The sequence below is a fragment of the Ambystoma mexicanum genome, chromosome 14, assembly GCF_040938575.1.
Source record: "Ambystoma mexicanum isolate Mex_15411 chromosome 14, UKY_AmexF1_1, whole genome shotgun sequence".
Taxonomy (NCBI): Eukaryota; Metazoa; Chordata; class Amphibia; order Caudata; family Ambystomatidae; genus Ambystoma; species Ambystoma mexicanum.
Window position 1 is genome coordinate 640,312,268 of NC_090940.1, and position 72,089 is coordinate 640,384,356.

Sequence of the window (72,089 nt, forward strand, 5' to 3'; positions counted from 1 at the left end):
AGGTGCATTTTACACAGCAGTGTGTTATGAATCTATGGGGTATTCTCACACAGCAGCATGTTCTGAATCTAGGTGCATTTTACACAGCAGTGTGTTATGAATCTATGGGGTATTCTCACGCAGCAGCATGTCCTGAATCTAGGTGCATTTTACATAGCAGTGTCTTATGAATCTATGCGGTATTCTCACGCAGCAGCATGTTCTGAATCTAGGTGCATTTTACACAGCAGTCTTTTATGAATCTATGGGGTATGCTCACACAGCAGCATGTTCTGAATCTAGGTGCATTATACTCAGCAGTGTGTTATGAATCTATGGGGTATTCTCACACAGCAGTATGCTCTGACTCTAGGTGCATTATACACAGCAGTGTGTTATGAATCTATGGGGTATTCTCACACAGCAGCATGTTCTGAATCTAGGTGCATTATACACAGCAGTGTGTTATGAATCTATGGGGTATTCACACAGCAGTGTGTTATGAATCTATGGGGTATTCTCACACCGCAGCATGTTCTGAATCTAGGTGCATTTTACAAAGCAGTGTGTTATGAATCTATGGGTTATTCTCACACAGCAGCATGCGCTGAATCTAGGTGCATTTTACACAGCAGTGTGTTATGGATCTAGGTGCATTCCATGCAGTGTGTTATGAATCTATGGGGTATTCTCACACAGCAGCATGCGCTGAATCTAGGTGCATTTTACACAGCAGTGTGTTATGGATCTATGGGGTATTCTCACACAGCAGCATGTTCTGAATCTAGGTGCATTTTACACAGCAGTGTGTTATGGATCGATGGGGTATTCTCACACAACAGCATGTTCTGAATCTAGGTGCATTTTACACAGCAGTGTGTTATGAATCTATGGGGTATTCTCACACAGCATCATGTTCTGAATCTAGATGCATTTTACACAGCAATGTGTTATGAATCTATGGGGTATTCTCACACAGCCGCATGTTCTGAATCTAGGTCCATTTTACACAGCAGTGTGTAATGAATCTATGGGGTATTCTCACACAGCAGCATGTTCTGAATCTAGGTGCATTTTACACAGCAGTGTGTAATGAATCTATGGGGTATTCTCACACAGCAGCATGTTCTGAATCTAGGTGCATTTTACACAGCAGTGTGTAATGAATCTATGGGCTATTCTCACGCAGCAGCATGTTCTGAATTTAGGTGCATTTTACACAGCCTTGTGTTATGAATCTATGGGGTATTCTCACGCAGCAGCATGTTCTGAATCTAGGTTCATTATACACAGCAGTGTGTTATGAATCTATGGGGTATTCTCACGCAGCAGCATGTTCTGAATCTAGGTGCATTTTACACAGCAGTGTGTTATGAATCTATGGGGTATTCTCACGCAGCAGCATGTTCTGAATCTAGGTGCATTTTACACAGCAGTGTGTTATGAATCTATGGGGTATTCTCACACAGCAGCATGTTCTGAATCTAGGTGCATTATACACAGCAGTGTGTTATGAATCTATGGGGTATTCACACAGCAGTGTGTTATGAATCTATGGGATATTCTCACACAGTAGCATGTTCAGAATCTAGGTGCATTTTACACAGCAGTGTGTTATGAATCTATGGGGTATTCTCACGCAGCAGCATATTCTGAATCTAGGTGCATTATACACAGCAGTGTGTTATGAATCTATGGGGTATTCTCATGCAGCAGCGTGCTCTGAATCTAGGTGCATTATACACAGCAGTGTGTTATGAATCTATGGGTATTCACACAGCAGTGTGTTATGAATCTATGGGTATTCTCACACAGCAGCATGTTCAGAATCTAGGTGCATTTTACACAGCAGTGTGTTATGAATCTATGGGGTATTCTCACGCAGCAGCATGTTCTGAATCTAGGTGCATTATACACAGCAGTGTGTTATGAATCTATGGGGTATTCTCACGCAGCAGCATGTTCTGAATCTAGGTGCTTTATACACAGCAGTGTGTTATGAATCTATGGGGTATTCTCACGCAGCAGCGTGCTCTGAATCTAGGTGCATTTTACACAGCAGTGTGTATGAATCTATGGGGTATTCTCACGCAGCAGCATGCTCTGAATCTAGGTGCATTTTACACAGCAGTGTCTATGAATCAATGGGGTAATCTCACACAGCAGCATACTCTGAATCTAGGTGCATTATACACAGCGGTGTGTTATGAATCTATGGGGTATCTCACGCAGCAGCATGCTCTGAATCTAGGTGCATTTTACACAGCAGTGTGTTATGAATCTATGGGGTATTCTCACGCAGCAGCATGTCCTGATTCTCGGTGCAGCAGTGTGTTATGAATCTATGGGGTATTCTCACGCAGCAGCATGTCCTGATTCTCGGTGCATTTTACACAGCAGTGTGTTATGAATCTGTGGGGTATTCTCACGCAGCAGCATACTCTGAATCTCGGTGCATTATACACAGCGGTGTGTTATGAATCTATGGGGTATTCTCACGCAGCAGCATGCTCTGAATCTAGGTGCATTTTACACAGCAGTGTGTTATGAATCTATGGGGTATTCTCACGCAGCAGCGTGCTCTGAATCTAGGTGCATTATACACAGCAGTGTGTTATGAATCTATGGGGTATTCTCACGCAGCAGCGTGCCCTGAATCTAGGTGCATTTTACACAGCAGTGTGTTATGAATCTATGGGCGATTCTCACGCAGCAGAGTGCTCTGAATCTAGTTGCATTTTACACAGAAGTGTGTTATGAATCTATGGGGTATTCTCATGCAGCAGCGTGCTCTGAATCTAGGTGCATTTTACACAGCAGTGTGTTATGAATCTATGGGCTATTCTCACGCAGCAGCTTGCTCTGAATCTAGTTGCATTTTACACAGCAGTGTATTATGAATCTATGGGCTATTCTCACGCAGCAGCATGCTCTGAATCTAGGTGCATTTTACACAGCAGTGTCTATGAATCTATTGGGGTATTCTCACACAGCAGCATGTTCTGAATCTAGGTGCATTTTACACAGCAGTGTGTTATGAATCTATGGGGTATTCTCACGCAGCAGCATGTTCTGAATCTAGGTGCATTTTACACAGCAGTGTGTTATGAATCTATGGTGTATTCTCACACTGCAGCATGTTCTGAATCTAGGTGCATTTTACACAGCAGTGTGTTATGAATCTATGGGGTATTCTCACGCAGCAGCATGTTCTGAATCTAGGTGCATTATACACAGCAGTGTGTTATGAATCTATGGGGTATTCTCACACAGCAGCATGTTCTGAATCTAGGTGCATTTTACACAGCAGTGTGTTATGAATCTATGGGGTATTCTCACACAGCAGCATGTTCTGAATCTAGGTGCATTTTACACAGCAGTGTGTTATGAATCTATGGGGTATTCTCACACAGCAGCATGTTCTGAATCTAGGTGCATTTTACACAGCAGTGTGTTATGAATCTATGGGGTATTCTCACACAGCAGCATGTTCTGAATCTAGGTGCATTTTACACAGCAGTGTGTTATGAATCTATGGGTTATTCTCACACAGCAGCATGTTCTGAATCTAGGTGCATTTTACACAGCAGTGTGTTATGAATCTATGGGGTATTCTCACACAGCAGCATGTTCTGAATCTAGGTGCATTTTACACAGCAGTGTGTTATGAATCTATGGGTTATTCTCACACAGCAGCATGTTCTGAATCTAGGTGCATTTTACACAGCAGTGTGTAATGAATCTATGGGGTATTCCCACACAGCAGCATGTTCTGAATCTAGGTGCATTTTACACAGTACTGTGTAATGAATCTATGGGCTATTCTCACGCAGCAGCATGTTCTGAATCCAGGTGCATTTTACACAGCAGTGTGTTATGAATCTATGGGGTATTCTCACGCAGCAGCATGTTCTGAATCCAGGTGCATTATACACAGCAGTCTGTTATGAATCTATGGGGTATTCTCACACAGCAGCATGTTCTGAATCTGGGTGCATTTTACACAGCAGTGTGTTATGAATCTATGGTGTATTCTCACACAGCAGCATGTTCTGAATCTAGGTGCATTTTACACAGCAGTGTGTTATGAATCTATGGGGTATTCTCACACAGCAGCATGTTCTGAATCTAGGTGCATTTTACACAGCAGTGTGTTATGAATCTATGGGGTATTCTCACACAGCAGCATGTTCTGAATCTAGGTGCATTTTACACAGCAGTGTTTTATGAATCTATGGGGTATTCTCACACAGCAGCATGTTCTGAATCTAGGTGCATTCTACACAGCAGTGTGTTATGAATCTATGGGGTATGCTCACACAGCAGCATGTTCTGAATCTAGGTGCATTTTACACAGCAGTGTGTAATGAATCTATGGGGTATTCCCACACAACAGCATGTTCTGAATCTAGGTGCATTTTACACAGTACTGTGTAATGAATCTATGGGCTATTCTCACACAGCAGCATGTTCTGAATCCAGGTGCATTTTACACAGCAGTGTGTTATGAATCTATGGCGTATTCTCACGCAGCAGCATGTTCTGAATCTAGGTGCATTATACACAGCAGTCTGTTATGAATCTATGGGGTATTCTCACGCAGCAGCATGCTCTGAATCTAGGTGCTTTTTACACAGCAGTGTGTTATGGATCGATGGGGTATTCTCACACAACAGCATGTTCTGAATCTAGGTGCATTTTACACAGCAGTGTGTTATGAATGTATGGGGTATTCTCACACAGCAGCATGTTCTGAATCTAGATGCATTTTACACAGCAATGTGTTATGAATCTATGGGGTATTCTCACACAGCAGCATGTTATGAATCTAGGGGCATTTTACACAGCAGTGTGTTATGAATCTATGGGGTATTCTCACACAGCAGTATGCTCTCAATCTAGATGTATTATACACAGCAGTGTGTTATGAATCTATGGGGTATTCTCACACAGCAGCATGTTCTGCATATAGATGCATTTTACACAGCAATGTGTTTTGAATCTATGGGGTATTCTCACGCAGCAGCATTTTCTGAATCTAGGTGCATTTTACACAGCAGTGTGTTATGAATCTAATGGGTATTCTCACACAGCAGCATGTTCTGAATCTAGGTGCATTCCATGCAGTGTGTTATGAATCTAAAGTGTATTCTCACGCTGCAGCATGTTCTGAATCTAGGTGCATTTTATACAGCAGTGTGTTATGAATCTATGGGGTATTCTCATGCAGCAGCATGTTCTGAATCTAGGTGCATTATACACAGCAGTGTGTTATGAATCTATGGGGTATTCTCACACAGCAGCATGTTCTGAATTTAGGTGCATTTTACACAGCAGTGTGTTATGAATCTATGGGGTATTCTCACACAGCAGCATGTTCTGAATCTAGGTGCATTTTACACAGCAGTGTGTAATGAATCTATGGGGTATTCTCACACAGCAGAATGTTCTGAATCTAGGTGCATTTTACACAGCCGTGTGTAATGAATCTATGGGCTATTCTCACACAGCAGCATGTTCTGAATCTAGGTGCATTTTACACAGCAGTGTGTTATGAATCTATGGGGTATTCTCACACAGCAGCATGTTCTGAATCTAGGTGCATTATACACAGCAGTGTGTTATGAATCTATGGGGTATTCTCAGCAGCAGCATGCGCTGAATCTAGGTGCATTTTACACAGCAGTGTGTTATGGATCTATGGGGTATTCTCACACAGCAGCATGTTCTGAATCTAGGTGCATTTTACACAGCAGTGTGTTATGTATCGATGGGGTATTCTCACACAACAGCATGTTCTGAATCTAGGTGCATTTTACACAGGAATGTGTTATGAATCTATGGGGTATTCTCACACAGCAGCATGTTCTGAATCTAGATGCATTTTACACGGCAATGTGTTATGAATCTATGGGGTATTCTCACACAGCAGTATGCTCTCAATCTAGATGCATTATACACAGCAGTGTGTTATGAATCTATGGGGTATTCTCACACAGCAGCATGTTCTGAATCTAGATGCATTTTACACAGCAATGTGTTATGAATCTTTGGGGTATTCTCATGCAGCAGCATGTTCTGAATCTAGGTGCATTTTACACAGCAGTGTGTTATGAATCTATGGGGTATTCTCACACAGCAGCATGTTCTGAATCTAGGTGCATTCCATGCAGTGTGTTATGAATCTATGGGGTATTCTCACACAGCAGCATGTTCTGAATCTAGGTGCATGTCATGCAGTGTGTTATGAATCTATGGGTTATTCTCACACAGCAGCATGTTCTGAATCTAGGTGCATTTTACACAGCAGTGTGTTATGAATCTATGGGGTATTCTCACACAGCAGCATGTTCTGAATCTAGGTGCATTTTACACAGCAGTGTGTTATGAATCTATGGGTTATTCTCACACAGCAGCATGTTCTGAAGCTAGGTGCATTTTACACAGCAGTGTGTAATGAATCTATGGGGTATTCCCACACAGCAGCATGTTCTGAATCTAGGTGCATTTTACACAGTACTGTGTAATGAATCTATGGGCTATTCTCACGCAGCAGCATGTTCTGAATCCAGGTGCATTTTACACAGCAGTGTGTTATGAATCTATGGGGTATTCTCACGCAGCAGCATGTTCTGAATCCAGGTGCATTATACACAGCAGTCTGTTATGAATCTATGGGGTATTCTCACACAGCAGCATGTTCTGAATCTAGGTGCATTTTACACAGCAGTGTGTTATGAATCTATGGTGTATTCTCACACAGCAGCATGTTCTGAATCTAGGTGCATTTTACACAGCAGTGTGTTATGAATCTATGGGGTATTCTCACACAGCAGCATGTTCTGAATCTAGGTGCATTTTACACAGCAGTGTGTTATGAATCTATGGGGTATTCTCACACAGCAGCATGTTCTGAATCTAGGTGCATTTTACACAGCAGTGTTTTATGAATCTATGGGGTATTCTCACACAGCAGCATGTTCTGAATCTAGGTGCATTCTACACAGCAGTGTGTTATGAATCTATGGGGTATGCTCACACAGCAGCATGTTCTGAATCTAGGTGCATTTTACACAGCAGTGTGTAATGAATCTATGGGGTATTCCCACACAACAGCATGTTCTGAATCTAGGTGCATTTTACACAGTACTGTGTAATGAATCTATGGGCTATTCTCACACAGCAGCATGTTCTGAATCCAGGTGCATTTTACACAGCAGTGTGTTATGAATCTATGGCGTATTCTCACGCAGCAGCATGTTCTGAATCTAGGTGCATTATACACAGCAGTCTGTTATGAATCTATGGGGTATTCTCACGCAGCAGCATGCTCTGAATCTAGGTGCTTTTTACACAGCAGTGTGTTATGGATCGATGGGGTATTCTCACACAACAGCATGTTCTGAATCTAGGTGCATTTTACACAGCAGTGTGTTATGAATCTATGGGGTATTCTCACGCAGCAGCATGTCCTGAATCTAGGTGCATTTTACATAGCAGTGTCTTATGAATCTATGCGGTATTCTCACGCAGCAGCATGTTCTGAATCTAGGTGCATTTTACACAGCAGTCTTTTATGAATCTATGGGGTATGCTCACACAGCAGCATGTTCTGAATCTAGGTGCATTATACTCAGCAGTGTGTTATGAATCTATGGGGTATTCTCACACAGCAGTATGCTCTGACTCTAGGTGCATTATACACAGCAGTGTGTTATGAATCTATGGGGTATTCTTACACAGCAGCATGTTCTGAATCTAGGTGCATTATACACAGCAGTGTGTTATGAATCTATGGGGTATTCACACAGCAGTGTGTTATGAATCTATGGGGTATTCTCACACAGCAGCATGTTCTGAATCTAGGTGCATTTTACAAAGCAGTGTGTTATGAATCTATGGGTTATTCTCACACAGCAGCATGTTCTGAATCTATGTGCATTATACACAGCAGTGTGTTATGAATCTATGGGGTATTCTCACACAGCAGCATGTTCTGAATCTAGGTGCATTCCATGCAGTGTGTTATGAATCTATGGGGTATTCTCACACAGCAGCATGCGCTGAATCTAGGTGCATTTTACACAGCAGTGTGTTATGGATCTATGGGGTATTCTCACACAGCAGCATGTTCTGAATCTAGGTGCATTTTACACAGCAGTGTGTTATGGATCGATGGGGTATTCTCACACAACAGCATGTTCTGAATCTAGGTGCATTTTACACAGCAGTGTGTTATGAATCTATGGGGTATTCTCACACAGCAGCATGTTCTGAATCTAGATGCATTTTACACAGCAATGTGTTATGAATCTATGGGGTATTCTCACACAGCCGCATGTTCTGAATCTAGGTCCATTTTACACAGCAGTGTGTAATGAATCTATGGGGTATTCTCACACAGCAGCATGTTCTGAATCTAGGTGCATTTTACACAGCAGTGTGTAATGAATCTATGGGGTATTCTCACACAGCAGCATGTTCTGAATCTAGGTGCATTTTACACAGCAGTGTGTAATGAATCTATGGGCTATTCTCACGCAGCAGCATGTTCTGAATTTAGGTGCATTTTACACAGCCTTGTGTTATGAATCTATGGGGTATTCTCACGCAGCAGCATGTTCTGAATCTAGGTGCATTATACACAGCAGTGTGTTATGAATCTATGGGGTATTCTCACACAGCAGCATGTTCTGAATCTAGGTGCATTATACACAGCAGTGTGTTATGAATCTATGGGGTATTCACACAGCAGTGTGTTATGAATCTATGGGGTAATCTCACACAGCAGCATGTTCAGAATCTAGGTGCATTTTACACAGCAGTGTGTTATGAATCTATGGGGTATTCTCACACAGCAGCATGTTCTGAATCTAGGTGCATTTTACACAGCAGTGTGTTATGAATCTATGGGGTATTCTCACGCAGCAGCATGTCCTGAATCTAGGTGCATTTTACATAGCAGTGTCTTATGAATCTATGCGGTATTCTCACGCAGCAGCATGTTCTGAATCTAGGTGCATTTTACACAGCAGTCTTTTATGAATCTATGGGGTATGCTCACACAGCAGCATGTTCTGAATCTAGGTGCATTATACTCAGCAGTGTGTTATGAATCTATGGGGTATTCTCACACAGCAGTATGCTCTGACTCTAGGTGCATTATACACAGCAGTGTGTTATGAATCTATGGGGTATTCTCACACAGCAGCATGTTCTGAATCTAGGTGCATTATACACAGCAGTGTGTTATGAATCTATGGGGTATTCACACAGCAGTGTGTTATGAATCTATGGGGTATTCTCACACCGCAGCATGTTCTGAATCTAGGTGCATTTTACAAAGCAGTGTGTTATGAATCTATGGGTTATTCTCACACAGCAGCATGTTCTGAATCTAGGTGCATTATACACAGCAGTGTGTTATGAATCTATGGGGTATTCTCACACAGCAGCATGTTCTGAATCTAGGTGCATTCCATGCAGTGTGTTATGAATCTATGGGGTATTCTCACACAGCAGCATGCGCTGAATCTAGGTGCATTTTACACAGCAGTGTGTTATGGATCTATGGGGTATTCTCACACAGCAGCATGTTCTGAATCTAGGTGCATTTTACACAGCAGTGTGTTATGGATCGATGGGGTATTCTCACACAACAGCATGTTCTGAATCTAGGTGCATTTTACACAGCAGTGTGTTATGAATCTATGGGGTATTCTCACACAGCAGCATGTTCTGAATCTAGATGCATTTTACACAGCAATGTGTTATGAATCTATGGGGTATTCTCACACAGCCGCATGTTCTGAATCTAGGTCCATTTTACACAGCAGTGTGTAATGAATCTATGGGGTATTCTCACACAGCAGCATGTTCTGAATCTAGGTGCATTTTACACAGCAGTGTGTAATGAATCTATGGGGTATTCTCACACAGCAGCATGTTCTGAATCTAGGTGCATTTTACACAGCAGTGTGTAATGAATCTATGGGCTATTCTCACGCAGCAGCATGTTCTGAATTTAGGTGCATTTTACACAGCCTTGTGTTATGAATCTATGGGGTATTCTCACGCAGCAGCATGTTCTGAATCTAGGTGCATTATACACAGCAGTGTGTTATGAATCTATGGGGTATTCTCACGCAGCAGCATGTTCTGAATCTAGGTGCATTTTACACAGCAGTGTGTTATGAATCTATGGGGTATTCTCACGCAGCAGCATGTTCTGAATCTAGGTGCATTTTACACAGCAGTGTGTTATGAATCTATGGGGTATTCTCACACAGCAGCATGTTCTGAATCTAGGTGCATTATACACAGCAGTGTGTTATGAATCTATGGGGTATTCACACAGCAGTGTGTTATGAATCTATGGGATATTCTCACACAGTAGCATGTTCAGAATCTAGGTGCATTTTACACAGCAGTGTGTTATGAATCTATGGGGTATTCTCACGCAGCAGCATATTCTGAATCTAGGTGCATTATACACAGCAGTGTGTTATGAATCTATGGGGTATTCTCATGCAGCAGCGTGCTCTGAATCTAGGTGCATTATACACAGCAGTGTGTTATGAATCTATGGGTATTCACACAGCAGTGTGTTATGAATCTATGGGTATTCTCACACAGCAGCATGTTCAGAATCTAGGTGCATTTTACACAGCAGTGTGTTATGAATCTATGGGGTATTCTCACGCAGCAGCATGTTCTGAATCTAGGTGCATTATACACAGCAGTGTGTTATGAATCTATGGGGTATTCTCACGCAGCAGCATGTTCTGAATCTAGGTGCATTATACACAGCAGTGTGTTATGAATCTATGGGGTATTCTCACGCAGCAGCGTGCTCTGAATCTAGGTGCATTTTACACAGCAGTGTGTATGAATCTATGGGGTATTCTCACGCAGCAGCATGCTCTGAATCTAGGTGCATTTTACACAGCAGTGTCTATGAATCAATGGGGTAATCTCACACAGCAGCATACTCTGAATCTAGGTGCATTATACACAGCGGTGTGTTATGAATCTATGGGGTATCTCACGCAGCAGCATGCTCTGAATCTAGGTGCATTTTACACAGCAGTGTGTTATGAATCTATGGGGTATTCTCACGCAGCAGCATGTCCTGATTCTCGGTGCAGCAGTGTGTTATGAATCTATGGGGTATTCTCACGCAGCAGCATGTCCTGATTCTCGGTGCATTTTACACAGCAGTGTGTTATGAATCTGTGGGGTATTCTCACGCAGCAGCATACTCTGAATCTCGGTGCATTATACACAGCGGTGTGTTATGAATCTATGGGGTATTCTCACGCAGCAGCATGCTCTGAATCTAGGTGCATTTTACACAGCAGTGTGTTATGAATCTATGGGGTATTCTCACGCAGCAGCGTGCTCTGAATCTAGGTGCATTATAGACAGCAGTGTGTTATGAATCTATGGGGTATTCTCACGCAGCAGCGTGCCCTGAATCTAGGTGCATTTTACACAGCAGTGTGTTATGAATCTATGGGCGATTCTCACGCAGCAGAGTGCTCTGAATCTAGTTGCATTTTACACAGAAGTGTGTTATGAATCTATGGGGTATTCTCATGCAGCAGCGTGCTCTGAATCTAGGTGCATTTTACACAGCAGTGTGTTATGAATCTATGGGCTATTCTCACGCAGCAGCTTGCTCTGAATCTAGTTGCATTTTACACAGCAGTGTATTATGAATCTATGGGCTATTCTCACGCAGCAGCATGCTCTGAATCTAGGTGCATTTTACACAGCAGTGTCTATGAATCTATTGGGGTATTCTCACACAGCAGCATGTTCTGAATCTAGGTGCATTTTACACAGCAGTGTGTTATGAATCTATGGGGTATTCTCACGCAGCAGCATGTTCTGAATCTAGGTGCATTTTACACAGCAGTGTGTTATGAATCTATGGTGTATTCTCACACTGCAGCATGTTCTGAATCTAGGTGCATTTTACACAGCAGTGTGTTATGAATCTATGGGGTATTCTCACGCAGCAGCATGTTCTGAATCTAGGTGCATTATACACAGCAGTGTGTTATGAATCTATGGGGTATTCTCACACAGCAGCATGTTCTGAATCTAGGTGCATTTTACACAGCAGTGTGTTATGAATCTATGGGGTATTCTCACACAGCAGCATGTTCTGAATCTAGGTGCATTTTACACAGCAGTGTGTTATGAATCTATGGGGTATTCTCACACAGCAGCATGTTCTGAATCTAGGTGCATTTTACACAGCAGTGTGTTATGAATCTATGGGGTATTCTCACACAGCAGCATGTTCTGAATCTAGGTGCATTTTACACAGCAGTGTGTTATGAATCTATGGGTTATTCTCACACAGCAGCATGTTCTGAATCTAGGTGCATTTTACACAGCAGTGTGTTATGAATCTATGGGGTATTCTCACACAGCAGCATGTTCTGAATCTAGGTGCATTTTACACAGCAGTGTGTTATGAATCTATGGGTTATTCTCACACAGCAGCATGTTCTGAATCTAGGTGCATTTTACACAGCAGTGTGTAATGAATCTATGGGGTATTCCCACACAGCAGCATGTTCTGAATCTAGGTGCATTTTACACAGTACTGTGTAATGAATCTATGGGCTATTCTCACGCAGCAGCATGTTCTGAATCCAGGTGCATTTTACACAGCAGTGTGTTATGAATCTATGGGGTATTCTCACGCAGCAGCATGTTCTGAATCCAGGTGCATTATACACAGCAGTCTGTTATGAATCTATGGGGTATTCTCACACAGCAGCATGTTCTGAATCTGGGTGCATTTTACACAGCAGTGTGTTATGAATCTATGGTGTATTCTCACACAGCAGCATGTTCTGAATCTAGGTGCATTTTACACAGCAGTGTGTTATGAATCTATGGGGTATTCTCACACAGCAGCATGTTCTGAATCTAGGTGCATTTTACACAGCAGTGTGTTATGAATCTATGGGGTATTCTCACACAGCAGCATGTTCTGAATCTAGGTGCATTTTACACAGCAGTGTTTTATGAATCTATGGGGTATTCTCACACAGCAGCATGTTCTGAATCTAGGTGCATTCTACACAGCAGTGTGTTATGAATCTATGGGGTATGCTCACACAGCAGCATGTTCTGAATCTAGGTGCATTTTACACAGCAGTGTGTAATGAATCTATGGGGTATTCCCACACAACAGCATGTTCTGAATCTAGGTGCATTTTACACAGTACTGTGTAATGAATCTATGGGCTATTCTCACACAGCAGCATGTTCTGAATCCAGGTGCATTTTACACAGCAGTGTGTTATGAATCTATGGCGTATTCTCACGCAGCAGCATGTTCTGAATCTAGGTGCATTATACACAGCAGTCTGTTATGAATCTATGGGGTATTCTCACGCAGCAGCATGCTCTGAATCTAGGTGCTTTTTACACAGCAGTGTGTTATGGATCGATGGGGTATTCTCACACAACAGCATGTTCTGAATCTAGGTGCATTTTACACAGCAGTGTGTTATGAATGTATGGGGTATTCTCACACAGCAGCATGTTCTGAATCTAGATGCATTTTACACAGCAATGTGTTATGAATCTATGGGGTATTCTCACACAGCAGCATGTTATGAATCTAGGGGCATTTTACACAGCAGTGTGTTATGAATCTATGGGGTATTCTCACACAGCAGTATGCTCTCAATCTAGATGTATTATACACAGCAGTGTGTTATGAATCTATGGGGTATTCTCACACAGCAGCATGTTCTGCATATAGATGCATTTTACACAGCAATGTGTTTTGAATCTATGGGGTATTCTCACGCAGCAGCATTTTCTGAATCTAGGTGCATTTTACACAGCAGTGTGTTATGAATCTAATGGGTATTCTCACACAGCAGCATGTTCTGAATCTAGGTGCATTCCATGCAGTGTGTTATGAATCTAAAGTGTATTCTCACGCTGCAGCATGTTCTGAATCTAGGTGCATTTTATACAGCAGTGTGTTATGAATCTATGGGGTATTCTCATGCAGCAGCATGTTCTGAATCTAGGTGCATTATACACAGCAGTGTGTTATGAATCTATGGGGTATTCTCACACAGCAGCATGTTCTGAATTTAGGTGCATTTTACACAGCAGTGTGTTATGAATCTATGGGGTATTCTCACACAGCAGCATGTTCTGAATCTAGGTGCATTTTACACAGCAGTGTGTAATGAATCTATGGGGTATTCTCACACAGCAGAATGTTCTGAATCTAGGTGCATTTTACACAGCCGTGTGTAATGAATCTATGGGCTATTCTCACACAGCAGCATGTTCTGAATCTAGGTGCATTTTACACAGCAGTGTGTTATGAATCTATGGGGTATTCTCACACAGCAGCATGTTCTGAATCTAGGTGCATTATACACAGCAGTGTGTTATGAATCTATGGGGTATTCTCAGCAGCAGCATGCGCTGAATCTAGGTGCATTTTACACAGCAGTGTGTTATGGATCTATGGGGTATTCTCACACAGCAGCATGTTCTGAATCTAGGTGCATTTTACACAGCAGTGTGTTATGTATCGATGGGGTATTCTCACACAACAGCATGTTCTGAATCTAGGTGCATTTTACACAGGAATGTGTTATGAATCTATGGGGTATTCTCACACAGCAGCATGTTCTGAATCTAGATGCATTTTACACGGCAATGTGTTATGAATCTATGGGGTATTCTCACACAGCAGTATGCTCTCAATCTAGATGCATTATACACAGCAGTGTGTTATGAATCTATGGGGTATTCTCACACAGCAGCATGTTCTGAATCTAGATGCATTTTACACAGCAATGTGTTATGAATCTTTGGGGTATTCTCATGCAGCAGCATGTTCTGAATCTAGGTGCATTTTACACAGCAGTGTGTTATGAATCTATGGGGTATTCTCACACAGCAGCATGTTCTGAATCTAGGTGCATTCCATGCAGTGTGTTATGAATCTATGGGGTATTCTCACACAGCAGCATGTTCTGAATCTAGGTGCATGTCATGCAGTGTGTTATGAATCTATGGGTTATTCTCACACAGCAGCATGTTCTGAATCTAGGTGCATTTTACACAGCAGTGTGTTATGAATCTATGGGGTATTCTCACGCAGCAGCATGTTCTGAATCCAGGTGCATTATACACAGCAGTCTGTTATGAATCTATGGGGTATTCTCACACAGCAGCATGTTCTGAATCTAGGTGCATTTTACACAGCAGTGTGTTATGAATCTATGGTGTATTCTCACACAGCAGCATGTTCTGAATCTAGGTGCATTTTACACAGCAGTGTGTTATGAATCTATGGGGTATTCTCACACAGCAGCATGTTCTGAATCTAGGTGCATTTTACACAGCAGTGTGTTATGAATCTATGGGGTATTCTCACACAGCAGCATGTTCTGAATCTAGGTGCATTTTACACAGCAGTGTTTTATGAATCTATGGGGTATTCTCACACAGCAGCATGTTCTGAATCTAGGTGCATTCTACACAGCAGTGTGTTATGAATCTATGGGGTATGCTCACACAGCAGCATGTTCTGAATCTAGGTGCATTTTACACAGCAGTGTGTAATGAATCTATGGGGTATTCCCACACAACAGCATGTTCTGAATCTAGGTGCATTTTACACAGTACTGTGTAATGAATCTATGGGCTATTCTCACACAGCAGCATGTTCTGAATCCAGGTGCATTTTACACAGCAGTGTGTTATGAATCTATGGCGTATTCTCACGCAGCAGCATGTTCTGAATCTAGGTGCATTATACACAGCAGTCTGTTATGAATCTATGGGGTATTCTCACGCAGCAGCATGCTCTGAATCTAGGTGCTTTTTACACAGCAGTGTGTTATGGATCGATGGGGTATTCTCACACAACAGCATGTTCTGAATCTAGGTGCATTTTACACAGCAGTGTGTTATGAATGTATGGGGTATTCTCACACAGCAGCATGTTCTGAATCTAGATGCATTTTACACAGCAATGTGTTATGAATCTATGGGGTATTCTCACACAGCAGCATGTTATGAATCTAGGGGCATTTTACACAGCAGTGTGTTATGAATCTATGGGGTATTCTCACACAGCAGTATGCTCTCAATCTAGATGTATTATACACAGCAGTGTGTTATGAATCTATGGGGTATTCTCACACAGCAGCATGTTCTGCATATAGATGCATTTTACACAGCAATGTGTTTTGAATCTATGGGGTATTCTCACGCAGCAGCATTTTCTGAATCTAGGTGCATTTTACACAGCAGTGTGTTATGAATCTAATGGGTATTCTCACACAGCAGCATGTTCTGAATCTAGGTGCATTCCATGCAGTGTGTTATGAATCTAAAGTGTATTCTCACGCTGCAGCATGTTCTGAATCTAGGTGCATTTTATACAGCAGTGTGTTATGAATCTATGGGGTATTCTCATGCAGCAGCATGTTCTGAATCTAGGTGCATTATACACAGCAGTGTGTTATGAATCTATGGGGTATTCTCACACAGCAGCATGTTCTGAATTTAGGTGCATTTTACACAGCAGTGTGTTATGAATCTATGGGGTATTCTCACACAGCAGCATGTTCTGAATCTAGGTGCATTTTACACAGCAGTGTGTAATGAATCTATGGGGTATTCTCACACAGCAGAATGTTCTGAATCTAGGTGCATTTTACACAGCCGTGTGTAATGAATCTATGGGCTATTCTCACACAGCAGCATGTTCTGAATCTAGGTGCATTTTACACAGCAGTGTGTTATGAATCTATGGGGTATTCTCACACAGCAGCATGTTCTGAATCTAGGTGCATTATACACAGCAGTGTGTTATGAATCTATGGGGTATTCTCAGCAGCAGCATGCGCTGAATCTAGGTGCATTTTACACAGCAGTGTGTTATGGATCTATGGGGTATTCTCACACAGCAGCATGTTCTGAATCTAGGTGCATTTTACACAGCAGTGTGTTATGTATCGATGGGGTATTCTCACACAACAGCATGTTCTGAATCTAGGTGCATTTTACACAGGAATGTGTTATGAATCTATGGGGTATTCTCACACAGCAGCATGTTCTGAATCTAGATGTATTTTACACGGCAATGTGTTATGAATCTATGGGGTATTCTCACACAGCAGTATGCTCTCAATCTAGATGCATTATACACAGCAGTGTGTTATGAATCTATGGGGTATTCTCACACAGCAGCATGTTCTGAATCTAGATGCATTTTACACAGCAATGTGTTATGAATCTTTGGGGTATTCTCATGCAGCAGCATGTTCTGAATCTAGGTGCATTTTACACAGCAGTGTGTTATGAATCTATGGGGTATTCTCACACAGCAGCATGTTCTGAATCTAGGTGCATTCCATGCAGTGTGTTATGAATCTATGGGGTATTCTCACACAGCAGCATGTTCTGAATCTAGGTGCATGTCATGCAGTGTGTTATGAATCTATGGGGTTTTCTCACACAGCATCATGTTCTGAATCTAGGTGCATTATACACAGCAGTGTGTTATGAATCTATGGGGTATTCTCACACAGCAGCATGTTCTGAATCTAGGTGCATTTTACACAGCAGTGTGTTATGAATCTATGGGGTATTCTCACACAGCAGCATGTTCTGAATCTAGGTGCATTTTACACAGCAGTGTGTAATGAATCTATGGGGTATTCTCACACAGCAGCATGTTCTGAATCTAGGTGCATTTTACACAGCAGTGTGTTATGAATCTATGGGGTATTCTCACGCAGCAGCATGTTCTGAATCCAGGTGCATTATACACAGCAGTATGTTATGAATCTATTGGGTATTCTCACACAGCAGCATGTTCTGAATCTAGGTGCATTTTACACAGCAGTGTGTTATGAATCTATGGGGTATTCTCACACAGCAGCATGTTCTGAATCTAGGTGCATTTTACACAGCAGTGTGTTATGAATCTATGGGGTATTCTCACACAGCAGCATGTTCTGAATCTAGGTGCATTTTACACAGCAGTGTGTTATGAATCTATGGGGTATTCTCACACAGCAGCATGTTCTGAATATAGGTGCATTTTACACAGCAGTGTTTTATGAATCTATGGGGTATTCTCACACAGCAGCATGTTCTGAATCTAGGTGCATTTTACACAGCAGTGTGTTATGAATCTATGGGGTATGCTCACACAGCAGCATGTTCTGAATCTAGGTGCATTTTACACAGCAGTGTGTAATGAATCTATGGGGTATTCCCACACAACAGCATGTTCTGAATCTAGGTGCATTTTACACAGTACTGTGTAATGAATCTATGGGCTATTCTCACACAGCAGCATGTTCTGAATCCAGGTGCATTTTACACAGCAGTGTGTTATGAATCTATGGCGTATTCTCACGCAGCAGCATGTTCTGAATCTAGGTGCATTATACACAGCAGTCTGTTATGAATCTATGGGGTATTCTCACGCAGCAGCATGCTCTGAATCTAGGTGCTTTTTACACAGCAGTGTGTTATGGATCGATGGGGTATTCTCACACAACAGCATGTTCTGAATCTAGGTGCATTTTACACAGCAGTGTGTTATGAATCTTCGGGGTATTCTCACACAGCAGCATGTTCTGAATCTAGATGCATTTTACACAGCAATGTGTTATGAATCTATGGGGTATTCTCACACAGCAGCATGTTATGAATCTAGGGGCATTTTACACAGCAGTGTGTTATGAATCTATGGGGTATTCTCACACAGCAGTATGCTCTCAATCTAGATGTATTATACACAGCAGTGTGTTATGAATCTATGGGGTATTCTCACACAGCAGCATGTTCTGCATATAGATGCATTTTACACAGCAATGTGTTTTGAATCTATGGGGTATTCTCACGCAGCAGCATTTTCTGAATCTAGGTGCATTTTACACAGCAGTGTGTAATGAATCTAATGGGTATTCTCACACAGCAGCATGTTCTGAATCTAGGTGCATTCCATGCAGTGTGTTATGAATCTAAAGTGTATTCTCACGCTGCAGCATGTTCTGAATCTAGATGCATTTTACACAGCAGTGTGTTATGAATCTATGGGGTATTCTCATGCAGCAGCATGTTCTGAATCTAGGTGCATTATACACAGCAGTGTGTTATGAATCTATGGGGTATTCTCACACAGCAGCATGTTCTGAATCTAGGTGCATTTTACACAGCAGTGTGTTATGAATCTATGGGGTATTCTCACACAGCAGCATGTTCTGAATCTAGGTGCATTTTACACAGCAGTGTGTAATGAATCTATGGGGTATTCTCACACAGCAGAATGTTCTGAATCTAGGTGCATTTTACACAGCCGTGTGTAATGAATCTATGGGCTATTCTCACACAGCAGCATGTTCTGAATCTAGGTGCATTTTACACAGCAGTGTGTTATGAATCTATGGGGTATTCTCACACAGCAGCATGTTCTGAATCTAGGTGCATTATACACAGCAGTGTGTTATGAATCTATGGGGTATTCTCAGCAGCAGCATGCGCTGAATCTAGGTGCATTTTACACAGCAGTGTGTTATGGATCTATGGGGTATTCTCACACAGCAGCATGTTCTGAATCTAGGTGCATTTTACACAGCAGTGTGTTATTTATCGATGGGGTATTCTCACACAACAGCATGTTCTGAATCTAGGTGCATTTTACACAGCAGTGTGTTATGAATCTATGGGGTATTCTCACACAGCAGCATGTTCTGAATCTAGATGCATTTTACACAGCAATGTGTTATGAATCTATGGGGTATTCTCACACAGCAGTATGCTCTCAATCTAGATGCATTATACACAGCAGTGTGTTATGAATCTATGGGGTATTCTCACACAGCAGCATGTTCTGAATCTAGATGCATTTTACACAGCAATGTGTTATGAATCTTTGGGGTATTCTCACGCAGCAGCATGTTCTGAATCTAGGTGCATTTTACACAGCAGTGTGTTATGAATCTATGGGGTATTCTCACACAGCAGCATGTTCTGAATCTAGGTGCATTCCATGCAGTGTCTTATGAATCTATGGGGTATTCTCACACAGCAGCATGTTCTGAATCTAGGTGCATGTCATGCAGTGTGTTATGAATCTATGGGGTTTTCTCACACAGCATCATGTTCTGAATCTAGGTGCATTATACACAGCAGTGTGTTATGAATCTATGGGGTATTCTCACACAGCAGCATGTTCTGAATCTAGGTGCATTTTACACAGCAGTGTGTTATGAATCTATGGGGTATTCTCACACAGCAGCATGTTCTGAATCTAGGTGCATTTTACACAGCAGTGTGTAATGAATCTATGGGGTATTCTCACACAGCAGCATGTTCTGAATCTAGGTGCATTTTACACAGCAGTGTGTAATGAATCTATGGGGTATTCTCACACAGCAGCATGTTCTGAATCTAGGTGCATTTTACACAGCAGTGTGTAATGAATCTATGGGCTATTCTCACACAGCAGCATGTTCTGAATCTAGGTGCATTTTACACAGCCTTGTGTTATGAATCTATGGGGTATTCTCACGCAGCAGCATGTTCTGAATCTAGGTGCATTATACACAGCAGTGTGTTATGAATCTATGGGGTATTCTCACACAGCAGCATGTTCTGAATATAGGTGCATTTTACACAGCAGTGTGTAATGAATCTATGGGGTATTCTCACACAGCAGCATGTTCTGAATCTAGGTGCATTTTACACAGCAGTGTGTAATGAATCTATGGGGTATTCTCACACAGCAGCATGTTCTGAATCTAGGTGCATTTTACACAGCAGTGTGTAATGAATCTATGGGCTATTCTCACGCAGCAGCATGTTCTGAATTTAGGTGCATTTTACACAGCCTTGTGTTATGAATCTATGGGGTATTCTCACGCAGCAGCATGTTCTGAATCTAGGTGCATTATACACAGCAGTGTGTTATGAATCTATGGGGTATTCTCACGCAGCAGCATGTTCTGAATCTAGGTGCATTTTACACAGCAGTGTGTTATGAATCTATGGGGTATTCTCACGCAGCAGCATGTTCTGAATCTAGGTGCATTTTACACAGCAGTGTGTTATGAATCTATGGGGTATTCTCACACAGCAGCATGTTCTGAATCTAGGTGCATTATACACAGCAGTGTGTTATGAATCTATGGGGTATTCACACAGCAGTGTGTTATGAATCTATGGGATATTCTCACACAGTAGCATGTTCAGAATCTAGGTGCATTTTACACAGCAGTGTGTTATGAATCTATGGGGTATTCTCACGCAGCAGCATATTCTGAATCTAGGTGCATTATACACAGCAGTGTGTTATGAATCTATGGGGTATTCTCATGCAGCAGCGTGCTCTGAATCTAGGTGCATTATACACAGCAGTGTGTTATGAATCTATGGGTATTCACACAGCAGTGTGTTATGAATCTATGGGTATTCTCACACAGCAGCATGTTCAGAATCTAGGTGCATTTTACACAGCAGTGTGTTATGAATCTATGGGGTATTCTCACGCAGCAGCATGTTCTGAATCTAGGTGCATTATACACAGCAGTGTGTTATGAATCTATGGGGTATTCTCACGCAGCAGTATGTTCTGAATCTAGGTGCATTATACACAGCAGTGTGTTATGAATCTATGGGGTATTCTCACGCAGCAGCGTGCTCTGAATCTAGGTGCATTTTACACAGCAGTGTGTATGAATCTATGGGGTATTCTCACGCAGCAGCATGCTCTGAATCTAGGTGCATTTTACACAGCAGTGTCTATGAATCAATGGGGTAATCTCACACAGCAGCATACTCTGAATCTAGGTGCATTATACACAGCGGTGTGTTATGAATCTATGGGGTATCTCACGCAGCAGCATGCTCTGAATCTAGGTGCATTTTACACAGCAGTGTGTTATGAATCTATGGGGTATTCTCACGCAGCAGCATGTTCTGAATCTAGGTGCATTATACACAGCAGTGTGTTATGAATCTATGGGGTATTCTCACGCAGCAGTATGTTCTGAATCTAGGTGCATTATACACAGCAGTGTGTTATGAATCTATGGGTATTCACACAGCAGTGTGTTATGAATCTATGGGTATTCTCACACAGCAGCATGTTCAGAATCTAGGTGCATTTTACACAGCAGTGTGTTATGAATCTATGGGGTATTCTCACGCAGCAGCATGTTCTGAATCTAGGTGCATTATACACAGCAGTGTGTTATGAATCTATGGGGTATTCTCACGCAGCAGTATGTTCTGAATCTAGGTGCATTATACACAGCAGTGTGTTATGAATCTATGGGGTATTCTCACGCAGCAGCGTGCTCTGAATCTAGGTGCATTTTACACAGCAGTGTGTATGAATCTATGGGGTATTCTCACGCAGCAGCATGCTCTGAATCTAGGTGCATTTTACACAGCAGTGTCTATGAATCAATGGGGTAATCTCACACAGCAGCATACTCTGAATCTAGGTGCATTATACACAGCGGTGTGTTATGAATCTATGGGGTATCTCACGCAGCAGCATGCTCTGAATCTAGGTGCATTTTACACAGCAGTGTGTTATGAATCTATGGGGTATTCTCACGCAGCAGCATGTCCTGATTCTTGGTGCAGCAGTGTGTTATGAATCTATGGGGTATTCTCACGCAGCAGCATGTCCTGATTCTCGGTGCATTTTACACAGCAGTGTGTTATGAATCTGTGGGGTATTCTCACGCAGCAGCATACTCTGAATCTCGGTGCATTATACACAGCGGTGTGTTATGAATCTATGGGGTATTCTCACGCAGCAGCATGCTCTGAATCTAGGTGCATTTTACACAGCAGTGTGTTATGAATCTATGGGGTATTCTCACGCAGCACCGTGCTCTGAATCTAGGTGCATTATACACAGCAGTGTGTTATGAATCTATGGGGTATTCTCACGCAGCAGCGTGCCCTGAATCTAGGTGCATTTTACACAGCAGTGTGTTATGAATCTATGGGCGATTCTCACGCAGCAGAGTGCTCTGAATCTAGTTGCATTTTACACAGAAGTGTGTTATGAATCTATGGGGTATTCTCATGCAGCAGCGTGCTCTGAATCTAGGTGCATTTTACACAGCAGTGTGTTATGAATCTATGGGCTATTCTCACGCAGCAGCTTGCTCTGAATCTAGTTGCATTTTACACAGCAGTGTATTATGAATCTATGGGCTATTCTCACGCAGCAGCATGCTCTGAATCTAGGTGCATTTTACACAGCAGTGTCTATGAATCTATTGGGGTATTCTCACACAGCAGCATGTTCTGAATCTAGGTGCATTTTACACAGCAGTGTGTTATGAATCTATGGGGTATTCTCACGCAGCAGCATGTTCTGAATCTAGGTGCATTTTACACAGCAGTGTGTTATGAATCTATGGTGTATTCTCACACTGCAGCATGTTCTGAATCTAGGTGCATTTTACACAGCAGTGTGTTATGAATCTATGGGGTATTCTCACGCAGCAGCATGTTCTGAATCTAGGTGCATTATACACAGCAGTGTGTTATGAATCTATGGGGTATTCTCACACAGCAGCATGTTCTGAATCTAGGTGCATTTTACACAGCAGTGTGTTATGAATCTATGGGGTATTCTCACACAGCAGCATGTTCTGAATCTAGGTGCATTTTACACAGCAGTGTGTTATGAATCTATGGGGTATTCTCACACAGCAGCATGTTCTGAATCTAGGTGCATTTTACACAGCAGTGTGTTATGAATCTATGGGGTATTCTCACACAGCAGCATGTTCTGAATCTAGGTGCATTTTACACAGCAGTGTGTTATGAATCTATGGGTTATTCTCACACAGCAGCATGTTCTGAATCTAGGTGCATTTTACACAGCAGTGTGTTATGAATCTATGGGGTATTCTCACACAGCAGCATGTTCTGAATCTAGGTGCATTTTACACAGCAGTGTGTTATGAATCTATGGGTTATTCTCACACAGCAGCATGTTCTGAATCTAGGTGCATTTTACACAGCAGTGTGTAATGAATCTATGGGGTATTCCCACACAGCAGCATGTTCTGAATCTAGGTGCATTTTACACAGTACTGTGTAATGAATCTATGGGCTATTCTCACGCAGCAGCATGTTCTGAATCCAGGTGCATTTTACACAGCAGTGTGTTATGAATCTATGGGGTATTCTCACGCAGCAGCATGTTCTGAATCCAGGTGCATTATACACAGCAGTCTGTTATGAATCTATGGGGTATTCTCACACAGCAGCATGTTCTGAATCTAGGTGCATTTTACACAGCAGTGTGTTATGAATCTATGGGGTATTCTCACACAGCAGCATGTTCTGAATCTAGGTGCATTTTACACAGCAGTGTGTTATGAATCTATGGGGTATTCTCACACAGCAGCATGTTCTGAATCTAGGTGCATTTTACACAGCAGTGTTTTATGAATCTATGGGGTATTCTCACACAGCAGCATGTTCTGAATCTAGGTGCATTCTACACAGCAGTGTGTTATGAATCTATGGGGTATGCTCACACAGCAGCATGTTCTGAATCTAGGTGCATTTTACACAGCAGTGTGTAATGAATCTATGGGGTATTCCCACACAACAGCATGTTCTGAATCTAGGTGCATTTTACACAGTACTGTGTAATGAATCTATGGGCTATTCTCACACAGCAGCATGTTCTGAATCCAGGTGCATTTTACACAGCAGTGTGTTATGAATCTATGGCGTATTCTCACGCAGCAGCATGTTCTGAATCTAGGTGCATTATACACAGCAGTCTGTTATGAATCTATGGGGTATTCTCACGCAGCAGCATGCTCTGAATCTAGGTGCTTTTTACACAGCAGTGTGTTATGGATCGATGGGGTATTCTCACACAACAGCATGTTCTGAATCTAGGTGCATTTTACACAGCAGTGTGTTATGAATCTATGGGGTATTCTCACACAGCAGCATGTTCTGAATCTAGATGCATTTTACACAGCAATGTGTTATGAATCTATGGGGTATTCTCACACAGCAGCATGTTATGAATCTAGGGGCATTTTACACAGCAGTGTGTTATGAATCTATGGGGTATTCTCACACAGCAGTATGCTCTCAATCTAGATGTATTATACACAGCAGTGTGTTATGAATCTATGGGGTATTCTCACACAGCAGCATGTTCTGCATATAGATGCATTTTACACAGCAATGTGTTTTGAATCTATGGGGTATTCTCACGCAGCAGCATTTTCTGAATCTAGGTGCATTTTACACAGCAGTGTGTTATGAATCTAATGGGTATTCTCACACAGCAGCATGTTCTGAATCTAGGTGCATTCCATGCAGTGTGTTATGAATCTAAAGTGTATTCTCACGCTGCAGCATGTTCTGAATCTAGGTGCATTTTATACAGCAGTGTGTTATGAATCTATGGGGTATTCTCATGCAGCAGCATGTTCTGAATCTAGGTGCATTATACACAGCAGTGTGTTATGAATCTATGGGGTATTCTCACACAGCAGCATGTTCTGAATCTAGGTGCATTTTACACAGCAGTGTGTTATGAATCTATGGGGTATTCTCACGCAGCAGCATGTTCTGAATCTAGGTGCATTATACACAGCAGTGTGTTATGAATCTATGGGCTATTCTCACGCAGCAGCGTGCTCTGAATCTAGGTGCATTTTACACAGCAGTGTGTATGAATCTATGGGGTATTCTCACGCAGCAGCATGCTCTGAATCTAGGTGCATTTTACACAGCAGTGTCTATGAATCAATGGGGTAATCTCACACAGCAGCATACTCTGAATCTAGGTGCATTATACACAGCGGTGTGTTATGAATCTATGGGGTATTCTCACGCAGCAGCATGCTCTGAATCTAGGTGCATTTTACACAGCAGTGTGTTATGAATCTGTGGGGTATTCTCACGCAGCAGCATGTCCTGATTCACGGTGCATTTTACACAGCGGTGTGTTATGAATCTGTGGGGTATTCTCACGCAGCAGCATGCTCTGAATCTCGGTGCATTTTACACAGCAGTGTGTTATGAATCTATGGGGTATTCTCACACAGCAGCGTGCTCTGAATCTAGGTGCATTTAACACAGCAGTGTGTTATGAATCTATGGGGTATTCTCACGCAGCAGCGTGCTCTGAATCTAGGTGCATTATACACAGCAGTGTGTTATGAATCTATGGGGTATTCTCACGCAGCAGCGTGCCCTGAATCTAGGTGCATTTTACACAGCAGTGTGTTATGAATCTATGGGCATTTCTCACGCAGCAGCGTGCTCTGAATCTAGTTGCATTTTACACAGAAGTGTGTTATGAATCTATGGGGTATTCTCACGCAGCAGCGTGCTCTGAATCTAGGTGCATTTTACACAGCAGTGTGTTATGAATCTATGGGCTATTCTCACGCAGCAGCATGCTCTGAATCTAGGTGCATTTTACACAGCAGTGTCTATGAATCTATTGGGGTATTCTCACACAGCAGCATGTTCTGAATCTAGGTGCATTTTACACAGCAGTGTGTTATGAATCTATGGGGTATTCTCACGCAGCAGCATGTTCTGAATCTAGGTGCATTTTACACAGCAGTGTGTAATGAATCTATGGTGTATTCTCACGCTGCAGCATGTTCTGAATCTAGGTGCATTTTACACCGCAGTGTGTTATGAATCTATGGGGTATTCTCACGCTGCAGCATGTTCTGAATCTGGGTGCATTTTACACAGCAGTGTGTTATGAATCTATGGGGTATTCTCACGCAGCAGCATGTTCTGAATCTAGGTGCATTATACACAGCAGTGTGTTATGAATCTATGGGGTATTCTCACACAGCAGCATGTTCTGAATCTAGGTGCATTTTACACAGCAGTGTGTTATGAATCTATGGGGTATTCTCACACAGCAGCATGTTCTGAATCTAGGTGCATTTTACACAGCAGTGTGTTATGAATCTATGGGTTATTCTCACACAGCAGCATGTTCTGAATCTATGTGCATTTTACACAGCAGTGTGTTATGAATCTATGGCTATTCTCACGCAGCAGCATGCTCTGAATCTAGGTGCATTTTACACAGCAGTGTGTATGAATCTATGGGGTATTCTCACGCAGCAGCATGCTCTGAATCTAGGTGCATTTTACACAGCAGTGTGTTATGAATCTATGGGTTATTCTCACACAGCAGCATGTTCTGAATCTAGGTGCATTTTACACAGCAGTGTGTTATGAATCTATGGGGTATTCTCACACAGCAGCATGTTCTGAATCTAGGTGCATTTTGCACAGCAGTGTGTAATGAATCTATGGGGTATTCCCACACAACAGCATGTTCTGAATCTAGGTGCATTTTACACAGTACTGTGTAATGAATCTATGGGCTATTCTCACACAGCAGCATGTTCTGAATCCAGGTGCATTTTACACAGCAGTGTGTTATGAATCTATGGGGTATTCTCACGCAGCAGCATGTTCTGAATCTAGGTGCATTATACACAGCAGTGTGTTATGAATCTATGGGGTATTCTCACGCAGCAGCATGCTCTTAATCTAGGTGCATTTTACACAGCAGTGTGTTATGGATCGATGGGGTATTCTCACACAACAGCATGTTCTGAATCTAGGTGCATTTTACACAGCAGTGTGTTATGAATCTATGGGGTATTGTCACACAGCAGCATGTTCTGAATCTAGATGCATTTTACACAGCAGTGTGTTATGAATCTATGGGGTATTCTCACGCAGCAGCATGTTCTGAATCTAGGTGCATTATACACAGCAGTGTGTTATGAATCTATGGGGTATTCTCACGCAGCAGCATGCTCTGAATCTAGGTGCATTTTACACAGCAGTGTGTTATGGATCGATGGGGTATTCTCACACAACAGCATGTTCTGAATCTAGGTGCATTTTACACAGCAGTGTGTTATGAATCTATGGGGTATTCTCACACAGCAGCATGTTCTGAATCTAGGTGCATTATACACAGCAGTGTGTTATGAATCTATGGGGTATTCACACAGCAGTGTGTTATGAATCTATGGGGTATTCTCACACAGCAGCATGTTCAGAATCTAGGTGCATTTTACACAGCAGTGTGTTATGAATCTATGGGGTATTCTCACGCAGCAGCATGTTCTGAATCTAGGTGCATTATACACAGCAGTGTGTTATGAATCTATGGGCTATTCTCACGCAGCAGCGTGCTCTGAATCTAGGTGCATTTTACACAGCAGTGTGTATGAATCTATGGGGTATTCTCACGCAGCAGCATGCTCTGAATCTAGGTGCATTTTACACAGCAGTGTCTATGAATCAATGGGGTAATCTCACACAGCAGCATACTCTGAATCTAGGTGCATTATACACAGCGGTGTGTTATGAATCTATGGGGCATTCTCACGCAGCAGCATGCTCTGAATCTAGGTGCATTTTACACAGCAGTGTGTTATGAATCTGTGGGGTATTCTCACGCAGCAGCATGTCCTGATTCTCGGTGCATTTTACACAGCGGTGTGTTATGAATCTGTGGGGTATTCTCACGCAGCAGCATGCTCTGAATCTCGGTGCATTATACACAGCAGTGTGTTATGAATCTATGGGGTATTCTCACGCAGCAGCGTGCTCTGAATCTAGGTGCATTTTACACAGCAGTGTGTTATGAATCTATGGGGTATTCTCACGCAGCAGCGTGCTCTGAATCTAGGTGCATTATACACAGCAGTGTGTTATGAATCTATGGGGTATTCTCACACAGCAGCATGTTCTGAATCTAGGTGCATTATACACAGCAGTGTGTTATGAATCTATGGGGTATTCTCAGCAGCAGCATGCGCTGAATCTAGGTGCATTTTACACAGCAGTGTGTTATGGATCTATGGGGTATTCTCACACAGCAGCATGTTCTGAATCTAGGTGCATTTTACACAGCAGTGTGTTATGTATCGATGGGGTATTCTCACACAACAGCATGTTCTGAATCTAGGTGCATTTTACACAGGAATGTGTTATGAATCTATGGGGTATTCTCACACAGCAGCATGTTCTGAATCTAGATGCATTTTACACGGCAATGTGTTATGAATCTATGGGGTATTCTCACACAGCAGTATGCTCTCAATCTAGATGCATTATACACAGCAGTGTGTTATGAATCTATGGGGTATTCTCACACAGCAGCATGTTCTGAATCTAGATGCATTTTACACAGCAATGTGTTATGAATCTTTGGGGTATTCTCATGCAGCAGCATGTTCTGAATCTAGGTGCATTTTACACAGCAGTGTGTTATGAATCTATGGGGTATTCTCACACAGCAGCATGTTCTGAATCTAGGTGCATTCCATGCAGTGTGTTATGAATCTATGGGGTATTCTCACACAGCAGCATGTTCTGAATCTAGGTGCATGTCATGCAGTGTGTTATGAATCTATGGGGTTTTCTCACACAGCATCATGTTCTGAATCTAGGTGCATTATACACAGCAGTGTGTTATGAATCTATGGGGTATTCTCACACAGCAGCATGTTCTGAATCTAGGTGCATTTTACACAGCAGTGTGTTATGAATCTATGGGGTATTCTCACACAGCAGCATGTTCTGAATCTAGGTGCATTTTACACAGCAGTGTGTAATGAATCTATGGGGTATTCTCACACAGCAGCATGTTCTGAATCTAGGTGCATTTTACACAGCAGTGTGTTATGAATCTATGGGGTATTCTCACGCAGCAGCATGTTCTGAATCCAGGTGCATTATACACAGCAGTATGTTATGAATCTATTGGGTATTCTCACACAGCAGCATGTTCTGAATCTAGGTGCATTTTACACAGCAGTGTGTTATGAATCTATGGGGTATTCTCACACAGCAGCATGTTCTGAATCTAGGTGCATTTTACACAGCAGTGTGTTATGAATCTATGGGGTATTCTCACACAGCAGCATGTTCTGAATCTAGGTGCATTTTACACAGCAGTGTGTTATGAATCTATGGGGTATTCTCACACAGCAGCATGTTCTGAATATAGGTGCATTTTACACAGCAGTGTTTTATGAATCTATGGGGTATTCTCACACAGCAGCATGTTCTGAATCTAGGTGCATTTTACACAGCAGTGTGTTATGAATCTATGGGGTATGCTCACACAGCAGCATGTTCTGAATCTAGGTGCATTTTACACAGCAGTGTGTAATGAATCTATGGGGTATTCCCACACAACAGCATGTTCTGAATCTAGGTGCATTTTACACAGTACTGTGTAATGAATCTATGGGCTATTCTCACACAGCAGCATGTTCTGAATCCAGGTGCATTTTACACAGCAGTGTGTTATGAATCTATGGCGTATTCTCACGCAGCAGCATGTTCTGAATCTAGGTGCATTATACACAGCAGTCTGTTATGAATCTATGGGGTATTCTCACGCAGCAGCATGCTCTGAATCTAGGTGCTTTTTACACAGCAGTGTGTTATGGATCGATGGGGTATTCTCACACAACAGCATGTTCTGAATCTAGGTGCATTTTACACAGCAGTGTGTTATGAATCTTCGGGGTATTCTCACACAGCAGCATGTTCTGAATCTAGATGCATTTTACACAGCAATGTGTTATGAATCTATGGGGTATTCTCACACAGCAGCATGTTATGAATCTAGGGGCATTTTACACAGCAGTGTGTTATGAATCTATGGGGTATTCTCACACAGCAGTATGCTCTCAATCTAGATGTATTATACACAGCAGTGTGTTATGAATCTATGGGGTATTCTCACACAGCAGCATGTTCTGCATATAGATGCATTTTACACAGCAATGTGTTTTGAATCTATGGGGTATTCTCACGCAGCAGCATTTTCTGAATCTAGGTGCATTTTACACAGCAGTGTGTAATGAATCTAATGGGTATTCTCACACAGCAGCATGTTCTGAATCTAGGTGCATTCCATGCAGTGTGTTATGAATCTAAAGTGTATTCTCACGCTGCAGCATGTTCTGAATCTAGATGCATTTTACACAGCAGTGTGTTATGAATCTATGGGGTATTCTCATGCAGCAGCATGTTCTGAATCTAGGTGCATTATACACAGCAGTGTGTTATGAATCTATGGGGTATTCTCACACAGCAGCATGTTCTGAATCTAGGTGCATTTTACACAGCAGTGTGTTATGAATCTATGGGGTATTCTCACACAGCAGCATGTTCTGAATCTAGGTGCATTTTACACAGCAGTGTGTAATGAATCTATGGGGTATTCTCACACAGCAGAATGTTCTGAATCTAGGTGCATTTTACACAGCCGTGTGTAATGAATCTATGGGCTATTCTCACACAGCAGCATGTTCTGAATCTAGGTGCATTTTACACAGCAGTGTGTTATGAATCTATGGGGTATTCTCACACAGCAGCATGTTCTGAATCTAGGTGCATTATACACAGCAGTGTGTTATGAATCTATGGGGTATTCTCAGCAGCAGCATGCGCTGAATCTAGGTGCATTTTACACAGCAGTGTGTTATGGATCTATGGGGTATTCTCACACAGCAGCATGTTCTGAATCTAGGTGCATTTTACACAGCAGTGTGTTATTTATCGATGGGGTATTCTCACACAACAGCATGTTCTGAATCTAGGTGCATTTTACACAGCAGTGTGTTATGAATCTATGGGGTATTCTCACACAGCAGCATGTTCTGAATCTAGATGCATTTTACACAGCAATGTGTTATGAATCTATGGGGTATTCTCACACAGCAGTATGCTCTCAATCTAGATGCATTATACACAGCAGTGTGTTATGAATCTATGGGGTATTCTCACACAGCAGCATGTTCTGAATCTAGATGCATTTTACACAGCAATGTGTTATGAATCTTTGGGGTATTCTCACGCAGCAGCATGTTCTGAATCTAGGTGCATTTTACACAGCAGTGTGTTATGAATCTATGGGGTATTCTCACACAGCAGCATGTTCTGAATCTAGGTGCATTCCATGCAGTGTCTTATGAATCTATGGGGTATTCTCACACAGCAGCATGTTCTGAATCTAGGTGCATGTCATGCAGTGTGTTATGAATCTATGGGGTTTTCTCACACAGCATCATGTTCTGAATCTAGGTGCATTATACACAGCAGTGTGTTATGAATCTATGGGGTATTCTCACACAGCAGCATGTTCTGAATCTAGGTGCATTTTACACAGCAGTGTGTTATGAATCTATGGGGTATTCTCACACAGCAGCATGTTCTGAATCTAGGTGCATTTTACACAGCAGTGTGTAATGAATCTATGGGGTATTCTCACACAGCAGCATGTTCTGAATCTAGGTGCATTTTACACAGCAGTGTGTAATGAATCTATGGGGTATTCTCACACAGCAGCATGTTCTGAATCTAGGTGCATTTTACACAGCAGTGTGTAATGAATCTATGGGCTATTCTCACACAGCAGCATGTTCTGAATCTAGGTGCATTTTACACAGCCTTGTGTTATGAATCTATGGGGTATTCTCACGCAGCAGCATGTTCTGAATCTAGGTGCATTATACACAGCAGTGTGTTATGAATCTATGGGGTATTCTCACACAGCAGCATGTTCTGAATATAGGTGCATTTTACACAGCAGTGTGTAATGAATCTATGGGGTATTCTCACACAGCAGCATGTTCTGAATCTAGGTGCATTTTACACAGCAGTGTGTAATGAATCTATGGGGTATTCTCACACAGCAGCATGTTCTGAATCTAGGTGCATTTTACACAGCAGTGTGTAATGAATCTATGGGCTATTCTCACGCAGCAGCATGTTCTGAATTTAGGTGCATTTTACACAGCCTTGTGTTATGAATCTATGGGGTATTCTCACGCAGCAGCATGTTCTGAATCTAGGTGCATTATACACAGCAGTGTGTTATGAATCTATGGGGTATTCTCACGCAGCAGCATGTTCTGAATCTAGGTGCATTTTACACAGCAGTGTGTTATGAATCTATGGGGTATTCTCACGCAGCAGCATGTTCTGAATCTAGGTGCATTTTACACAGCAGTGTGTTATGAATCTATGGGGTATTCTCACACAGCAGCATGTTCTGAATCTAGGTGCATTATACACAGCAGTGTGTTATGAATCTATGGGGTATTCACACAGCAGTGTGTTATGAATCTATGGGATATTCTCACACAGTAGCATGTTCAGAATCTAGGTGCATTTTACACAGCAGTGTGTTATGAATCTATGGGGTATTCTCACGCAGCAGCATATTCTGAATCTAGGTGCATTATACACAGCAGTGTGTTATGAATCTATGGGGTATTCTCATGCAGCAGCGTGCTCTGAATCTAGGTGCATTATACACAGCAGTGTGTTATGAATCTATGGGTATTCACACAGCAGTGTGTTATGAATCTATGGGTATTCTCACACAGCAGCATGTTCAGAATCTAGGTGCATTTTACACAGCAGTGTGTTATGAATCTATGGGGTATTCTCACGCAGCAGCATGTTCTGAATCTAGGTGCATTATACACAGCAGTGTGTTATGAATCTATGGGGTATTCTCACGCAGCAGTATGTTCTGAATCTAGGTGCATTATACACAGCAGTGTGTTATGAATCTATGGGGTATTCTCACGCAGCAGCGTGCTCTGAATCTAGGTGCATTTTACACAGCAGTGTGTATGAATCTATGGGGTATTCTCACGCAGCAGCATGCTCTGAATCTAGGTGCATTTTACACAGCAGTGTCTATGAATCAATGGGGTAATCTCACACAGCAGCATACTCTGAATCTAGGTGCATTATACACAGCGGTGTGTTATGAATCTATGGGGTATCTCACGCAGCAGCATGCTCTGAATCTAGGTGCATTTTACACAGCAGTGTGTTATGAATCTATGGGGTATTCTCACGCAGCAGCATGTCCTGATTCTTGGTGCAGCAGTGTGTTATGAATCTATGGGGTATTCTCACGCAGCAGCATGTCCTGATTCTCGGTGCATTTTACACAGCAGTGTGTTATGAATCTGTGGGGTATTCTCACGCAGCAGCATACTCTGAATCTCGGTGCATTATACACAGCGGTGTGTTATGAATCTATGGGGTATTCTCACGCAGCAGCATGCTCTGAATCTAGGTGCATTTTACACAGCAGTGTGTTATGAATCTATGGGGTATTCTCACGCAGCACCGTGCTCTGAATCTAGGTGCATTATACACAGCAGTGTGTTATGAATCTATGGGGTATTCTCACGCAGCAGCGTGCCCTGAATCTAGGTGCATTTTACACAGCAGTGTGTTATGAATCTATGGGCGATTCTCACGCAGCAGAGTGCTCTGAATCTAGTTGCATTTTACACAGAAGTGTGTTATGAATCTATGGGGTATTCTCATGCAGCAGCGTGCTCTGAATCTAGGTGCATTTTACACAGCAGTGTGTTATGAATCTATGGGCTATTCTCACGCAGCAGCTTGCTCTGAATCTAGTTGCATTTTACACAGCAGTGTATTATGAATCTATGGGCTATTCTCACGCAGCAGCATGCTCTGAATCTAGGTGCATTTTACACAGCAGTGTCTATGAATCTATTGGGGTATTCTCACACAGCAGCATGTTCTGAATCTAGGTGCATTTTACACAGCAGTGTGTTATGAATCTATGGGGTATTCTCACGCAGCAGCATGTTCTGAATCTAGGTGCATTTTACACAGCAGTGTGTTATGAATCTATGGTGTATTCTCACACTGCAGCATGTTCTGAATCTAGGTGCATTTTACACAGCAGTGTGTTATGAATCTATGGGGTATTCTCACGCAGCAGCATGTTCTGAATCTAGGTGCATTATACACAGCAGTGTGTTATGAATCTATGGGGTATTCTCACACAGCAGCATGTTCTGAATCTAGGTGCATTTTACACAGCAGTGTGTTATGAATCTATGGGGTATTCTCACACAGCAGCATGTTCTGAATCTAGGTGCATTTTACACAGCAGTGTGTTATGAATCTATGGGGTATTCTCACACAGCAGCATGTTCTGAATCTAGGTGCATTTTACACAGCAGTGTGTTATGAATCTATGGGGTATTCTCACACAGCAGCATGTTCTGAATCTAGGTGCATTTTACACAGCAGTGTGTTATGAATCTATGGGTTATTCTCACACAGCAGCATGTTCTGAATCTAGGTGCATTTTACACAGCAGTGTGTTATGAATCTATGGGGTATTCTCACACAGCAGCATGTTCTGAATCTAGGTGCATTTTACACAGCAGTGTGTTATGAATCTATGGGTTATTCTCACACAGCAGCATGTTCTGAATCTAGGTGCATTTTACACAGCAGTGTGTAATGAATCTATGGGGTATTCCCACACAGCAGCATGTTCTGAATCTAGGTGCATTTTACACAGTACTGTGTAATGAATCTATGGGCTATTCTCACGCAGCAGCATGTTCTGAATCCAGGTGCATTTTACACAGCAGTGTGTTATGAATCTATGGGGTATTCTCACGCAGCAGCATGTTCTGAATCCAGGTGCATTATACACAGCAGTCTGTTATGAATCTATGGGGTATTCTCACACAGCAGCATGTTCTGAATCTAGGTGCATTTTACACAGCAGTGTGTTATGAATCTATGGGGTATTCTCACACAGCAGCATGTTCTGAATCTAGGTGCATTTTACACAGCAGTGTGTTATGAATCTATGGGGTATTCTCACACAGCAGCATGTTCTGAATCTAGGTGCATTTTACACAGCAGTGTTTTATGAATCTATGGGGTATTCTCACACAGCAGCATGTTCTGAATCTAGGTGCATTCTACACAGCAGTGTGTTATGAATCTATGGGGTATGCTCACACAGCAGCATGTTCTGAATCTAGGTGCATTTTACACAGCAGTGTGTAATGAATCTATGGGGTATTCCCACACAACAGCATGTTCTGAATCTAGGTGCATTTTACACAGTACTGTGTAATGAATCTATGGGCTATTCTCACACAGCAGCATGTTCTGAATCCAGGTGCATTTTACACAGCAGTGTGTTATGAATCTATGGCGTATTCTCACGCAGCAGCATGTTCTGAATCTAGGTGCATTATACACAGCAGTCTGTTATGAATCTATGGGGTATTCTCACGCAGCAGCATGCTCTGAATCTAGGTGCTTTTTACACAGCAGTGTGTTATGGATCGATGGGGTATTCTCACACAACAGCATGTTCTGAATCTAGGTGCATTTTACACAGCAGTGTGTTATGAATCTATGGGGTATTCTCACACAGCAGCATGTTCTGAATCTAGATGCATTTTACACAGCAATGTGTTATGAATCTATGGGGTATTCTCACACAGCAGCATGTTATGAATCTAGGGGCATTTTACACAGCAGTGTGTTATGAATCTATGGGGTATTCTCACACAGCAGTATGCTCTCAATCTAGATGTATTATACACAGCAGTGTGTTATGAATCTATGGGGTATTCTCACACAGCAGCATGTTCTGCATATAGATGCATTTTACACAGCAATGTGTTTTGAATCTATGGGGTATTCTCACGCAGCAGCATTTTCTGAATCTAGGTGCATTTTACACAGCAGTGTGTTATGAATCTAATGGGTATTCTCACACAGCAGCATGTTCTGAATCTAGGTGCATTCCATGCAGTGTGTTATGAATCTAAAGTGTATTCTCACGCTGCAGCATGTTCTGAATCTAGGTGCATTTTATACAGCAGTGTGTTATGAATCTATGGGGTATTCTCATGCAGCAGCATGTTCTGAATCTAGGTGCATTATACACAGCAGTGTGTTATGAATCTATGGGGTATTCTCACACAGCAGCATGTTCTGAATCTAGGTGCATTTTACACAGCAGTGTGTTATGAATCTATGGGGTATTCTCACGCAGCAGCATGTTCTGAATCTAGGTGCATTATACACAGCAGTGTGTTATGAATCTATGGGCTATTCTCACGCAGCAGCGTGCTCTGAATCTAGGTGCATTTTACACAGCAGTGTGTATGAATCTATGGGGTATTCTCACGCAGCAGCATGCTCTGAATCTAGGTGCATTTTACACAGCAGTGTCTATGAATCAATGGGGTAATCTCACACAGCAGCATACTCTGAATCTAGGTGCATTATACACAGCGGTGTGTTATGAATCTATGGGGTATTCTCACGCAGCAGCATGCTCTGAATCTAGGTGCATTTTACACAGCAGTGTGTTATGAATCTGTGGGGTATTCTCACGCAGCAGCATGTCCTGATTCACGGTGCATTTTACACAGCGGTGTGTTATGAATCTGTGGGGTATTCTCACGCAGCAGCATGCTCTGAATCTCGGTGCATTTTACACAGCAGTGTGTTATGAATCTATGGGGTATTCTCACACAGCAGCGTGCTCTGAATCTAGGTGCATTTAACACAGCAGTGTGTTATGAATCTATGGGGTATTCTCACGCAGCAGCGTGCTCTGAATCTAGGTGCATTATACACAGCAGTGTGTTATGAATCTATGGGGTATTCTCACGCAGCAGCGTGCCCTGAATCTAGGTGCATTTTACACAGCAGTGTGTTATGAATCTATGGGCATTTCTCACGCAGCAGCGTGCTCTGAATCTAGTTGCATTTTACACAGAAGTGTGTTATGAATCTATGGGGTATTCTCACGCAGCAGCGTGCTCTGAATCTAGGTGCATTTTACACAGCAGTGTGTTATGAATCTATGGGCTATTCTCACGCAGCAGCATGCTCTGAATCTAGGTGCATTTTACACAGCAGTGTCTATGAATCTATTGGGGTATTCTCACACAGCAGCATGTTCTGAATCTAGGTGCATTTTACACAGCAGTGTGTTATGAATCTATGGGGTATTCTCACGCAGCAGCATGTTCTGAATCTAGGTGCATTTTACACAGCAGTGTGTAATGAATCTATGGTGTATTCTCACGCTGCAGCATGTTCTGAATCTAGGTGCATTTTACACCGCAGTGTGTTATGAATCTATGGGGTATTCTCACGCTGCAGCATGTTCTGAATCTGGGTGCATTTTACACAGCAGTGTGTTATGAATCTATGGGGTATTCTCACGCAGCAGCATGTTCTGAATCTAGGTGCATTATACACAGCAGTGTGTTATGAATCTATGGGGTATTCTCACACAGCAGCATGTTCTGAATCTAGGTGCATTTTACACAGCAGTGTGTTATGAATCTATGGGGTATTCTCACACAGCAGCATGTTCTGAATCTAGGTGCATTTTACACAGCAGTGTGTTATGAATCTATGGGTTATTCTCACACAGCAGCATGTTCTGAATCTATGTGCATTTTACACAGCAGTGTGTTATGAATCTATGGCTATTCTCACGCAGCAGCATGCTCTGAATCTAGGTGCATTTTACACAGCAGTGTGTATGAATCTATGGGGTATTCTCACGCAGCAGCATGCTCTGAATCTAGGTGCATTTTACACAGCAGTGTGTTATGAATCTATGGGTTATTCTCACACAGCAGCATGTTCTGAATCTAGGTGCATTTTACACAGCAGTGTGTTATGAATCTATGGGGTATTCTCACACAGCAGCATGTTCTGAATCTAGGTGCATTTTGCACAGCAGTGTGTAATGAATCTATGGGGTATTCCCACACAACAGCATGTTCTGAATCTAGGTGCATTTTACACAGTACTGTGTAATGAATCTATGGGCTATTCTCACACAGCAGCATGTTCTGAATCCAGGTGCATTTTACACAGCAGTGTGTTATGAATCTATGGGGTATTCTCACGCAGCAGCATGTTCTGAATCTAGGTGCATTATACACAGCAGTGTGTTATGAATCTATGGGGTATTCTCACGCAGCAGCATGCTCTTAATCTAGGTGCATTTTACACAGCAGTGTGTTATGGATCGATGGGGTATTCTCACACAACAGCATGTTCTGAATCTAGGTGCATTTTACACAGCAGTGTGTTATGAATCTATGGGGTATTGTCACACAGCAGCATGTTCTGAATCTAGATGCATTTTACACAGCAGTGTGTTATGAATCTATGGGGTATTCTCACGCAGCAGCATGTTCTGAATCTAGGTGCATTATACACAGCAGTGTGTTATGAATCTATGGGGTATTCTCACGCAGCAGCATGCTCTGAATCTAGGTGCATTTTACACAGCAGTGTGTTATGGATCGATGGGGTATTCTCACACAACAGCATGTTCTGAATCTAGGTGCATTTTACACAGCAGTGTGTTATGAATCTATGGGGTATTCTCACACAGCAGCATGTTCTGAATCTAGGTGCATTATACACAGCAGTGTGTTATGAATCTATGGGGTATTCACACAGCAGTGTGTTATGAATCTATGGGGTATTCTCACACAGCAGCATGTTCAGAATCTAGGTGCATTTTACACAGCAGTGTGTTATGAATCTATGGGGTATTCTCACGCAGCAGCATGTTCTGAATCTAGGTGCATTATACACAGCAGTGTGTTATGAATCTATGGGCTATTCTCACGCAGCAGCGTGCTCTGAATCTAGGTGCATTTTACACAGCAGTGTGTATGAATCTATGGGGTATTCTCACGCAGCAGCATGCTCTGAATCTAGGTGCATTTTACACAGCAGTGTCTATGAATCAATGGGGTAATCTCACACAGCAGCATACTCTGAATCTAGGTGCATTATACACAGCGGTGTGTTATGAATCTATGGGGCATTCTCACGCAGCAGCATGCTCTGAATCTAGGTGCATTTTACACAGCAGTGTGTTATGAATCTGTGGGGTATTCTCACGCAGCAGCATGTCCTGATTCTCGGTGCATTTTACACAGCGGTGTGTTATGAATCTGTGGGGTATTCTCACGCAGCAGCATGCTCTGAATCTCGGTGCATTATACACAGCAGTGTGTTATGAATCTATGGGGTATTCTCACGCAGCAGCGTGCTCTGAATCTAGGTGCATTTTACACAGCAGTGTGTTATGAATCTATGGGGTATTCTCACGCAGCAGCGTGCTCTGAATCTAGGTGCATTATACACAGCAGTGTGTTATGAATCTATGGGGTATTCTCACGCAGCAGCGTGCCCTGAATCTAGGTGCATTTTACACAGCAGTGTGTTATGAATCTATGGGCGTTTCTCACGCAGCAGCGTGCTCTGAATCTAGTTGCATTTTACACAGAAGTGTGTTATGAATCTATGGGGTATTCTCAAACAGCAGCGTGCTCTGAATCTAGGTGCATTTTACACAGCAGTGTGTTATGAATCTATGGGCTATTCTCACGCAGCAGCGTGCTCTGAATCTAGTTGCATTTTACACAGCAGTGTGTTATGAATCTATGGGGTATTCTCATGCAGCAGCATGCTCTGAATCTAGGTGCATTTTACACAGCAGTGTCTATGAATCTATTGGGGTATTCTCACACAGCAGCATGTTCTGAATCTAGGTGCATTTTACACAGCAGTGTGTTATGAATCTATGGGGTATTCTCACGCAGCGGCATGTTCTGAATCTAGTTGCATTTTACACAGCAGTGTGTAATGAATCTATGGTGTATTCTCACGCTGCAGCATGTTCTGAATCTAGGTGCATTTTACACAGCAGTGTGTTATGAATCTATGGGGTATTCTCACGCTGCAGCATGTTCTGAATCTAGGTGCATTTTACACAGCAGTGTGTTATTAATCTATGGGGTATTCTCACGCAGCAGCATGTTCTGAATCTAGGTGCATTATACACAGCAGTGTGTTATGAATCTATGGGGTATTCTCACACAGCAGCATGTTCTGAATCTAGGTGCATTTTACACAGCAGTGTGTTATGAATCTATGGGGTATTCTCACACAGCAGCATGTTCTGAATCTAGGTGCATTTTACACAGCAGTGTGTTATGAATCTATGGGTTATTCTCACACAGCAGCATGTTCTGAATCTATGTGCATTTTACACAGCAGTGTGTTATGAATCTATGGGGTATTCTCACACAGCAGCATGTTCTGAATCTAGGTGCATTTTACACAGCAGTGTGTTATGAATCTATGGGGTATTTTCACACAGCAGCATGTTCTGAATCTATGTGCATTTTGCACAGCAGTGTGTAATGAATCTATGGGGTATTCCCACACAACAGCATGTTCTTAATCTAGGTGCATTTTACACAGTACTGTGTAATGAATCTATGGGCTATTCTCACACAGCAGCATGTTCTGAATCCAGGTGCATTTTACACAGCAGTGTGTTATGAATCTATGGGGTATTCTCACGCAGCAGCATGTTCTGAATCTAGGTGCATTATACACAGCAGTGTGTTATGAATCTATGGGGTATTCTCACGCAGCAGCATGCTCTGAATCTAGGTGCATTTTACACAGCAGTGTGTTATGAATCTATGGGGTATTCTCACACAGCAGCATGTTCTGAATCTAGATGCATTTTACACAGCAATGTGTTATGAATCTATGGGGTATTCTCACACAGCAGCATGTTATGAATCTAGGGGCATTTTACACAGCAGTGTGTTATGAATCTATGGGGTATTCTCACACAGCAGCATGTTCTGAATATAGATGCATTTTACACAGCAATGTGTTATGAATCTATGGGCTATTCTCAGACAGCAGCATGTTCTGAATCTAGGTGCATTTTACACAGCAGTGTGTTATGAATCTATGGGGTATTCTCACACAGCAGCATGTTCTGAATCTAGGTGCATTATACACAGCAGTGTGTTATGAATCTATGGGGTATTCTCAGCAGCAGCATGCGCTGAATCTAGGTGCATTTTACACAGCAGTGTGTTGTGGATCTATGGGGTATTCTCACACAGCAGCATGTTCTGAATCTAGGTGCATTTTACACAGCAGTGTGTTATGGATCGATGGGGTATTCTCACACAACAGCATGTTCTGAATCTAGGTGCATTTTACACAGCAGTGTGTTATGAATCTATGGGGTATTCTCACACAGCAGCATGTTCTGAATCTAGATGCATTTTACACAGCAATGTGTTATGAATCTATGGGGTATTCTCACACAGCAGCATGTTATGAATCTAGGGGCATTTTACACAGCAGTGTGTTATGAATCTATGGGGTATTCTCACACAGCAGTATGCTCTCAATCTAGATGCATTATACACAGCAGTGTGTTATGAATCTATGGGGAATTCTCACACAGCAGCATGTTCTGAATCTAGATGCATTTTACACAGCAATGTGTTATAAATCTATGGGTTATTCTCACGCAGCAGCATGTTCTGAATCTAGGTGCATTTTACACAGCAGTGTGTTATGAATCTATGGGGTATTCTCACACAGCAGCATGTTCTGAATCTAGGTGCATTCCATGCAGTGTGTTATGAATCTATGGGGTATTCTCACACAGCAGCATGTTCTGAATCTAGGTGCATGTCATGCAGTGTGTTATGAATCTATGGGGTATTCTCACACAGCAGCATGTTCTGAATCTAGGTGCATGTCATGCAGTGTGTTATGAATCTATGGGGTTTTCTCACACAGCATCATGTTCTGAATCTAGGTGCATTATACACAGCAGTGTGTTATGAATCTATGGGGTATTCTCATGCCGCAGCATGTTCTGAATCTAGGTGCATTTTACACAGCAGTGTGTTATGAATCTATGGGGTATTCTCACGCAGCAGCATGTTCTGAATCTAGGTGCATTTTACACAGCAGTGTGTTATGAATCTATGGGGTATTCTCACGCAGCAGCATGTTCTGAATCTAGGTGCATTTTACACAGCAGTGTGTTATGAAGCTATGGGGTATTCTCACGCAGCAGCATGTTCTGAAACTAGGTGCATTTTACACAGCAGTGTGTTATGAATCTATGGGGTATTCTCACGCAGCAGCATGTTCTGAATCTAGGTGCATTTTAACAGCAGTGTGTTATGAATCTATGGGGTATTCTCACACAGCAGCATGTTCTGAATCTAGGTGCATTATACACAGCAGTGTGTTATGAATCTATGGGGTATTCACACAGCAGTGTGTTATGAATCTATGGGGTAATCTCACACAGCAGCATGTTCAGAATCTAGGTGCATTTTACACAGCAGTGTGTTATGAATCTATGGGGTATTCTCACACAGCAGCATGTTCTGAATCTAGGTGCATTTTACACAGCAGTGTGTTATGAATCTATGGGGTATTCTCACGCAGCAGCATGTCCTGAATCTAGGTGCATTTTACATAGCAGTGTCTTATGAATCTATGCGGTATTCTCACGCAGCAGCATGTTCTGAATCTAGGTCCATTTTACACAGCAGTGTGTAATGAATCTATGGGGTATTCTCACACAGCAGCATGTTCTGAATCTAGGTGCATTTTACACAGCAGTGTGTAATGAATCTATGGGGTATTCTCACACAGCAGCATGTTCTGAATCTAGGTGCATTTTACACAGCAGTGTGTAATGAATCTATGGGCTATTCTCACGCAGCAGCATGTTCTGAATTTAGGTGCATTTTACACAGCCTTGTGTTATGAATCTATGGGGTATTCTCACGCAGCACCATGTTCTGAATCTAGGTGCATTATACACAGCAGTGTGTTATGAATCTATGGGGTATTCTCACACAGCAGCATGTTCTGAATCTAGGTGCATTATACACAGCAGTGTGTTATGAATCTATGGGGTATTCACACAGCAGTGTGTTATGAATCTATGGGGTAATCTCACACAGCAGCATGTTCAGAATCTAGGTGCATTTTACACAGCAGTGTGTTATGAATCTATGGGGTATTCTCACACAGCAGCATGTTCTGAATCTAGGTGCATTTTACACAGCAGTGTGTTATGAATCTATGGGGTATTCTCACGCAGCAGCATGTCCTGAATCTAGGTGCATTTTACATAGCAGTGTCTTATGAATCTATGCGGTATTCTCACGCAGCAGCATGTTCTGAATCTAGGTGCATTTTACACAGCAGTCTTTTATGAATCTATGGGGTATGCTCACACAGCAGCATGTTCTGAATCTAGGTGCATTATACTCAGCAGTGTGTTATGAATCTATGGGGTATTCTCACACAGCAGTATGCTCTGACTCTAGGTGCATTATACACAGCAGTGTGTTATGAATCTATGGTGTATTCTCACACAGCAGCATGTTCTGAATCTAGGTGCATTATACACAGCAGTGTGTTATGAATCTATGGTGTATTCACACAGCAGTGTGTTATGAATCTATGGGGTATTCTCACACAGCAGCATGTTCTGAATCTAGGTGCATTTTACAAAGCAGTGTGTTATGAATCTATGGGTTATTCTCACACAGCAGCATGTTCTGAATCTAGGTGCATTATACACAGCAGTGTGTTATGAATCTATGGGGTATTCTCACACAGCAGCATGTTCTGAATCTAGGTGCATTCCATGCAGTGTGTTATGAATCTATGGGGTATTCTCACACAGCAGCATGCGCTGAATCTAGGTGCATTTTACACAGCAGTGTGTTATGGATCTATGGGGTATTCTCACACAGCAGCATGTTCTGAATCTAGGTGCATTTTACACAGCAGTGTGTTATGGATCGATGGGGTATTCTCACACAACAGCATGTTCTGAATCTAGGTGCATTTTACACAGCAGTGTGTTATGAATCTATGGGGTATTCTCACACAGCAGCATGTTCTGAATCTAGATGCATTTTACACAGCAATGTGTTATGAATCTATGGGGTATTCTCACACAGCCGCATGTTCTGAATCTAGGTCCATTTTACACAGCAGTGTGTAATGAATCTATGGGGTATTCTCACACAGCAGCATGTTCTGAATCTAGGTGCATTTTACACAGCAGTGTGTAATGAATCTATGGGGTATTCTCACACAGCAGCATGTTCTGAATCTAGGTGCATTTTACACAGCAGTGTGTAATGAATCTATGGGCTATTCTCACGCAGCAGCATGTTCTGAATTTAGGTGCATTTTACACAGCCTTGTGTTATGAATCTATGGGGTATTCTCACGCAGCAGCATGTTCTGAATCTAGGTGCATTATACACAGCAGTGTGTTATGAATCTATGGGGTATTCTCACGCAGCAGCATGTTCTGAATCTAGGTGCATTTTACACAGCAGTGTGTTATGAATCTATGGGGTATTCTCACGCAGCAGCATGTTCTGAATCTAGGTGCATTTTACACAGCAGTGTGTTATGAATCTATGGGGTATTCTCACACAGCAGCATGTTCTGAATCTAGGTGCATTATACACAGCAGTGTGTTATGAATCTATGGGGTATTCACACAGCAGTGTGTTATGAATCTATGGGATATTCTCACACAGTAGCATGTTCAGAATCTAGGTGCATTTTACACAGCAGTGTGTTATGAATCTATGGGGTATTCTCACGCAGCAGCATATTCTGAATCTAGGTGCATTATACACAGCAGTGTGTTATGAATCTATGGGGTATTCTCATGCAGCAGCGTGCTCTGAATCTAGGTGCATTATACACAGCAGTGTGTTATGAATCTATGGGTATTCACACAGCAGTGTGTTATGAATCTATGGGTATTCTCACACAGCAGCATGTTCAGAATCTAGGTGCATTTTACACAGCAGTGTGTTATGAATCTATGGGGTATTCTCACGCAGCAGCATGTTCTGAATCTAGGTGCATTATACACAGCAGTGTGTTATGAATCTATGGGGTATTCTCACGCAGCAGCGTGCTCTGAATCTAGGTGCATTTTACACAGCAGTGTGTATGAATCTATGGGGTATTCTCACGCAGCAGCATGCTCTGAATCTAGGTGCATTTTACACAGCAGTGTCTATGAATCAATGGGGTAATCTCACACAGCAGCATACTCTGAATCTAGGTGCATTATACACAGCGGTGTGTTATGAATCTATGGGGTATCTCACGCAGCAGCATGCTCTGAATCTAGGTGCATTTTACACAGCAGTGTGTTATGAATCTATGGGGTATTCTCACGCAGCAGCATGTCCTGATTCTCGGTGCAGCAGTGTGTTATGAATCTATGGGGTATTCTCACGCAGCAGCATGTCCTGATTCTCGGTGCATTTTACACAGCAGTGTGTTATGAATCTGTGGGGTATTCTCACGCAGCAGCATACTCTGAATCTCGGTGCATTATACACAGCGGTGTGTTATGAATCTATGGGGTATTCTCACGCAGCAGCATGCTCTGAATCTAGGTGCATTTTACACAGCAGTGTGTTATGAATCTATGGGGTATTCTCACGCAGCAGCGTGCCCTGAATCTAGGTGCATTTTACACAGCAGTGTGTTATGAATCTATGGGCGATTCTCACGCAGCAGAGTGCTCTGAATCTAGTTGCATTTTACACAGAAGTGTGTTATGAATCTATGGGGTATTCTCATGCAGCAGCGTGCTCTGAATCTAGGTGCATTTTACACAGCAGTGTGTTATGAATCTATGGGCTATTCTCACGCAGCAGCTTGCTCTGAATCTAGGTGCATTATACACAGCAGTGTGTTATGAATCTATGGGGTATTCTCAGCAGCAGCATGCGCTGAATCTAGGTGCATTTTACACAGCAGTGTGTTATGGATCTATGGGGTATTCTCACACAGCAGCATGTTCTGAATCTAGGTGCATTTTACACAGCAGTGTGTTATGTATCGATGGGGTATTCTCACACAACAGCATGTTCTGAATCTAGGTGCATTTTACACAGGAATGTGTTATGAATCTATGGGGTATTCTCACACAGCAGCATGTTCTGAATCTAGATGCATTTTACACGGCAATGTGTTATGAATCTATGGGGTATTCTCACACAGCAGTATGCTCTCAATCTAGATGCATTATACACAGCAGTGTGTTATGAATCTATGGGGTATTCTCACACAGCAGCATGTTCTGAATCTAGATGCATTTTACACAGCAATGTGTTATGAATCTTTGGGGTATTCTCATGCAGCAGCATGTTCTGAATCTAGGTGCATTTTACACAGCAGTGTGTTATGAATCTATGGGGTATTCTCACACAGCAGCATGTTCTGAATCTAGGTGCATTCCATGCAGTGTGTTATGAATCTATGGGGTATTCTCAAACAGCAGCATGTTCTGAATCTAGGTGCATGTCATGCAGTGTGTTATGAATCTATGGGGTTTTCTCACACAGCATCATGTTCTGAATCTAGGTGCATTATACACAGCAGTGTGTTATGAATCTATGGGGTATTCTCACACAGCAGCATGTTCTGAATCTAGGTGCATTTTACACAGCAGTGTGTTATGAATCTATGGGGTATTCTCACACAGCAGCATGTTCTGAATCTAGGTGCATTTTACACAGCAGTGTGTAATGAATCTATGGGGTATTCTCACACAGCAGCATGTTCTGAATCTAGGTGCATTTTACACAGCAGTGTGTTATGAATCTATGGGGTATTCTCACGCAGCAGCATGTTCTGAATCCAGGTGCATTATACACAGCAGTATGTTATGAATCTATTGGGTATTCTCACACAGCAGCATGTTCTGAATCTAGGTGCATTTTACACAGCAGTGTGTTATGAATCTATGGGGTATTCTCACACAGCAGCATGTTCTGAATCTAGGTGCATTTTACACAGCAGTGTGTTATGAATCTATGGGGTATTCTCACACAGCAGCATGTTCTGAATCTAGGTGCATTTTACACAGCAGTGTGTTATGAATCTATGGGGTATTCTCACACAGCAGCATGTTCTGAATATAGGTGCATTTTACACAGCAGTGTTTTATGAATCTATGGGGTATTCTCACACAGCAGCATGTTCTGAATCTAGGTGCATTTTACACAGCAGTGTGTTATGAATCTATGGGGTATGCTCACACAGCAGCATGTTCTGAATCTAGGTGCATTTTACACAGCAGTGTGTAATGAATCTATGGGGTATTCCCACACAACAGCATGTTCTGAATCTAGGTGCATTTTACACAGTACTGTGTAATGAATCTATGGGCTATTCTCACACAGCAGCATGTTCTGAATCCAGGTGCATTTTACACAGCAGTGTGTTATGAATCTATGGCGTATTCTCACGCAGCAGCATGTTCTGAATCTAGGTGCATTATACACAGCAGTCTGTTATGAATCTATGGGGTATTCTCACGCAGCAGCATGCTCTGAATCTAGGTGCTTTTTACACAGCAGTGTGTTATGGATCGATGGGGTATTCTCACACAACAGCATGTTCTGAATCTAGGTGCATTTTACACAGCAGTGTGTTATGAATCTTCGGGGTATTCTCACACAGCAGCATGTTCTGAATCTAGATGCATTTTACACAGCAATGTGTTATGAATCTATGGGGTATTCTCACACAGCAGCATGTTATGAATCTAGGGGCATTTTACACAGCAGTGTGTTATGAATCTATGGGGTATTCTCACACAGCAGTATGCTCTCAATCTAGATGTATTATACACAGCAGTGTGTTATGAATCTATGGGGTATTCTCACACAGCAGCATGTTCTGCATATAGATGCATTTTACACAGCAATGTGTTTTGAATCTATGGGGTATTCTCACGCAGCAGCATTTTCTGAATCTAGGTGCATTTTACACAGCAGTGTGTAATGAATCTAATGGGTATTCTCACACAGCAGCATGTTCTGAATCTAGGTGCATTCCATGCAGTGTGTTATGAATCTAAAGTGTATTCTCACGCTGCAGCATGTTCTGAATCTAGATGCATTTTACACAGCAGTGTGTTATGAATCTATGGGGTATTCTCATGCAGCAGCATGTTCTGAATCTAGGTGCATTATACACAGCAGTGTGTTATGAATCTATGGGGTATTCTCACACAGCAGCATGTTCTGAATCTAGGTGCATTTTACACAGCAGTGTGTTATGAATCTATGGGGTATTCTCACACAGCAGCATGTTCTGAATCTAGGTGCATTTTACACAGCAGTGTGTAATGAATCTATGGGGTATTCTCACACAGCAGAATGTTCTGAATCTAGGTGCATTTTACACAGCCGTGTGTAATGAATCTATGGGCTATTCTCACACAGCAGCATGTTCTGAATCTAGGTGCATTTTACACAGCAGTGTGTTATGAATCTATGGGGTATTCTCACACAGCAGCATGTTCTGAATCTAGGTGCATTATACACAGCAGTGTGTTATGAATCTATGGGGTATTCTCAGCAGCAGCATGCGCTGAATCTAGGTGCATTTTACACAGCAGTGTGTTATGGATCTATGGGGTATTCTCACACAGCAGCATGTTCTGAATCTAGGTGCATTTTACACAGCAGTGTGTTATTTATCGATGGGGTATTCTCACACAACAGCATGTTCTGAATCTAGGTGCATTTTACACAGCAGTGTGTTATGAATCTATGGGGTATTCTCACACAGCAGCATGTTCTGAATCTAGATGCATTTTACACAGCAATGTGTTATGAATCTATGGGGTATTCTCACACAGCAGTATGCTCTCAATCTAGATGCATTATACACAGCAGTGTGTTATGAATCTATGGGGTATTCTCACACAGCAGCATGTTCTGAATCTAGATGCATTTTACACAGCAATGTGTTATGAATCTTTGGGGTATTCTCACGCAGCAGCATGTTCTGAATCTAGGTGCATTTTACACAGCAGTGTGTTATGAATCTATGGGGTATTCTCACACAGCAGCATGTTCTGAATCTAGGTGCATTCCATGCAGTGTCTAATGAATCTATGGGGTATTCTCACACAGCAGCATGTTCTGAATCTAGGTGCATGTCATGCAGTGTGTTATGAATCTATGGGGTTTTCTCACACAGCATCATGTTCTGAATCTAGGTGCATTATACACAGCAGTGTGTTATGAATCTATGGGGTATTCTCACACAGCAGCATGTTCTGAATCTAGGTGCATTTTACACAGCAGTGTGTTATGAATCTATGGGGTATTCTCACACAGCAGCATGTTCTGAATCTAGGTGCATTTTACACAGCAGTGTGTAATGAATCTATGGGGTATTCTCACACAGCAGCATGTTCTGAATCTAGGTGCATTTTACACAGCAGTGTGTAATGAATCTATGGGGTATTCTCACACAGCAGCATGTTCTGAATCTAGGTGCATTTTACACAGCAGTGTGTAATGAATCTATGGGCTATTCTCACACAGCAGCATGTTCTGAATCTAGGTGCATTTTACACAGCCTTGTGTTATGAATCTATGGGGTATTCTCACGCAGCAGCATGTTCTGAATCTAGGTGCATTATACACAGCAGTGTGTTATGAATCTATGGGGTATTCTCACACAGCAGCATGTTCTGAATATAGGTGCATTTTACACAGCAGTGTGTAATGAATCTATGGGGTATTCTCACACAGCAGCATGTTCTGAATCTAGGTGCATTTTACACAGCAGTGTGTAATGAATCTATGGGGTATTCTCACACAGCAGCATGTTCTGAATCTAGGTGCATTTTACACAGCAGTGTGTAATGAATCTATGGGCTATTCTCACGCAGCAGCATGTTCTGAATTTAGGTGCATTTTACACAGCCTTGTGTTATGAATCTATGGGGTATTCTCACGCAGCAGCATGTTCTGAATCTAGGTGCATTATACACAGCAGTGTGTTATGAATCTATGGGGTATTCTCACGCAGCAGCATGTTCTGAATCTAGGTGCATTTTACACAGCAGTGTGTTATGAATCTATGGGGTATTCTCACGCAGCAGCATGTTCTGAATCTAGGTGCATTTTACACAGCAGTGTGTTATGAATCTATGGGGTATTCTCACACAGCAGCATGTTCTGAATCTAGGTGCATTATACACAGCAGTGTGTTATGAATCTATGGGGTATTCACACAGCAGTGTGTTATGAATCTATGGGATATTCTCACACAGTAGCATGTTCAGAATCTAGGTGCATTTTACACAGCAGTGTGTTATGAATCTATGGGGTATTCTCACGCAGCAGCATATTCTGAATCTAGGTGCATTATACACAGCAGTGTGTTATGAATCTATGGGGTATTCTCATGCAGCAGCGTGCTCTGAATCTAGGTGCATTATACACAGCAGTGTGTTATGAATCTATGGGTATTCACACAGCAGTGTGTTATGAATCTATGGGTATTCTCACACAGCAGCATGTTCAGAATCTAGGTGCATTTTACACAGCAGTGTGTTATGAATCTATGGGGTATTCTCACGCAGCAGCATGTTCTGAATCTAGGTGCATTATACACAGCAGTGTGTTATGAATCTATGGGGTATTCTCACGCAGCAGTATGTTCTGAATCTAGGTGCATTATACACAGCAGTGTGTTATGAATCTATGGGGTATTCTCACGCAGCAGCGTGCTCTGAATCTAGGTGCATTTTACACAGCAGTGTGTATGAATCTATGGGGTATTCTCACGCAGCAGCATGCTCTGAATCTAGGTGCATTTTACACAGCAGTGTCTATGAATCAATGGGGTAATCTCACACAGCAGCATACTCTGAATCTAGGTGCATTATACACAGCGGTGTGTTATGAATCTATGGGGTATCTCACGCAGCAGCATGCTCTGAATCTAGGTGCATTTTACACAGCAGTGTGTTATGAATCTATGGGGTATTCTCACGCAGCAGCATGTCCTGATTCTTGGTGCAGCAGTGTGTTATGAATCTATGGGGTATTCTCACGCAGCAGCATGTCCTGATTCTCGGTGCATTTTACACAGCAGTGTGTTATGAATCTGTGGGGTATTCTCACGCAGCAGCATACTCTGAATCTCGGTGCATTATACACAGCGGTGTGTTATGAATCTATGGGGTATTCTCACGCAGCAGCATGCTCTGAATCTAGGTGCATTTTACACAGCAGTGTGTTATGAATCTTTGGGGTATTCTCACGCAGCACCGTGCTCTGAATCTAGGTGCATTATACACAGCAGTGTGTTATGAATCTATGGGGTATTCTCACGCAGCAGCGTGCCCTGAATCTAGGTGCATTTTACACAGCAGTGTGTTATGAATCTATGGGCGATTCTCACGCAGCAGAGTGCTCTGAATCTAGTTGCATTTTACACAGAAGTGTGTTATGAATCTATGGGGTATTCTCATGCAGCAGCGTGCTCTGAATCTAGGTGCATTTTACACAGCAGTGTGTTATGAATCTATGGGCTATTCTCACGCAGCAGCTTGCTCTGAATCTAGTTGCATTTTACACAGCAGTGTATTATGAATCTATGGGCTATTCTCACGCAGCAGCATGCTCTGAATCTAGGTGCATTTTACACAGCAGTGTCTATGAATCTATTGGGGTATTCTCACACAGCAGCATGTTCTGAATCTAGGTGCATTTTACACAGCAGTGTGTTATGAATCTATGGGGTATTCTCACGCAGCAGCATGTTCTGAATCTAGGTGCATTTTACACAGCAGTGTGTTATGAATCTATGGTGTATTCTCACACTGCAGCATGTTCTGAATCTAGGTGCATTTTACACAGCAGTGTGTTATGAATCTATGGGGTATTCTCACGCAGCAGCATGTTCTGAATCTAGGTGCATTATACACAGCAGTGTGTTATGAATCTATGGGGTATTCTCACACAGCAGCATGTTCTGAATCTAGGTGCATTTTACACAGCAGTGTGTTATGAATCTATGGGGTATTCTCACACAGCAGCATGTTCTGAATCTAGGTGCATTTTACACAGCAGTGTGTTATGAATCTATGGGGTATTCTCACACAGCAGCATGTTCTGAATCTAGGTGCATTTTACACAGCAGTGTGTTATGAATCTATGGGGTATTCTCACACAGCAGCATGTTCTGAATCTAGGTGCATTTTACACAGCAGTGTGTTATGAATCTATGGGTTATTCTCACACAGCAGCATGTTCTGAATCTAGGTGCATTTTACACAGCAGTGTGTTATGAATCTATGGGGTATTCTCACACAGCAGCATGTTCTGAATCTAGGTGCATTTTACACAGCAGTGTGTTATGAATCTATGGGTTATTCTCACACAGCAGCATGTTCTGAATCTAGGTGCATTTTACACAGCAGTGTGTAATGAATCTATGGGGTATTCCCACACAGCAGCATGTTCTGAATCTAGGTGCATTTTACACAGTACTGTGTAATGAATCTATGGGCTATTCTCACGCAGCAGCATGTTCTGAATCCAGGTGCATTTTACACAGCAGTGTGTTATGAATCTATGGGGTATTCTCACGCAGCAGCATGTTCTGAATCCAGGTGCATTATACACAGCAGTCTGTTATGAATCTATGGGGTATTCTCACACAGCAGCATGTTCTGAATCTAGGTGCATTTTACACAGCAGTGTGTTATGAATCTATGGGGTATTCTCACACAGCAGCATGTTCTGAATCTAGGTGCATTTTACACAGCAGTGTGTTATGAATCTATGGGGTATTCTCACACAGCAGCATGTTCTGAATCTAGGTGCATTTTACACAGCAGTGTTTTATGAATCTATGGGGTATTCTCACACAGCAGCATGTTCTGAATCTAGGTGCATTCTACACAGCAGTGTGTTATGAATCTATGGGGTATGCTCACACAGCAGCATGTTCTGAATCTAGGTGCATTTTACACAGCAGTGTGTAATGAATCTATGGGGTATTCCCACACAACAGCATGTTCTGAATCTAGGTGCATTTTACACAGTACTGTGTAATGAATCTATGGGCTATTCTCACACAGCAGCATGTTCTGAATCCAGGTGCATTTTACACAGCAGTGTGTTATGAATCTATGGCGTATTCTCACGCAGCAGCATGTTCTGAATCTAGGTGCATTATACACAGCAGTCTGTTATGAATCTATGGGGTATTCTCACGCAGCAGCATGCTCTGAATCTAGGTGCTTTTTACACAGCAGTGTGTTATGGATCGATGGGGTATTCTCACACAACAGCATGTTCTGAATCTAGGTGCATTTTACACAGCAGTGTGTTATGAATCTATGGGGTATTCTCACACAGCAGCATGTTCTGAATCTAGATGCATTTTACACAGCAATGTGTTATGAATCTATGGGGTATTCTCACACAGCAGCATGTTATGAATCTAGGGGCATTTTACACAGCAGTGTGTTATGAATCTATGGGGTATTCTCACACAGCAGTATGCTCTCAATCTAGATGTATTATACACAGCAGTGTGTTATGAATCTATGGGGTATTCTCACACAGCAGCATGTTCTGCATATAGATGCATTTTACACAGCAATGTGTTTTGAATCTATGGGGTATTCTCACGCAGCAGCATTTTCTGAATCTAGGTGCATTTTACACAGCAGTGTGTTATGAATCTAATGGGTATTCTCACACAGCAGCATGTTCTGAATCTAGGTGCATTCCATGCAGTGTGTTATGAATCTAAAGTGTATTCTCACGCTGCAGCATGTTCTGAATCTAGGTGCATTTTATACAGCAGTGTGTTATGAATCTATGGGGTATTCTCATGCAGCAGCATGTTCTGAATCTAGGTGCATTATACACAGCAGTGTGTTATGAATCTATGGGGTATTCTCACACAGCAGCATGTTCTGAATCTAGGTGCATTTTACACAGCAGTGTGTTATGAATCTATGGGGTATTCTCACGCAGCAGCATGTTCTGAATCTAGGTGCATTATACACAGCAGTGTGTTATGAATCTATGGGCTATTCTCACGCAGCAGCGTGCTCTGAATCTAGGTGCATTTTACACAGCAGTGTGTATGAATCTATGGGGTATTCTCACGCAGCAGCATGCTCTGAATCTAGGTGCATTTTACACAGCAGTGTCTATGAATCAATGGGGTAATCTCACACAGCAGCATACTCTGAATCTAGGTGCATTATACACAGCGGTGTGTTATGAATCTATGGGGTATTCTCACGCAGCAGCATGCTCTGAATCTAGGTGCATTTTACACAGCAGTGTGTTATGAATCTGTGGGGTATTCTCACGCAGCAGCATGTCCTGATTCACGGTGCATTTTACACAGCGGTGTGTTATGAATCTGTGGGGTATTCTCACGCAGCAGCATGCTCTGAATCTCGGTGCATTTTACACAGCAGTGTGTTATGAATCTATGGGGTATTCTCACACAGCAGCGTGCTCTGAATCTAGGTGCATTTAACACAGCAGTGTGTTATGAATCTATGGGGTATTCTCACGCAGCAGCGTGCTCTGAATCTAGGTGCATTATACACAGCAGTGTGTTATGAATCTATGGGGTATTCTCACGCAGCAGCGTGCCCTGAATCTAGGTGCATTTTACACAGCAGTGTGTTATGAATCTATGGGCATTTCTCACGCAGCAGCGTGCTCTGAATCTAGTTGCATTTTACACAGAAGTGTGTTATGAATCTATGGGGTATTCTCACGCAGCAGCGTGCTCTGAATCTAGGTGCATTTTACACAGCAGTGTGTTATGAATCTATGGGCTATTCTCACGCAGCAGCATGCTCTGAATCTAGGTGCATTTTACACAGCAGTGTCTATGAATCTATTGGGGTATTCTCACACAGCAGCATGTTCTGAATCTAGGTGCATTTTACACAGCAGTGTGTTATGAATCTATGGGGTATTCTCACGCAGCAGCATGTTCTGAATCTAGGTGCATTTTACACAGCAGTGTGTAATGAATCTATGGTGTATTCTCACGCTGCAGCATGTTCTGAATCTAGGTGCATTTTACACCGCAGTGTGTTATGAATCTATGGGGTATTCTCACGCTGCAGCATGTTCTGAATCTGGGTGCATTTTACACAGCAGTGTGTTATGAATCTATGGGGTATTCTCACGCAGCAGCATGTTCTGAATCTAGGTGCATTATACACAGCAGTGTGTTATGAATCTATGGGGTATTCTCACACAGCAGCATGTTCTGAATCTAGGTGCATTTTACACAGCAGTGTGTTATGAATCTATGGGGTATTCTCACACAGCAGCATGTTCTGAATCTAGGTGCATTTTACACAGCAGTGTGTTATGAATCTATGGGTTATTCTCACACAGCAGCATGTTCTGAATCTATGTGCATTTTACACAGCAGTGTGTTATGAATCTATGGCTATTCTCACGCAGCAGCATGCTCTGAATCTAGGTGCATTTTACACAGCAGTGTGTATGAATCTATGGGGTATTCTCACGCAGCAGCATGCTCTGAATCTAGGTGCATTTTACACAGCAGTGTGTTATGAATCTATGGGTTATTCTCACACAGCAGCATGTTCTGAATCTAGGTGCATTTTACACAGCAGTGTGTTATGAATCTATGGGGTATTCTCACACAGCAGCATGTTCTGAATCTAGGTGCATTTTGCACAGCAGTGTGTAATGAATCTATGGGGTATTCCCACACAACAGCATGTTCTGAATCTAGGTGCATTTTACACAGTACTGTGTAATGAATCTATGGGCTATTCTCACACAGCAGCATGTTCTGAATCCAGGTGCATTTTACACAGCAGTGTGTTATGAATCTATGGGGTATTCTCACGCAGCAGCATGTTCTGAATCTAGGTGCATTATACACAGCAGTGTGTTATGAATCTATGGGGTATTCTCACGCAGCAGCATGCTCTGAATCTAGGTGCATTTTACACAGCAGTGTGTTATGGATCGATGGGGTATTCTCACACAACAGCATGTTCTGAATCTAGGTGCATTTTACACAGCAGTGTGTTATGAATCTATGGGGTATTGTCACACAGCAGCATGTTCTGAATCTAGATGCATTTTACACAGCAGTGTGTTATGAATCTATGGGGTATTCTCACGCAGCAGCATGTTCTGAATCTAGGTGCATTATACACAGCAGTGTGTTATGAATCTATGGGGTATTCTCACGCAGCAGCATGCTCTGAATCTAGGTGCATTTTACACAGCAGTGTGTTATGGATCGATGGGGTATTCTCACACAACAGCATGTTCTGAATCTAGGTGCATTTTACACAGCAGTGTGTTATGAATCTATGGGGTATTCTCACACAGCAGCATGTTCTGAATCTAGGTGCATTATACACAGCAGTGTGTTATGAATCTATGGGGTATTCACACAGCAGTGTGTTATGAATCTATGGGGTATTCTCACACAGCAGCATGTTCAGAATCTAGGTGCATTTTACACAGCAGTGTGTTATGAATCTATGGGGTATTCTCACGCAGCAGCATGTTCTGAATCTAGGTGCATTATACACAGCAGTGTGTTATGAATCTATGGGCTATTCTCACGCAGCAGCGTGCTCTGAATCTAGGTGCATTTTACACAGCAGTGTGTATGAATCTATGGGGTATTCTCACGCAGCAGCATGCTCTGAATCTAGGTGCATTTTACACAGCAGTGTCTATGAATCAATGGGGTAATCTCACACAGCAGCATACTCTGAATCTAGGTGCATTATACACAGCGGTGTGTTATGAATCTATGGGGCATTCTCACGCAGCAGCATGCTCTGAATCTAGGTGCATTTTACACAGCAGTGTGTTATGAATCTGTGGGGTATTCTCACGCAGCAGCATGTCCTGATTCTCGGTGCATTTTACACAGCGGTGTGTTATGAATCTGTGGGGTATTCTCACGCAGCAGCATGCTCTGAATCTCGGTGCATTATACACAGCAGTGTGTTATGAATCTATGGGGTATTCTCACGCAGCAGCGTGCTCTGAATCTAGGTGCATTTTACACAGCAGTGTGTTATGAATCTATGGGGTATTCTCACGCAGCAGCGTGCTCTGAATCTAGGTGCATTATACACAGCAGTGTGTTATGAATCTATGGGGTATTCTCACGCAGCAGCGTGCCCTGAATCTAGGTGCATTTTACACAGCAGTGTGTTATGAATCTATGGGCGTTTCTCACGCAGCAGCGTGCTCTGAATCTAGTTGCATTTTACACAGAAGTGTGTTATGAATCTATGGGGTATTCTCAAACAGCACCGTGCTCTGAATCTAGGTGCATTTTACACAGCAGTGTGTTATGAATCTATGGGCTATTCTCACGCAGCAGCGTGCTCTGAATCTAGTTGCATTTTACACAGCAGTGTGTTATGAATCTATGGGGTATTCTCATGCAGCAGCATGCTCTGAATCTAGGTGCATTTTACACAGCAGTGTCTATGAATCTATTGGGGTATTCTCACACAGCAGCATGTTCTGAATCTAGGTGCATTTTACACAGCAGTGTGTTATGAATCTATGGGGTATTCTCACGCAGCGGCATGTTCTGAATCTAGTTGCATTTTACACAGCAGTGTGTAATGAATCTATGGTGTATTCTCACGCTGCAGCATGTTCTGAATCTAGGTGCATTTTACACAGCAGTGTGTTATGAATCTATGGGGTATTCTCACGCTGCAGCATGTTCTGAATCTAGGTGCATTTTACACAGCAGTGTGTTATTAATCTATGGGGTATTCTCACGCAGCAGCATGTTCTGAATCTAGGTGCATTATACACAGCAGTGTGTTATGAATCTATGGGGTATTCTCACACAGCAGCATGTTCTGAATCTAGGTGCATTTTACACAGCAGTGTGTTATGAATCTATGGGGTATTCTCACACAGCAGCATGTTCTGAATCTAGGTGCATTTTACACAGCAGTGTGTTATGAATCTATGGGTTATTCTCACACAGCAGCATGTTCTGAATCTATGTGCATTTTACACAGCAGTGTGTTATGAATCTATGGGGTATTCTCACACAGCAGCATGTTCTGAATCTAGGTGCATTTTACACAGCAGTGTGTTATGAATCTATGGGGTATTTTCACACAGCAGCATGTTCTGAATCTATGTGCATTTTGCACAGCAGTGTGTAATGAATCTATGGGGTATTCCCACACAACAGCATGTTCTGAATCTAGGTGCATTTTACACAGTACTGTGTAATGAATCTATGGGCTATTCTCACACAGCAGCATGTTCTGAATCCAGGTGCATTTTACACAGCAGTGTGTTATGAATCTATGGGGTATTCTCACGCAGCAGCATGTTCTGAATCTAGGTGCATTATACACAGCAGTGTGTTATGAATCTATGGGGTATTCTCACGCAGCAGCATGCTCTGAATCTAGGTGCATTTTACACAGCAGTGTGTTATGAATCTATGGGGTATTCTCACACAGCAGCATGTTCTGAATCTAGATGCATTTTACACAGCAATGTGTTATGAATCTATGGGGTATTCTCACACAGCAGCATGTTATGAATCTAGGGGCATTTTACACAGCAGTGTGTTATGAATCTATGGGGTATTCTCACACAGCAGCATGTTCTGAATATAGATGCATTTTACACAGCAATGTGTTATGAATCTATGGGCTATTCTCAGACAGCAGCATGTTCTGAATCTAGGTGCATTTTACACAGCAGTGTGTTATGAATCTATGGGGTATTCTCACACAGCAGCATGTTCTGAATCTAGGTGCATTATACACAGCAGTGTGTTATGAATCTATGGGGTATTCTCAGCAGCAGCATGCGCTGAATCTAGGTGCATTTTACACAGCAGTGTGTTGTGGATCTATGGGGTATTCTCACACAGCAGCATGTTCTGAATCTAGGTGCATTTTACACAGCAGTGTGTTATGGATCGATGGGGTATTCTCACACAACAGCATGTTCTGAATCTAGGTGCATTTTACACAGCAGTGTGTTATGAATCTATGGGGTATTCTCACACAGCAGCATGTTCTGAATCTAGATGCATTTTACACAGCAATGTGTTATGAATCTATGGGGTATTCTCACACAGCAGCATGTTATGAATCTAGGGGCATTTTACACAGCAGTGTGTTATGAATCTATGGGGTATTCTCACACAGCAGTATGCTCTCAATCTAGATGCATTATACACAGCAGTGTGTTATGAATCTATGGGGAATTCTCACACAGCAGCATGTTCTGAATCTAGATGCATTTTACACAGCAATGTGTTATAAATCTATGGGTTATTCTCACGCAGCAGCATGTTCTGAATCTAGGTGCATTTTACACAGCAGTGTGTTATGAATCTATGGGGTATTCTCACACAGCAGCATGTTCTGAATCTAGGTGCATTCCATGCAGTGTGTTATGAATCTATGGGGTATTCTCACACAGCAGCATGTTCTGAATCTAGGTGCATGTCATGCAGTGTGTTATGAATCTATGGGGTATTCTCACACAGCAGCATGTTCTGAATCTAGGTGCATGTCATGCAGTGTGTTATGAATCTATGGGGTTTTCTCACACAGCATCATGTTCTGAATCTAGGTGCATTATACACAGCAGTGTGTTATGAATCTATGGGGTATTCTCATGCCGCAGCATGTTCTGAATCTAGGTGCATTTTACACAGCAGTGTGTTATGAATCTATGGGGTATTCTCACGCAGCAGCATGTTCTGAATCTAGGTGCATTTTACACAGCAGTGTGTTATGAATCTATGGGGTATTCTCACGCAGCAGCATGTTCTGAATCTAGGTGCATTTTACACAGCAGTGTGTTATGAAGCTATGGGGTATTCTCACGCAGCAGCATGTTCTGAATCTAGGTGCATTTTACACAGCAGTGTGTTATGAATCTATGGGGTATTCTCACGCAGCAGCATGTTCTGAATCTAGGTGCATTTTAACAGCAGTGTGTTATGAATCTATGGGGTATTCTCACACAGCAGCATGTTCTGAATCTAGGTGCATTATACACAGCAGTGTGTTATGAATCTATGGGGTATTCACACAGCAGTGTGTTATGAATCTATGGGGTAATCTCACACAGCAGCATGTTCAGAATCTAGGTGCATTTTACACAGCAGTGTGTTATGAATCTATGGGGTATTCTCACACAGCAGCATGTTCTGAATCTAGGTGCATTTTACACAGCAGTGTGTTATGAATCTATGGGGTATTCTCACGCAGCAGCATGTCCTGAATCTAGGTGCATTTTACATAGCAGTGTCTTATGAATCTATGCGGTATTCTCACGCAGCAGCATGTTCTGAATCTAGGTCCATTTTACACAGCAGTGTGTAATGAATCTATGGGGTATTCTCACACAGCAGCATGTTCTGAATCTAGGTGCATTTTACACAGCAGTGTGTAATGAATCTATGGGGTATTCTCACACAGCAGCATGTTCTGAATCTAGGTGCATTTTACACAGCAGTGTGTAATGAATCTATGGGCTATTCTCACGCAGCAGCATGTTCTGAATTTAGGTGCATTTTACACAGCCTTGTGTTATGAATCTATGGGGTATTCTCACGCAGCACCATGTTCTGAATCTAGGTGCATTATACACAGCAGTGTGTTATGAATCTATGGGGTATTCTCACACAGCAGCATGTTCTGAATCTAGGTGCATTATACACAGCAGTGTGTTATGAATCTATGGGGTATTCACACAGCAGTGTGTTATGAATCTATGGGGTAATCTCACACAGCAGCATGTTCAGAATCTAGGTGCATTTTACACAGCAGTGTGTTATGAATCTATGGGGTATTCTCACACAGCAGCATGTTCTGAATCTAGGTGCATTTTACACAGCAGTGTGTTATGAATCTATGGGGTATTCTCACGCAGCAGCATGTCCTGAATCTAGGTGCATTTTACATAGCAGTGTCTTATGAATCTATGCGGTATTCTCACGCAGCAGCATGTTCTGAATCTAGGTGCATTTTACACAGCAGTCTTTTATGAATCTATGGGGTATGCTCACACAGCAGCATGTTCTGAATCTAGGTGCATTATACTCAGCAGTGTGTTATGAATCTATGGGGTATTCTCACACAGCAGTATGCTCTGACTCTAGGTGCATTATACACAGCAGTGTGTTATGAATCTATGGGGTATTCTCACACAGCAGCATGTTCTGAATCTAGGTGCATTATACACAGCAGTGTGTTATGAATCTATGGTGTATTCACACAGCAGTGTGTTATGAATCTATGGGGTATTCTCACACAGCAGCATGTTCTGAATCTAGGTGCATTTTACAAAGCAGTGTGTTATGAATCTATGGGTTATTCTCACACAGCAGCATGTTCTGAATCTAGGTGCATTATACACAGCAGTGTGTTATGAATCTATGGGGTATTCTCACACAGCAGCATGTTCTGAATCTAGGTGCATTCCATGCAGTGTGTTATGAATCTATGGGGTATTCTCACACAGCAGCATGCGCTGAATCTAGGTGCATTTTACACAGCAGTGTGTTATGGATCTATGGGGTATTCTCACACAGCAGCATGTTCTGAATCTAGGTGCATTTTACACAGCAGTGTGTTATGGATCGATGGGGTATTCTCACACAACAGCATGTTCTGAATCTAGGTGCATTTTACACAGCAGTGTGTTATGAATCTATGGGGTATTCTCACACAGCAGCATGTTCTGAATCTAGATGCATTTTACACAGCAATGTGTTATGAATCTATGGGGTATTCTCACACAGCCGCATGTTCTGAATCTAGGTCCATTTTACACAGCAGTGTGTAATGAATCTATGGGGTATTCTCACACAGCAGCATGTTCTGAATCTAGGTGCATTTTACACAGCAGTGTGTAATGAATCTATGGGGTATTCTCACACAGCAGCATGTTCTGAATCTAGGTGCATTTTACACAGCAGTGTGTAATGAATCTATGGGCTATTCTCACGCAGCAGCATGTTCTGAATTTAGGTGCATTTTACACAGCCTTGTGTTATGAATCTATGGGGTATTCTCACGCAGCAGCATGTTCTGAATCTAGGTGCATTATACACAGCAGTGTGTTATGAATCTATGGGGTATTCTCACGCAGCAGCATGTTCTGAATCTAGGTGCATTTTACACAGCAGTGTGTTATGAATCTATGGGGTATTCTCACGCAGCAGCATGTTCTGAATCTAGGTGCATTTTACACAGCAGTGTGTTATGAATCTATGGGGTATTCTCACACAGCAGCATGTTCTGAATCTAGGTGCATTATACACAGCAGTGTGTTATGAATCTATGGGGTATTCACACAGCAGTGTGTTATGAATCTATGGGATATTCTCACACAGTAGCATGTTCAGAATCTAGGTGCATTTTACACAGCAGTGTGTTATGAATCTATGGGGTATTCTCACGCAGCAGCATATTCTGAATCTAGGTGCATTATACACAGCAGTGTGTTATGAATCTATGGGGTATTCTCATGCAGCAGCGTGCTCTGAATCTAGGTGCATTATACACAGCAGTGTGTTATGAATCTATGGGTATTCACACAGCAGTGTGTTATGAATCTATGGGTATTCTCACACAGCAGCATGTTCAGAATCTAGGTGCATTTTACACAGCAGTGTGTTATGAATCTATGGGGTATTCTCACGCAGCAGCATGTTCTGAATCTAGGTGCATTATACACAGCAGTGTGTTATGAATCTATGGGGTATTCTCACGCAGCAGCGTGCTCTGAATCTAGGTGCATTTTACACAGCAGTGTGTATGAATCTATGGGGTATTCTCACGCAGCAGCATGCTCTGAATCTAGGTGCATTTTACACAGCAGTGTCTATGAATCAATGGGGTAATCTCACACAGCAGCATACTCTGAATCTAGGTGCATTATACACAGCGGTGTGTTATGAATCTATGGGGTATCTCACGCAGCAGCATGCTCTGAATCTAGGTGCATTTTACACAGCAGTGTGTTATGAATCTATGGGGTATTCTCACGCAGCAGCATGTCCTGATTCTCGGTGCAGCAGTGTGTTATGAATCTATGGGGTATTCTCACGCAGCAGCATGTCCTGATTCTCGGTGCATTTTACACAGCAGTGTGTTATGAATCTGTGGGGTATTCTCACGCAGCAGCATACTCTGAATCTCGGTGCATTATACACAGCGGTGTGTTATGAATCTATGGGGTATTCTCACGCAGCAGCATGCTCTGAATCTAGGTGCATTTTACACAGCAGTGTGTTATGAATCTATGGGGTATTCTCACGCAGCAGCGTGCTCTGAATCTAGGTGCATTATACACAGCAGTGTGTTATGAATCTATGGGGTATTCTCACGCAGCAGCGTGCCCTGAATCTAGGTGCATTTTACACAGCAGTGTGTTATGAATCTATGGGCGATTCTCACGCAGCAGAGTGCTCTGAATCTAGTTGCATTTTACACAGAAGTGTGTTATGAATCTATGGGGTATTCTCATGCAGCAGCGTGCTCTGAATCTAGGTGCATTTTACACAGCAGTGTGTTATGAATCTATGGGCTATTCTCACGCAGCAGCTTGCTCTGAATCTAGGTGCATTATACACAGCAGTGTGTTATGAATCTATGGGGTATTCTCAGCAGCAGCATGCGCTGAATCTAGGTGCATTTTACACAGCAGTGTGTTATGGATCTATGGGGTATTCTCACACAGCAGCATGTTCTGAATCTAGGTGCATTTTACACAGCAGTGTGTTATGTATCGATGGGGTATTCTCACACAACAGCATGTTCTGAATCTAGGTGCATTTTACACAGGAATGTGTTATGAATCTATGGGGTATTCTCACACAGCAGCATGTTCTGAATCTAGATGCATTTTACACGGCAATGTGTTATGAATCTATGGGGTATTCTCACACAGCAGTATGCTCTCAATCTAGATGCATTATACACAGCAGTGTGTTATGAATCTATGGGGTATTCTCACACAGCAGCATGTTCTGAATCTAGATGCATTTTACACAGCAATGTGTTATGAATCTTTGGGGTATTCTCATGCAGCAGCATGTTCTGAATCTAGGTGCATTTTACACAGCAGTGTGTTATGAATCTATGGGGTATTCTCACACAGCAGCATGTTCTGAATCTAGGTGCATTCCATGCAGTGTGTTATGAATCTATGGGGTATTCTCAAACAGCAGCATGTTCTGAATCTAGGTGCATGTCATGCAGTGTGTTATGAATCTATGGGGTTTTCTCACACAGCATCATGTTCTGAATCTAGGTGCATTATACACAGCAGTGTGTTATGAATCTATGGGGTATTCTCACACAGCAGCATGTTCTGAATCTAGGTGCATTTTACACAGCAGTGTGTTATGAATCTATGGGGTATTCTCACACAGCAGCATGTTCTGAATCTAGGTGCATTTTACACAGCAGTGTGTAATGAATCTATGGGGTATTCTCACACAGCAGCATGTTCTGAATCTAGGTGCATTTTACACAGCAGTGTGTTATGAATCTATGGGGTATTCTCACGCAGCAGCATGTTCTGAATCCAGGTGCATTATACACAGCAGTATGTTATGAATCTATTGGGTATTCTCACACAGCAGCATGTTCTGAATCTAGGTGCATTTTACACAGCAGTGTGTTATGAATCTATGGGGTATTCTCACACAGCAGCATGTTCTGAATCTAGGTGCATTTTACACAGCAGTGTGTTATGAATCTATGGGGTATTCTCACACAGCAGCATGTTCTGAATCTAGGTGCATTTTACACAGCAGTGTGTTATGAATCTATGGGGTATTCTCACACAGCAGCATGTTCTGAATATAGGTGCATTTTACACAGCAGTGTTTTATGAATCTATGGGGTATTCTCACACAGCAGCATGTTCTGAATCTAGGTGCATTTTACACAGCAGTGTGTTATGAATCTATGGGGTATGCTCACACAGCAGCATGTTCTGAATCTAGGTGCATTTTACACAGCAGTGTGTAATGAATCTATGGGGTATTCCCACACAACAGCATGTTCTGAATCTAGGTGCATTTTACACAGTACTGTGTAATGAATCTATGGGCTATTCTCACACAGCAGCATGTTCTGAATCCAGGTGCATTTTACACAGCAGTGTGTTATGAATCTATGGCGTATTCTCACGCAGCAGCATGTTCTGAATCTAGGTGCATTATACACAGCAGTCTGTTATGAATCTATGGGGTATTCTCACGCAGCAGCATGCTCTGAATCTAGGTGCTTTTTACACAGCAGTGTGTTATGGATCGATGGGGTATTCTCACACAACAGCATGTTCTGAATCTAGGTGCATTTTACACAGCAGTGTGTTATGAATCTTCGGGGTATTCTCACACAGCAGCATGTTCTGAATCTAGATGCATTTTACACAGCAATGTGTTATGAATCTATGGGGTATTCTCACACAGCAGCATGTTATGAATCTAGGGGCATTTTACACAGCAGTGTGTTATGAATCTATGGGGTATTCTCACACAGCAGTATGCTCTCAATCTAGATGTATTATACACAGCAGTGTGTTATGAATCTATGGGGTATTCTCACACAGCAGCATGTTCTGCATATAGATGCATTTTACACAGCAATGTGTTTTGAATCTATGGGGTATTCTCACGCAGCAGCATTTTCTGAATCTAGGTGCATTTTACACAGCAGTGTGTAATGAATCTAATGGGTATTCTCACACAGCAGCATGTTCTGAATCTAGGTGCATTCCATGCAGTGTGTTATGAATCTAAAGTGTATTCTCACGCTGCAGCATGTTCTGAATCTAGATGCATTTTACACAGCAGTGTGTTATGAATCTATGGGGTATTCTCATGCAGCAGCATGTTCTGAATCTAGGTGCATTATACACAGCAGTGTGTTATGAATCTATGGGGTATTCTCACACAGCAGCATGTTCTGAATCTAGGTGCATTTTACACAGCAGTGTGTTATGAATCTATGGGGTATTCTCACACAGCAGCATGTTCTGAATCTAGGTGCATTTTACACAGCAGTGTGTAATGAATCTATGGGGTATTCTCACACAGCAGAATGTTCTGAATCTAGGTGCATTTTACACAGCCGTGTGTAATGAATCTATGGGCTATTCTCACACAGCAGCATGTTCTGAATCTAGGTGCATTTTACACAGCAGTGTGTTATGAATCTATGGGGTATTCTCACACAGCAGCATGTTCTGAATCTAGGTGCATTATACACAGCAGTGTGTTATGAATCTATGGGGTATTCTCAGCAGCAGCATGCGCTGAATCTAGGTGCATTTTACACAGCAGTGTGTTATGGATCTATGGGGTATTCTCACACAGCAGCATGTTCTGAATCTAGGTGCATTTTACACAGCAGTGTGTTATTTATCGATGGGGTATTCTCACACAACAGCATGTTCTGAATCTAGGTGCATTTTACACAGCAGTGTGTTATGAATCTATGGGGTATTCTCACACAGCAGCATGTTCTGAATCTAGATGCATTTTACACAGCAATGTGTTATGAATCTATGGGGTATTCTCACACAGCAGTATGCTCTCAATCTAGATGCATTATACACAGCAGTGTGTTATGAATCTATGGGGTATTCTCACACAGCAGCATGTTCTGAATCTAGATGCATTTTACACAGCAATGTGTTATGAATCTTTGGGGTATTCTCACGCAGCAGCATGTTCTGAATCTAGGTGCATTTTACACAGCAGTGTGTTATGAATCTATGGGGTATTCTCACACAGCAGCATGTTCTGAATCTAGGTGCATTCCATGCAGTGTCTTATGAATCTATGGGGTATTCTCACACAGCAGCATGTTCTGAATCTAGGTGCATGTCATGCAGTGTGTTATGAATCTATGGGGTTTTCTCACACAGCATCATGTTCTGAATCTAGGTGCATTATACACAGCAGTGTGTTATGAATCTATGGGGTATTCTCACACAGCAGCATGTTCTGAATCTAGGTGCATTTTACACAGCAGTGTGTTATGAATCTATGGGGTATTCTCACACAGCAGCATGTTCTGAATCTAGGTGCATTTTACACAGCAGTGTGTAATGAATCTATGGGGTATTCTCACACAGCAGCATGTTCTGAATCTAGGTGCATTTTACACAGCAGTGTGTAATGAATCTATGGGGTATTCTCACACAGCAGCATGTTCTGAATCTAGGTGCATTTTACACAGCAGTGTGTAATGAATCTATGGGCTATTCTCACACAGCAGCATGTTCTGAATCTAGGTGCATTTTACACAGCCTTGTGTTATGAATCTATGGGGTATTCTCACGCAGCAGCATGTTCTGAATCTAGGTGCATTATACACAGCAGTGTGTTATGAATCTATGGGGTATTCTCACACAGCAGCATGTTCTGAATATAGGTGCATTTTACACAGCAGTGTGTAATGAATCTATGGGGTATTCTCACACAGCAGCATGTTCTGAATCTAGGTGCATTTTACACAGCAGTGTGTAATGAATCTATGGGGTATTCTCACACAGCAGCATGTTCTGAATCTAGGTGCATTTTACACAGCAGTGTGTAATGAATCTATGGGCTATTCTCACGCAGCAGCATGTTCTGAATTTAGGTGCATTTTACACAGCCTTGTGTTATGAATCTATGGGGTATTCTCACGCAGCAGCATGTTCTGAATCTAGGTGCATTATACACAGCAGTGTGTTATGAATCTATGGGGTATTCTCACGCAGCAGCATGTTCTGAATCTAGGTGCATTTTACACAGCAGTGTGTTATGAATCTATGGGGTATTCTCACGCAGCAGCATGTTCTGAATCTAGGTGCATTTTACACAGCAGTGTGTTATGAATCTATGGGGTATTCTCACACAGCAGCATGTTCTGAATCTAGGTGCATTATACACAGCAGTGTGTTATGAATCTATGGGGTATTCACACAGCAGTGTGTTATGAATCTATGGGATATTCTCACACAGTAGCATGTTCAGAATCTAGGTGCATTTTACACAGCAGTGTGTTATGAATCTATGGGGTATTCTCACGCAGCAGCATATTCTGAATCTAGGTGCATTATACACAGCAGTGTGTTATGAATCTATGGGGTATTCTCATGCAGCAGCGTGCTCTGAATCTAGGTGCATTATACACAGCAGTGTGTTATGAATCTATGGGTATTCACACAGCAGTGTGTTATGAATCTATGGGTATTCTCACACAGCAGCATGTTCAGAATCTAGGTGCATTTTACACAGCAGTGTGTTATGAATCTATGGGGTATTCTCACGCAGCAGCATGTTCTGAATCTAGGTGCATTATACACAGCAGTGTGTTATGAATCTATGGGGTATTCTCACGCAGCAGTATGTTCTGAATCTAGGTGCATTATACACAGCAGTGTGTTATGAATCTATGGGGTATTCTCACGCAGCAGCGTGCTCTGAATCTAGGTGCATTTTACACAGCAGTGTGTATGAATCTATGGGGTATTCTCACGCAGCAGCATGCTCTGAATCTAGGTGCATTTTACACAGCAGTGTCTATGAATCAATGGGGTAATCTCACACAGCAGCATACTCTGAATCTAGGTGCATTATACACAGCGGTGTGTTATGAATCTATGGGGTATCTCACGCAGCAGCATGCTCTGAATCTAGGTGCATTTTACACAGCAGTGTGTTATGAATCTATGGGGTATTCTCACGCAGCAGCATGTCCTGATTCTTGGTGCAGCAGTGTGTTATGAATCTATGGGGTATTCTCACGCAGCAGCATGTCCTGATTCTCGGTGCATTTTACACAGCAGTGTGTTATGAATCTGTGGGGTATTCTCACGCAGCAGCATACTCTGAATCTCGGTGCATTATACACAGCGGTGTGTTATGAATCTATGGGGTATTCTCACGCAGCAGCATGCTCTGAATCTAGGTGCATTTTACACAGCAGTGTGTTATGAATCTATGGGGTATTCTCACGCAGCACCGTGCTCTGAATCTAGGTGCATTATACACAGCAGTGTGTTATGAATCTATGGGGTATTCTCACGCAGCAGCGTGCCCTGAATCTAGGTGCATTTTACACAGCAGTGTGTTATGAATCTATGGGCGATTCTCACGCAGCAGAGTGCTCTGAATCTAGTTGCATTTTACACAGAAGTGTGTTATGAATCTATGGGGTATTCTCATGCAGCAGCGTGCTCTGAATCTAGGTGCATTTTACACAGCAGTGTGTTATGAATCTATGGGCTATTCTCACGCAGCAGCTTGCTCTGAATCTAGTTGCATTTTACACAGCAGTGTATTATGAATCTATGGGCTATTCTCACGCAGCAGCATGCTCTGAATCTAGGTGCATTTTACACAGCAGTGTCTATGAATCTATTGGGGTATTCTCACACAGCAGCATGTTCTGAATCTAGGTGCATTTTACACAGCAGTGTGTTATGAATCTATGGGGTATTCTCACGCAGCAGCATGTTCTGAATCTAGGTGCATTTTACACAGCAGTGTGTTATGAATCTATGGTGTATTCTCACACTGCAGCATGTTCTGAATCTAGGTGCATTTTACACAGCAGTGTGTTATGAATCTATGGGGTATTCTCACGCAGCAGCATGTTCTGAATCTAGGTGCATTATACACAGCAGTGTGTTATGAATCTATGGGGTATTCTCACACAGCAGCATGTTCTGAATCTAGGTGCATTTTACACAGCAGTGTGTTATGAATCTATGGGGTATTCTCACACAGCAGCATGTTCTGAATCTAGGTGCATTTTACACAGCAGTGTGTTATGAATCTATGGGGTATTCTCACACAGCAGCATGTTCTGAATCTAGGTGCATTTTACACAGCAGTGTGTTATGAATCTATGGGGTATTCTCACACAGCAGCATGTTCTGAATCTAGGTGCATTTTACACAGCAGTGTGTTATGAATCTATGGGTTATTCTCACACAGCAGCATGTTCTGAATCTAGGTGCATTTTACACAGCAGTGTGTTATGAATCTATGGGGTATTCTCACACAGCAGCATGTTCTGAATCTAGGTGCATTTTACACAGCAGTGTGTTATGAATCTATGGGTTATTCTCACACAGCAGCATGTTCTGAATCTAGGTGCATTTTACACAGCAGTGTGTAATGAATCTATGGGGTATTCCCACACAGCAGCATGTTCTGAATCTAGGTGCATTTTACACAGTACTGTGTAATGAATCTATGGGCTATTCTCACGCAGCAGCATGTTCTGAATCCAGGTGCATTTTACACAGCAGTGTGTTATGAATCTATGGGGTATTCTCACGCAGCAGCATGTTCTGAATCCAGGTGCATTATACACAGCAGTCTGTTATGAATCTATGGGGTATTCTCACACAGCAGCATGTTCTGAATCTAGGTGCATTTTACACAGCAGTGTGTTATGAATCTATGGGGTATTCTCACACAGCAGCATGTTCTGAATCTAGGTGCATTTTACACAGCAGTGTGTTATGAATCTATGGGGTATTCTCACACAGCAGCATGTTCTGAATCTAGGTGCATTTTACACAGCAGTGTTTTATGAATCTATGGGGTATTCTCACACAGCAGCATGTTCTGAATCTAGGTGCATTCTACACAGCAGTGTGTTATGAATCTATGGGGTATGCTCACACAGCAGCATGTTCTGAATCTAGGTGCATTTTACACAGCAGTGTGTAATGAATCTATGGGGTATTCCCACACAACAGCATGTTCTGAATCTAGGTGCATTTTACACAGTACTGTGTAATGAATCTATGGGCTATTCTCACACAGCAGCATGTTCTGAATCCAGGTGCATTTTACACAGCAGTGTGTTATGAATCTATGGCGTATTCTCACGCAGCAGCATGTTCTGAATCTAGGTGCATTATACACAGCAGTCTGTTATGAATCTATGGGGTATTCTCACGCAGCAGCATGCTCTGAATCTAGGTGCTTTTTACACAGCAGTGTGTTATGGATCGATGGGGTATTCTCACACAACAGCATGTTCTGAATCTAGGTGCATTTTACACAGCAGTGTGTTATGAATCTATGGGGTATTCTCACACAGCAGCATGTTCTGAATCTAGATGCATTTTACACAGCAATGTGTTATGAATCTATGGGGTATTCTCACACAGCAGCATGTTATGAATCTAGGGGCATTTTACACAGCAGTGTGTTATGAATCTATGGGGTATTCTCACACAGCAGTATGCTCTCAATCTAGATGTATTATACACAGCAGTGTGTTATGAATCTATGGGGTATTCTCACACAGCAGCATGTTCTGCATATAGATGCATTTTACACAGCAATGTGTTTTGAATCTATGGGGTATTCTC